Below are 66,269 nucleotides of genomic sequence, written 5' to 3'. Positions count from 1 at the left end.
AATATATTTATGCTGTTATAACTTCTCTTTTCTGTATCAATACAGCAGATGTATTGGTTACCTCAGCAACAGCAATTTCCCTCACACACTGCACTGTCTAAGAAACCTTCCTAACCCCTCCTATTTCACAACAGTTTAAGCAGGAATCTGCACTATCTAGTTATTTCTTTAGATGTCTGAGACAGTTCTGCATTGATTTCTAAAAACCTACCAATATTTTGTCTCAGACACTCTTGATAAATGTCTCCTCCAGCCCCATAAACACATGTGGGTACTTATCCGTTAGCCGGGCGCATCCGGCAGGTGGCGCTAATTACTATTCCCCCTCCAGGCCGCCATGGATAGTAGGGAAAGATGTAACTCTGGTGGAGTTTTGTCGCCACCTGCCTGATGCGCCCGGCTAACGGATTAGTACCCACATGTGAGTCCCACGCCATCCTCCAGCGGTCTGGCGTTCAGCCGCAATAATTTCTGGTAATTGCTTCAGTTGCGTCAGTCTGGATCTTCTGCGCATGCGCAGAAGAACCAGACTGGACCCGACTGAGCCAGTTACTGGGGCTGATTGCCGCTGAACGGCAGACCACTGGAGAACGGCGACGGGATCGCCCGTGTTTAGATTTAGAATCTTTAGATTTAATGAACTCTGGTACACTTTAAGCCTTCCGAAAAAGTAGTAATAAAGTTCAGCCATATCTTCCTACTACAAGTCGACAGCCATGATAGGAGGTCACTCAGTATGGTTTTAGTGGGAAGAGAAGTCTGACTTGTCACCATGGTACTGTATTTCCCTCTCAATCTAATGATGTGTGTGATCCCAAATGCTTGCAGAAAGTGCCTAGTGAGCAGCTCGCAGCATGTTACTGAGGAGGTAATTTGCATTTGTGGATCAGTTCTCAGTGTATTTTAGATTTTTATTTTGCAAAAGTGGAAATAAGTAACAAGGGTCCTGCTCTGTGAAACTGATTACTCATGCAAGAAGAGGGAAAGAGAATGTGGGCTCAGTGCCAGTTTTGAAAGTAAAGCGCTGACTACAAATTGACATAGGAAAGACACTTTAAAAACAGAGGAGGTAATGCAGCCCATCAGGGGTACTTTAACCACTTCACCACTGAGGGTTTTTTTCCCCTTATGTACCAGAGCAATTTTCGCATTTCAGCGCTCCTCCCTTTTATTTGCCAATATCTTTATCACTACTTATCAAACAAAATTATCTATATCTTGTTTTGTTCACCACCAATTAGGCTTTCTTTGGGTGGTACATTTTACTAAGAATTATTTTATTTTTAATGCAATTTAATGGGAATAATAAAAAAATGGAACAAATTCTCAATTTTCAGCAATTATAGCCTTAAAATAATACATGCTACTGTAATTAAAACCCGCATATTTTATTTGCTCTTTTGTCCTGGTTATTACCGTTTAAATTATGTTTCTATCACAATGTATGGCGACAATATATTATTTGGAAATAAAGGTGTATTTTTTTCAGTTTTGCATCTGTCACCAATTACAAGCCCTTATTTGCAAAAATAACAGTAATATACCCTCACAAAGTACATATTAAAAAAAGTTGAGTCCCTAAGGTAACTATTTATGTATATTTTTTTAAAATGTCCTTTTTTTTAAATGTTTTATTTTGATAACTATGGGAGCGGCGGTAAGGGGTTAATTAATGGGGTATTTTATGTATTTTTATTTATTGGGATGTATGCAGGTATAATTTTACTATTTGGCCACTAGGTGTGCCCCCACTTTATTCCTCCTGTGTACTGTGCACTGCATACACGCGGTACAGGAAATAACGTGTGTATGCTTTACTTTTGTCAATGACCAACTGATCACAGGCGTTTTGATCTATACTAAAAGAATTGACGAGAACGCGCACGGGAGCATGCGCAGCGTGCAATCCCGGTGAGGTATTTATATCAAAGCCCCTAGAACTTTAGATTTAGCCCTGGGACATTGATTATAACTAGTTAAAATGTTGACTATTTTGTATGAATTCTACATATTTGAGAAGTGTGTTTTTAGAAAATTGTGCTTGTTCACTTTATATTTTCTCACAAAGAGCAACCAAATATCCTTCTTATCTTGTTCAATACCTTTTTGATAGCCTGTGTTGGAATTACGGTACTTTTGTGGTGTTAACGTTCCAACTGCCTCCTGTATAAAATGTAAAGAATCTGTATGGGTGAAACTTTTTTTTTGGGTGGGGGGCACCAGTCCTACCAATTGTGGTGTCCCTTTTATTCTATACTATGAGGCTGCGAGGGTCATAGGCAGCAGAGCCTGTTCTTCTGAGGTTTCGTTAGTTTGTGCCCCCAGGATTAAATAATTTTCTCTCATGGCAGTAAAACCTTTAGCTAGCACTAGGCTAGCTAGTAAAGGTGCCTGGCACCCCCGATCCAGCCAGTTTATACATTACCCAGCGATCGGCGCAGCCTCCCTGCACAGCTCCGCTATGGGGAGGATCGCACATGACGTTGCCAACGTCATGCACAAACCCGATCCTCCCCACAGAGAGACCAGAGGTGCCAAGCGTTTTTTTGGACCCCAAGCTGTGATACTCCAGTTGTTTATTGCCTGATGAAGCGGGATGATGCCCGTGAAACGCGTTGCAGTTGTTTAGGAGTATGTGAATAAATTTATGCTTCTTCAATCAACAGTTTTGTGTCTGTTTTTGGTGTAGCTGGTCCACCACCGCCACCTGAACAATTTTAAACTTTTTATCAAATTTTATCCTATTGGCGCCTCTGTACCTCTGGATATCAAGTTATCCACCCTTGGTGGAAGGGTGACCAACCCTCCTTTCTTTCTTCTACAGAGAGCGACATCTTAGCCCTGAGTGGGGACAGGCCTAATCTCCCCACCTGCCTATTCAGTGGTTGCCTAAGGGTAACCCAGGTTTGTGAGTATATTACTTACGTTTCTATTTCTTCATCCAATTTCCAAACTTACTACACTATATTGGGCTCTCGGTCTCTACTTTTCATAGAGAGACCGGAGCTGTGCAGTGATGCTGCGCGATTGCTGGATACAGGCTGGTTAATGTATAAACGGGGGGATCCCAGGCGATCGGGGGGTGCCGGACACCTTTACTAGCTAGCCTAATCCTAGCTAAAGGTTTTACTGCCATGAGAGCAAACTAATTCATCCTGGCGGACTCCTGAGGACAGAAAGCGATATGCCTGACACAGTGCCAGGCATACCGCTAAGGAGGTTAATAGAAGATTAATTGTTTACTGACTTTATGAATCTATATATATAATTGTTTACTGACTTTATGAATCTATATATTTCCTGTGAGCACGTTTGTAATTCTATATAATTTGTATGAATAGCCTGTTTTTCAGTGTGCCTAACCTATTTGTAGTGCCAACACAAGTGTTCACTAAAGGGCATTTTCAGAACTGTGACCGCTGATGGAACACCTGTTCAGTATGGTGCTGTAGATGTAATTTGTGTAGCTGTGTAGTCACATGACACAGTATATGCCTGTGCTAGGAGTGCAGTAATAAAAAAACAGTGCTGTATAATGTATATGTTGCCTAAAATGCAATTGTCATAGTACAAATGGAGCATCTGTTTTAACCAACAGCTGAAGGCCTTTTTTATGTGGTTGTGTGTGCACAACCTGCTCACCTATGTATCCAGGTGACCGCCCAGGCCCAGCATCTGCAGCAGCAGCCAAAAAGTGAGGTGGACTCTTTGGGCATCCTGGGACACCAGGGCAGGGCCGACAATGAGGCTGGGGAGGCTCCAGCCTCTGAGCACAGGTGAGGATGGGCACTGTGGTATCTCAAACCACAGTGACTACAGGGGGTCACCTCAGCGCTGTACATTTTCTGGCAGTCTAGGAAAAAAAAGTTTCTTTTCCCTGTGTTGAGAGACTGACAACTAAGGGTGCGGTGAGAAAAAGCTTTCAGCTCTCTGCACAATTGTTTTAATAACTGCATCTGCTCATCTACTAAGGAATCATACAAAGATTTGTAGACAGTCCCTATTCAGTGTGAAGCAGAGTCTTGCGTACAGCGCCCTACCCCCAGCTTCTCCCCACCCTCTCCAAATTCTGTGTACTGTAGTGATGCTGGAAACTTCTGCAGAGCCAGTTCTGCCACCATCGGCTGTTTTCCAGAATAGAATTTGGAATAGGCCTTTAATTTTCCTGGCTGGAATAATATTTGCCAGTGACCCAGAAGTGAGGGAAAAACTCCCCAATGGCCACTTATACAGCTATGAAAACCAGACAGAGTTTCTACGGGGTTTCCATATACCCAAAACGAAAATAAGTTTTGGCTGGATCTATTTATTTTTTGTTTATTAAAATCAGTGTCTAAATGCATGCATACAAATGAAGAATATTTATCCTTTAAAATTGTGGTATATGTATATATTCAGAGAAGTTTTTGTTGCACAGGAGGAATGCATATGTTCATTTTAATTGGAGAATATTTGACATTGTCGCCTATATTAAATATTAGTTTTTATAAATGCATATACCGGTATATGCACTCTAACATGCAGCTACCTTTTTGTTTTAAATTAAGTTTTACATCTAAAGCTTAGCTTCTTCATAGTATATACATGTAACTAGACAAAATACGGGCTATCAAAGTAATGACTGATCAATCAAATGGGATAATTAATCATTCAAATGGGGTTGATTTTTAACCACTTTTAACTAAAAATTGCTATTTTTTTCCCCCTCCCTCTTTCCCTCTGCCAGCCAATCAGGGTGATCCTCTTTTATAGGCATCAGCCTATAATATGGGATTGCGATTGGAGCCTCTCCAGGGGATAGCCAAGTGACTCGGTGTTACGCGGTCCTGGGGCTGCCACCTTCCTGACGCCTATCGGCTTTAGATGATCAGGTTGGGTTAATAACTATAATTTTGTAATGATTTTTTATTATTGTATGCCTTGGAGAGCATACATATTCTGGTTCACTTTTTCATATGTACCTCCCTATACACTGTATGTGTTTTGATTTCAGTTACGCCTTATTGTATCTTGCCTGAAGAAGTGGGCTATAGACCCGCAAAACGCATTGCAGAATTGTTGGAGTATGAATAAACGTTATATTTTATGATACACCACTGTTGTGTTTTCTCTGGGGAGGTAAGTCCACCAGTACCCCGCATTTTAAGCAGTTCTTAATGATATTTTATCCTGTTTTAGCGCCTCTGTATTTTCAAAAATACCAATATACATCCACCTGGTGCATGGGTGTGATCACCCTTTTCCTGTCTACGGAGAGAGACTTCTTAACCTGAGTGGGGACAGTAGTTACAAAAGGCTGCTACACTCACACTGACCCAACAAGGGAGCAGGGAGTCTAGACCAGATTCAGCAATGCACAAAGGAAATCCCGCTACACCAGTGTTGTATGGTGAAAAAATAGAAAAATCTTTATTCTTTATTCCATATCCAAATCACAGCATCACAGCGTACAGATAAAAGCTCACGCGTATCGGAGCAGAGATGGCTCCTTAATCATAGCTCCTGAGAAAATGTGAATCACAGTATATATAGAGAATCAGGTGGACACTCCCAAAGGTGTGCACCTATCTCTTAAAGGAACACACACATATATTAAAAAATAGCCAAAATATTAGCATACTTATATTACAACAATGTGTACTAAACCCTGTTAAAAACATTGTAGACATGCACCAATATGTAAATATCCACTAATAATATACAAGCATAATAATATGTAATCCCTATTCAAACTGTCAAAAAAATTGTCATATATCAGTAAAAACACCCACAATCCCATACCCGAAAGTATCATATAGAAGGAAGTGGTGTGTTATAAAGTGTCACATAATCATATCACAGACAACCTATAATTATTATTCCTCAGTAGAACATACTAATGTCAGATTTCGAATCTATAATTATACAAAATGCAGATAAGGGGGGAGCTGTAGTGGTTCTCGATTCTGAAGCGTATAGAAGTGAGACTTTACATCAACTGAGTGATAGTAGCACTTATCAAGTTCTGCCCAGTGACCCCACCTCTCGTTTCCGGTCAGAACTGGAACAACTGGTGAGACGGCATCTCCTTGGGTGTTTTTAGTGACCGGGAGGGACGTTATCTGGTGTTGGGGGCACCAGTTACGCCTGTTTTTCATCACCTACCTAAGGTGCAGAAATCGGACCTTCCCCCGAAGGGTCGCCCCATTGTGGCAGGCATTGCCTCTCTGGGGGAGCGTCTGGGACAGTGAGTGGACGGGTGCTAATATTTTGGCTATTTTTAATATGTGTGTGTGTTCCTTTAAGAGATAGGTGCACACCTTTGGGAGTGTCCACCTGATTCTCTATATACAGTGGAGGAAATAATTATTTGACCCCTCACTGATTTTGTAAGTTTGTCCAATGACAAAGAAATGAAAAGTCTCAGAACAGTATCATTTCAATGGTAGGTTTATTTTAACAGTGGCAGATAGCACATCAAAAGGAAAATCGAAAAAATAACCTTAAATAAAAGATAGCAACTGATTTGCATTTCATTGAGTGAAATAAGTTTTTGAACCCCTACCAACCATTAAGAGTTCTGGCTCCCACAGAGTGGTTAGACACTTCTACTCAATTAGTCACCCTCATTAAGGACACCTGTCTTAACTAGATACCTGTATAAAAGACACCTGTCCACAGAATCAATCAATCAAGCAGACTCCAAACTCTCCAACATGGGAAAGACCAAAGAGCTGTCCAAGGATGTCAGAGACAAAATTGTAGACCTGCACAAGGCTGGAATTGGCTACAAAACCATTAGCAAGAAGCTGGTAGAGAAGGTGACAACTGTTGGTGCGATTGTTCGAAAATGGAAGGAGCACAAAATGACCATCAATCGACCTCGCTCTGGGGCTCCACGCAAGATCTCACCTCGTGGGGTGTCAATGGTTCTGAGAAAGGTGAAAAAGCATCCTAGAACTACACGGGAGGAGTTAGTGAATGACCTCAAATTAGCAGGGACCACAGTCACCAAGAAAACCATTGGAAACACATTACACCGCAATGGATTAAAATCCTGCAGGACTCGCAAGGTCCCCCTGCTCAAGAAGGCACATGTGCAGGCCTGTCTGAAGTTTGCCAATGAACACCTGAATGATTCTGTGAGTGACTGGGAGAAAGTGCTGTGGTCTGATGAGACCAAAATAGAGCTCTTTGGCATTAACTCAACTCGCTGTGTTTGGAGGAAGAAAAATGCTGCCTATGACCCCCAAAACACTGTCCCCACCGTTAAGCATGGGGGTGGAAACATTTTGCTTTGGGGGTGTTTTTCTGCTAAGGGCACAGGAGAACTTAATCGCATTAACGGGAAAATGGACGGAGCCATGTATCGTGAAATCATGAACGACAACCTCCTTCCCTCTGCCAGGAAACTGAAAATGGGTCGGGGATGGGTGTTCCAGCACGACAATGACCCAAAACATACAGCAAAGGCAACAAAGGAGTGGCTCAAGAAGAAGCACATTAACCGGTTAAGCGCCGCAGTGCCGAAAATCTCATGCATCCGAGCAACGTTCACCTCCCATTCATTCACCTATAACTTTATTGCTACTTATCACAATAAATTGATCTATATATCTTTGGGGGGGTACATTTTGCTAAGAGCCACTTTACTGTAAATGCATTTTAACAGGAAGAATAAGAAAAAAAACAGAAAAAATTCATTATTTCTCAGTTTTTGGCCATTATAGTTTGAAATTAATATACGCTACCGTAATTAAAACGCGTGTATTTTATTTGCCCATATGTCCCGGTTCTTACACCGTTTAAACGATGTCCCTATCACAATTTATGGTGCCGATATTTCATTTAGAAATAAAGGTGCATTTTTTCAATTTGCGTCCATCCCTATTTATAAGCTTATACTTTTAAATAATATAATAACATATTCTCTTGACATGCATAATTAAAAAGTTCAGACCCTTGGGTAACTATTTATGTTGTTTTTGTTATTTTTTTAATTGTATTTTTTTTTTTAAATAAAAAAGTGTATGTGGGTAATTTTTGGTGTGGGAGGGAAACTGCTAATTTTAAATGTAAAATTATATTTTTTTTTTAATCAAAAATGTATGTGGGTGCAGTTTACTATTTGGCCACAAGATGGCCACAGTGAAAAAAGTCCTGGATGCGAACGATCTCGCATCCAGGAACTAAAATGCTGGGGAAAAGTTTCCTGGGGGCAGAAATACCGCGCTCTCTGGAGAGAAAGCGTCGGTATTTCTGCGGGGAAGCTAGATCGGTGAATGGGAATTATATTCCCATTCACTGATCGGGGGGCTAGCGGCGGGTGCGCGTGCGGGCGCGCGCACCACGCAGGGAAAACAGCAGTGCCTATCTGGATGAGGAAACTCGTCCAGATAGGCCGAACTGGTTAAGGTCATGGAGTGGCCTAGTCAGTCTCCGGACCTTAATCCAATAGAAAACCTATGGAGGGAGCTCAAGCTCAGAGTTGCACAGAGACAGCCTCGAAACATTAGGGATTTAGAGATGATCTGCAAAGAGGAGTGGACCAACATTCCTCCTAAAATGTGTGCAAACTTGGTCATCAATTACAAGAAACGTTTGACCTCTGTGCTTGCAAACAAGGGTTTTTCCACTAAGTATTAAGTCTTTTATTGTTAGAGGGTTCAAAAACTTATTTAACTCAATAAAATGCAAATCAGTTGCTATCTTTTATTTAAAGGGAAGGTTCAGGGAGGGTGCCTAAAAAATAAAAATCAATTTCCACTTACCTGGGGCTTCCTCCAGCCCGTGGCAGGCAGAAGGTGCCCTCGCCGCTGCTCTGCAGGCTCCCGTTGGTCTCCGGTGGCCGACCCGACCTGGCCAGGCCGGCTGCCAGGTCAGGCTCTTCTGCGCTCCAAGGCCCGGCACTTCTGCGTCCCACGCCGGCGCGCTGACGTCATCGGACGTCCGCCGGGCTGTACTGCGCAGGCGCAGTAGTTCTGCGTCTGCGCAGTACAGCCCGGCGGACGTCAGATGTCGTCAGCGCGCCGGCGTGGGACGCAGAAGTGCCGGGCCTTGGAGCGCAGAAAAGCCCGACCTGGCAGCCGGCCTGGCCAGGTCGGGTCGGCCACCGGAGACCACCGGGAGCCTGCAGAGCGGCGGCGAGGGCACCTCCTGCCTGCCACGGGCTGGAGGAAGCCCCAGGTAAGTGGAAATTGATTTTCATTTTTTAGGCACCCTCCCTGAACCTTCCCTTTAAGGTTATTTTTTCGATTTTCCTTTTGATGTGCTATCTGCCACTGTTAAAATAAACCTACCATTGAAATGATACTGTTCTGAGACTTTTCATTTCTTTGTCATTGGACAAACTTACAAAATCAGTGAGGGGTCAAATAATTATTTCCTCCACTGTATACTGTGATTCACATTTTCTCAGGAGCTATGATTAACCACTTGAGGACCACAGTCTTTCTACCCCTTAAGGACCGGCCACTTTTTTTCCATTCAGACCACTGCAGCTTTCACGGTTTATTGCTCGCTCATACAACCTACCACCTAAATGAATTTTGGCTCCTTTTCTTGTCACTAATAAAGCTTTCTTTTGGTGCTATTTGATTGCTCCTGCGATTTTTACTTTTTATTATATTCATCAAAAAAGACATGAATTTTGGCAAAAAAATGATTTTTTTAACTTTCTGTGCTGACAATTTTCAAATAAAGTAAAATTTCTGTATACATGCAGCGCGAAAAATGTGGACAAACATGTTTTTGATTAAAAAAAAAACATTCAGTGTATATTTATTGGTTTGGGTAAAAGTTATAGCGTTTACAAACTATGGTGCAAAAAGTGAATTTTGCCATTTTCAAGCATCTATGACTTTTCTGACCCCCTGTCATGTTTCATGAGGGGCTAGAATTCCAGGATAGTATAAATACCCCCCAAATGACCCCATTTTGGAAAGAAGACATCCCAAAGTATTCACTGAGAGGCATAGTGAGTTCATAGAAGATATTATTTTTTGTCACAAGTAAGCGGAAAATGACACTTTGTGACAAAAAAAAAGAAAAAAAAAAAGAATCCATTTCTTCTAACTTGCGACAAAAAAAAATGAAATCTGCCACGGACTCACCATGCCCCTCTCTGAATACCTTGAAGTGTCTACTTTCCAAAATGGGGTCATTTGTGGGGTGTGTTTACTGTCCTCGCATTTTGGGGGGTGCTAATTTGTAAGCACCCCTGTAAAGCCTAAAGGTGCTCATTGGACTTTGGGCCCCTTAGCACAGTTAGGCTGCAAAAAAGTGCCACACATGTGGTATTGCCGTACTTAAGAGAAGTAGTAGAATGTGTTTTGGGGTGTATTTTTACACATACCCATGCTGGGTGGGAGAAATATCTCTGTAAATGACAATTTTTTCATTTTTTTTACACACAATTGTCCATTTACAGAGTTATTTCTCCCACCCAGCATGGGTATGTGTAAAAATACACCCCAAAACACATTGTACTACTTCTCCCGACTACGGCGATACCACATGTGTGGCACTTTTTTGCACCCTAACTGCGCTAAAGGGCCCAAAGTCCAATGAGTACCTTTAGGATTTCACAAGTCATTTTGCGGAATTTGATTTCCAGACTACTCCTCACGGTTTAGGGCCCCTAAAATGCCAGGGCAGTATAGGAACCCCACAAATGACCCCATTTTAGAAAGAAGACACCCCAAGGTATTCCGTTAGGAGTATGGTGAGTTCATAGAAGATTTTATTTTTTGTCACAAGTTAGTGGAAAATGACACTTTGTGAAAAAAACAATAAAAATCAATTTTCCGCTAACTTTTGACAAAAAATAAAATCTTCTATGAACTCACCATACTCCTAACGGAATACCTTTGGGTGTCTTCTTTCTAGAATGGGGTCATTTGTGGGGTTACTATACTGCCCTGGCATTTTAGGGGCCCTAAACCGTGAGGAGTAGTCTTGAAACCAAATGTCGCAAAATGACCTGTGAAATCCTAAAGGTACTCATTGGACTTTGGGCCCCTTAGCGTACTTAGGGTGTAAAAAAGTGCCACACATGTGGTACCGCCGTACTCAGGAGAAGTAGTATAATGTGTTTTGGGGTGTATTTTTACACATACCCATGCTAAGTGGGAGAAATATCTCTGTAAATGACAATTGTTTGATTTGTTTTACACACAATTGACCATTTACATAGAAATTTCTCCCACCCAGCATGGGTATGTGTAAAAATACACCCCAAAACACATTATACTACTTTTCCTGAGTACGGCGGTACCACATGTGTGACACTTTTTTGCAGCCTAGGTGCGCTAAGGGGCCCAACGTCCTATTCACGGGTCATTTTGAGGCATTTGTTTTCTAGACTACTCCTCGCGGTTTAGGGCCCCTAAAATGCCAGGGCAGTATAGGAACCCCACAAGTGACCCCATTTTAGAAAGAAGACACCCCAAGGTATTCCGTTAGGAGTATGGCGAGTTCATAGAAGATTTTATTTTTTGTCACAAGTTAGTGAAAAATGACACTTTGTGAAAAAAAACCAATAAAAATCAATTTCCGCTAACTTTTGACAAAAAATAAAATCTTCTATGAACTCGTCATACACCTAACAGAATACCTTGGGGTGTCTTTTTTTCTAAAATGGGGTCACTTGTGGGGTTCCTATACCGCCCTGGCATTTTACGGGCCCAAAACCGTGAGTAGTCTGGAAACCAAATGTCTCAAAATGACTGTTCAGGGGTATAAGCATCTGCAAATTTTGATGACAGGTGGTCTATGAGGGGGCGAATTTTGTGGAACCGGTCATAAGCAGGGTGGCCTTTTAGATGACAGGTTGTATTGGGCCTGATCTGATGGATAGGAGTGCTAGGGGGGTGACAGGAGGTGATTGATGGGTGTCTCAGGGGGTGGTTAGAGGGGAAAATAGATGCAATCAATGCACTGGGGAGGTGATCGGAAGGGGGTCTGAGGGGGATCTGAGGGTTTGGCCGAGTGATCAGGAGCCCACACGGGGCAAATTAGGGCCTGATCTGATGGGTAGGTGTGCTAGGGGGTGACAGGAGGTGATTGATGGGTGTCTCAAGGTGTGATTAGAGGGGGCAATAGATGCAAGCAATGCACTGGCGAGGTGATCAGGGCTGGGGTCTGAGGGCATTCTGAGGGTGTGGGCGGGTGATTGAGTGCCCTAGGGGCAGATAGGGGTCTAATCTGATAGGTAGCAGTGACAGGGGGTGATTGATGGGTAATTAGTGGGTGTTTAGGGTAGAGAACAGATGTGAACACTGCACTTGGGAGGTGATCGGACGTCGGATCTGCGGGCGATCTATTGGTGTGGGTGGGTGATCAGATTGCCCGCAAGGGGCAGGTTAGGGGCTGATTGATGGGTGGCAGTGACAGCGGGTGATTGATGGGTGGCAGTGACAGGGGGTGATTGATGGGTGATTGATAGGTGATTGACAGGTGATCAGTGGGAAGGACAGGGAAGGACAGATGTAAATAATGCCCTGGCGAATTGATAAGGGGGGGTCTGAGGGCAATCTGAGCGTGTAGGCGGGTGATTGGGTGCCCGCAAGGGGCAGATTAGGGTCTGATCTGATGGGTAACAGTGACAGGTGGTGATAGGGGGTGATTGATGGGTAATTAGTGGGTGTTTAGAGGAGAGAATAGATGGAAAAACTGCGCTTGGGTGGTGATCTGATGTCGGATCTGCGGGCGATCTATTGGTGTGGGTGGGTGATCAGTTTGCCCGCAAGGGGCAGGTTAGGGGCTGATTGATGGGTGGCAGTGACAGGGGTGATTGATGGGTGGCAGTGACAGGGGGTGATTGATGGGTGATTGACAGGTGATTGACAGGTGATCAGTGGGTTATTACAGGGAAGGACAGATGTAAATAATGCCCTGGCGAATTGATAAGGGGGGGTCTGAGGGCAATCTGAGCGTGTAGGCGGGTGATTGGGTGCCCGCAAGGGGCAGATTAAGGTCTGATCTGATGGGTAACAGTGACAGGTGGTGATAGGGGGTGATTGATGGGTGATTGATGGGTAATTAGTGAGTGTTTAGAGGAGAGAATAGATAGAAACACTGCGCTTGGGTGGTGATCTGATGTCGGATCTGCGGGCGATCTATTGGTGTGGGTGGGTGATCAGTTTGCCCGCAAGGGGCAGGTTAGGGGCTGATTGTTGGGTGGCAGTGACAGGGGGTGATTGATGGGTGATAGGTGATTGGCAGGTGATTGACAGGTGATCAGTGGGTTATTACAGGGAAGGACAGATGTAATTAATGCACTGGTGAATTGATAAGGGGGGGGGGGTCTGAGGGCAATCTGAGCGTGTGGGCGGGTGATTGGGTGCCCGCAAGGGGCAGCTTAGGGTCTGATCTGATAGGTAACAGTGACAGGTGGTGATAGGGGGTGATTGATGGGTGATTGATGGGTAATTAGTGGGTGTTTAGAGAAGATAACAGATGTAAACAATACATTTGGGAGGTAATCTGACGGCGGGTTTGCGGGCGATCTAATGGTGTGGGTGGGTGATCAGATTGCCCGCAAGGGGCAGGTTAGGGGCTGATTGATGGGTGGCAGTGACAGGGGGTGATTGATGGGTGATAGGTGATTGGCAGGTGATTGACAGGTGATCAGTGGGTTATTACAGGGAAGAACAGATGTAATTAATGCACTGGCGAATTGATAAGGGGGGGTCAGAGGGCAATCTGAGCGTGTTGGCGGGTGATTGGGTGCCCGCAAGGGGCAGATTAGGGTCTGATCTGATAGGTAAAAGTGACAGGTGGTGATAGGGGGTGATTGATGGGTGATTGATGGGTAATTAGTGGGTGTTTAGAGGAGAGAATAGATGTAAACAATGGATTTGGGAGGTGATCTGTTGTCGGATCTGCGGGCGATCTATTGGTGTGGGTGGGTGATCAGATTGCCCGCAAGGGGCAGGTTAGGGGCTGATTGTTGGGTGGCAGTGACAGGGGGTGATTGATGGGTGATTGATGGGTGATTGACGGGTGATTGACAGGTTATCAGGGAAGATAGATGCATACAGTACACAGGGGGGGGGGGGTCTGGGGGGGGGGTCTGGGGAGAATCTGAGGGGTGGGGGGGTGATCAGGAGGGGGCAGGGGGCAGGGGGGGGGGATAAAAAAAAATAGCGTTGACAGATAGTGACAGGGAGTGATTGATGGGTTATTAGGGGGGTGATTGGGTGCAAACAGGGGTCTGGGGGGTGGGCAGGGGGGGGTCTGAGGGGTGCTGTGGGCGATCAGTGGGCGGGGGGGCAGATCAGTGTGTTTGGGTGCAGACTAGGGTGGCTGCAGCCTGCCCTGGTGGTCCCTCCGACACTGGGACCACCAGGGCAGGAGGCAGCCTGTATAATACACTTTGTATACATTACAAAGTGTATTATACACTTTGTAGCGGCGATCGCGGGGTTAACATCCCGCCGGCGCTTCCGTATGGCCGGCGGGATGTTACGGCGGGTGGGCGGAGCCAGTTGCCGGGGGAAGCGCGCGTCATCAATGACGCGATCGCTCCCCCGGCATGCCTAAAGGACGCGCCGCCTGAAGGCGTATTGCGGTCCTTTAGGCGTCCACTTTGCCGCCGCCCATGGGCTGTGGGCGGTCGGCAAGTGGTTAAGGAGCCATCTCTGCTCCGATACGCGTGAGCTTTTATCTGTACGCTGTGATGCTGTGATTTGGATATGGAATAAAGAATAAAGATTTTTCTATTTTTTCACCATACAACACTGGTGTAGCGGGATTTCCTTTGTGCATTGCTGAGTGGGGACAGGTTTATTCTCCCTACTTGTGCATATAGTGGTTGCCTGTGGTGGCAACCCACGCTTGTGAGTATATCACTTTTTCTGGCAATTTACTCATTGTTACCATCAATAGTACACGATTGGGGCTCTCGATTTCAATCTTCTTTTGTCTCCACATGCATACAAATGAGTTGTAATAAGAAATTGCCTACTGTTTTATTTCATATTTTTGTTCTGTAGATTCTCTCACTTTCAGTCTTTTATTCTCAGTGTATGTGAAAATGACTGTTTTAATTTCACTGCCTACTGATTTACAAATGAAATAATTGGTTGCTATAAGCAAAAAGTTCAAGTACTTCCCACACATCTCTCACAGGAAAAGCTGTTCTAGGTCACCTGAAAACTGGAGGACACCAATTCACCAGTGTCACATGACACATGAAATAGCGATAGTTGGTCAATGGATAAATGGCAGCTGCTTAGTAAAGCAGAAAGGGGTAGGCATAGTTTACAACTCAGACTTCAGGCCCCTTTCAAACTAGCGTGGTGCATTGGCCTGTTTTACCACAAGTCAACCCTATGCCAATGTAAGTCTATGGGGCCTTTCAGACTGACGCGATGCAGCGGAAGTGACCTATTCACCGCAACTCCAAAGTAAGCACATCCCTAAGTTGGTGGGCTACTTGTGCGGCGGAGCAAATGTCATGTAAGTCTATGGCAACGCGTCTATATTTAAAAATGTGCGCGGTAGCGTTGCAGCACGCATGCGCCAAAGTGCATTTTGTCAATACATTTCCGTGCAACTCGTTTCTTCGGCCACAGGACGTGAGTGCTAGAGAACCTTGGATGTCAGCCAAAAGCAGATTACCGCACATTGACACGTAAATCCCCGAAGGCTATTTTGCTGATTAGCAGTGTGAAACCAGCCTGAATCTCAGGTCTCTTTTCCACAAGCAGCTGAAGGCAGTGAATTTACCTCCTGTCAGCTGCTCCCGTTCACCAACCAGGCACTCGCTAGCGCTCAGCACAGGCGGTGGACAGATGGACCCCCCCAAGTAGATGTCATACTCAGTTGCGACATGAGATTGTTTTTTGCCGCCTTGTCATGCAGGCGCATGTCAAGTGCGGCACGCATTAACAGTGGCCGTAAACTGACTTCACTGTATGTAATGCAATGCAATTACAATAGATTTTTCCTATTGATTGTATATTCCGAAACATCTGACTGATGTGTTACATTTTCCCCCAATTATGGAAAAAATAAATTTTATCAAACACTGAAAAAATTGCTTGTGTCTGTAAATCAAGAAATTGTTACCTTCCAATATTCGGTCTTCAGAAAAAATGATCCGAATTTTCCATGACACCAAATCGTCTTATACTGTATAGAAAAAAAATGGGAAATTTGAACACATTATATAATTTGAACACATACAGTGGGTTGCAAAAGTATTCGGCCCTCTTGAAGTTTTCCACATTTTGAGACATTACTGCCACAAACATGCATCAATTTTATTGGAATTCCACGTGAAAGACCAATAGAAAGTGGTGTACATGTGAGAAGTGGATCGAAAATCATACATCATTCCAAACATTCTTTACAAATAAATAACTGCAAAGTGGGGTGTGCGTAATTATTCGGCCCCCTGAGTCAATACTTTGTAGAACCACCTTTTGCTGCAATTACAGCTGCCAGTCTTTTAGGGTATGTCTCTACCAGCTTTGCACATCTAGAGACTGAAATCATTGCCCATTCTTCTTTGCAAAACAGCTCCAGCTCACTCAGATTAGATGGACAGAGTTTGTGAACGGCAGTTTTCAGATCTTACCACAGATTCTCGATTGGATTTAGATCTGGACTTTGACTGGGCCATTCTAACACATGGATATGTTTTGTTTTAAACCATTCCATTGTTGCCCTGGCTTTATGTTTAGGGTCATTGTCCTGCTGGAAGGTGAACCTCCGCCCCAGTCTCAAGTCTTTTGCAGTCTCCAAGAGGTTTTCTTCCAAGTTTGCCCTGTATTTGGCTCCATCCATCTTCCCATCAACTCTGACCAGCTTCCCTGTCCCTGCTGAAGAGATGCACCCCCCAAGCATGATGCTGCCACCACATTTGACAGTGGGGATGGTGTGCTTTGAGTGATGTGCAGTGCTAGTTTTCCGCCACACATAGCGTTTTGCATTTTGGCCAAAAAGTTCAATTTTGGTCTCATCTGACCAGAGCACCTTCTTCCACATGTTTGCTGTGTCCCCCACATGGCTTGTGGCAAACTGCAAACAGGACTTCTTATGCTTTTCTGTTAACAATGGCTTTCTTCTTGCCACTCTTCCATAAAGGCCAACTTTGTGCAGTGCACAACTAATAGTTGTCCTATGGACAGATTCCCCCACCTGAGCTGTAGATCTCTGCAGCTCGTCCAGAGTCACCATGGGCCTCTTGACTGCATTTCTGATCAGCGCTCTCCTTCGGTCTGTGAGTTTAGGTGGACAGCCTTGTCCTGGTAGGTTTACAGTTGTGCCATACTCCTTCTATTTCTGAATGATCGCTTGAACAGTGCTCCGTGGGATGTTCAAGGCTTTGGAAATCTTTTTGTAGCCTAAACCTGCTTTAAATTTCTCAATAACTTTATCCCTGACCTGTCTGGTGTGTTCTTTGGACTTCATAGTGTTGTTGCTCCCAATATTCTCTTAGACAACCTCTGAAGCCGTCACAGAGCAACTGTATTTGTACTGACGTTAGATTACACACAGGTGCACTCTATTTAGTCATTTGCACTCATCAGGCAATGTCTATAGGCAACTGACTGCACTCAGACCAAAGGGGGCTGAATACTTACGCACTTATTTATTTGTAAAAAATGTTTGGAATCATGTATGATTTTCGTTCCACTTCTCACGCGTACACCCATTTGCATTGGTCTTCCACGTGGAATTCCAATGAAATTGATTCATGTTTGTGGCAGTAATGTGACAAAATGTGGAAAACTTCAGGGGGGCTAAATACTTTTGCAAGCCACTGTATATCTGTTCATAGAGGTCAGTTGTGTTGCAGAATAATTCTGCATGTCAACTCACTTCCCATACAATTCCCACTGCCCATACATTTCTATGGGCCTAACTGTTAACGGATCTCGTTATTCTAACTAGCTGCATGCAGGCTTTGCATTAAGTCTATGTCCAGTCTCCATTGCACACACATTTTAATGCGTGCGTTATTCAACTGACCACTGTGAAACTAGCCTAATGGCTACAGAAGTAACAGAGGCGCCAACAGGATAAAATATCATAAATTTAAAACAAAATAAGATGGGGGGTAAGGGTGGACTTACCTCCCCAGGACAAACACAACAATTCTATATGGTGAAAAGTTTTAATTCTTACTCCAAAAATATACAACACGTTTCACGGGTCTCAAGCCCGTTTCCTCAGGCAAAAATACAACAGGAGTAACTTAGAAGTGTGTGTATAAAGCACAGCACTTCTGTCGTGCTTTATACACACACTTCTAAGTTACTCCTGTTGTATTTTTGCCTAAGGAAGCGGGCTTTAGACCCGTGAAACACGTTGCATACTTTTGGAATAAGAATTAAAACTTTTGATCATATAGAATTGTTGTGTTTGTCCTGGGGAGGTAAGTCCACCCTTACCCCCATCTTATTTTGTTTTAAATTTATATTTTATCCTGTTGGCGCCTCTGTTACTTCTGTACGCTATTGTGATCCACCTGGTGGATGGGTGTGCACACCCTTGTTTCCTTCTACGGAGAGCGACTTCTTAACCTGAGTGGGGACAGGTCTTAGGGCTGGAACCCACAAGAGCGGTTTTGTGAGCATTTTGGCAGCGCTGCGATACGCTAGCGTTTTGCCAAAACGCTCAGCTAATTTTAATGGATGGGGCAACTTCCACAGGAGCGTTTGCGTTTCCCAAAAACGCAAACGCAGAACATGCAGCATTTTGGGAGCGTTAGAGCTTCAATGACAAGTATATAAACGCTAGCGTAATCGCTTATCAAAACCTAAACGGAGCGGTTTTGCTAGCGTTTTGAAGTTACAGCACACTGTAACAAAATTAAAATTAATTGAGCGGACCAATCAGGATTAAAACATGAATCGCTAAACGCTACACAACCGCTGACACATAAAATACACTTTTTAAATACGCTCCCTAAAACGAGCATGAATCCGCTTGCTTAACCGCTCATACAAAACGCTAGCGGTTGCGTTTAGTGTTTGCGGATTTCAGTGGGTTCCAGGCCTAATATCCCCTCATGTGCATATAGTGGTTGCCTGAACTTTGGCAACCCGCACTTGTGAGTATATTTCAATTTGCTGCTACAATTTATTCACCATCATCAATAATACACTATTGGGGGCTCTAGATTTTGTTTTTCTTGTTTTCCATAGCCTAATGCCTATTACACATAATGAGATTTTCAGGCAGATTTCCTGCCAGATCGATTATTTTCAACATGTCCAATCTAATTTCCGATCTATTTTCTGATCGTTTTTCCATAGAAGTGAATGTAAAATCGATCGGAAATCAGATCGGACATGTTGAAAAAAATCGATCTGGCAGGAAATGTGCCAGAAAATTCCATCTTGCATACCTAGCATTAAACTTTTTAGCAAGCAGTGCTGATCTAGTACTGTGTAGAAATGGACAATGAAATGCAAATTGTTCTGTGTTGATTCAGGATTACGTATGTTCCACCTCCATAGGATTTGATTGGGGTATTTTCAAACTATATAAATTTGCTTTAGAATTTTGCATAATCCTTCATCAGCTCAGAATGGTTTGCTTAATTGACCATCACTAGTGCTGAGTTTGCATGTTCTCTCTGTGTCTGCGTGGGTTTTCTCCGGGCGCTCTGGTTTCCTCCCACATCCCAAAAACATACATATAAGTTAATACATTCCCCCTAAATTGGACCTAGACTACAATAGACATATGACTATGGAAGGGATTAGATTGTGAACTCTGAGGGACAGTTAGTGATAAGATTATATTTACTCAGTAAAGCACTGCGGAAGATATAAATAATACATAATAATAATATTCCACAGACTAAGGCCTGGAACCCACTACAAAACGCTATCGCTAATCGCAATCGCTAGCGTTCTGTATGAGCAGTTTGTAAGAGATTTCATGAGCGTTTTAGGGAGCGATTTAATCAATTTGCCAGCGGATGTGTAGCGATTAGCGGTTTAAAGTCTGATTGGTCCTTTCAATTATTTTTCATTTTGTTACAGTGTACATTAACTTTAAAACGCTAGCAAAATCGCTCCGTGCAAGTTTTGATGAGCGATTACGCCAGCGATTATATACTTTACATTGAAGCGCAAACGCTAACAAAATGCTGCATGTCCTACGTTTGCGATTTTGCTAATCACAATCGCTTCTGTGGAATTTGCACCATCCATTTACATTGGCAGAGCGTTTAGGGAAATCGCTAGCGATTGATCACGCTCCCTTATAGTTAAATTAATAGCATGCCAGCAGAATTTTTAGAGCTGTCAGCAGCAGGGCTGTGGAGTCGGTACAAAAATCATCCGACTCCGACTTCTCAGTTTATGAAACCTCCGACTCCAGGTACCTAAAATTGCTCCGACTCCACAGCCCTGGTCAGCAGGCGTCAGACAAGAGACTGTCAACAAGACGTTTATAATTTTGAAGTCATGCTAATTTGATGTTAGTTTTATAAACATTTACGCAGTTTACAATTGGCCTAACCAAAACCATAAGGCTACATTCACACTGGGGCAGTGCACTGGACAGGTCCGTTGTGATACAATCATATAGTGGTATGTTCAGTTGTTGTGTTATAGAACAGTTCGGTATAATGCGATGCATACAGCAGAAGGATACTTTGTTGTACTGTATGCATTGTGCTGCATGTGCAGTGCGACTTTCTCCTTCTGTTGCATTGCAAACCTGTTTTTACAGGGAACGCACTATCCCAGTGTGAACCTAGCCACGCTGTTTGATTAGTCCAATTATAAGTTGCAAAACATAAGCAAATGGGGGAGGAGGGGGGCAGGGGCGTATCTTGGTAATATGGCGCCTATGACAAACACGTAAATTGCTCTCCCCCCCCCCCCCCCGTCAGAGCTGCTTTGCCCTGTATGGTCACAGCTGGTCTCCTCCAACCCGGCCATGTCGGCAGCTTCTGCACAGACGCAGAACGCCATGGGCGATGGGAGTGTGAGTGCTCACCAATAACAATAGGTAGCCAGGTGTGACCCCCACACTCATATGTAGCCAGAGGTGTCCCCAGTAGCTCTCTTTCCCCCCAGTTTAGGTAGTGACAGGTGCCTTCCCAGGTTAGTTAGTGACAGGGCCCCCTACTTCAGCTAGTGACAGTGTAGGTAGTAACGGACCCCCCCAATTTAGGTGTTGACAGTGACATCCCCCCTCCTGTTTTGGTATTGACAGGCGACCCTTCTCCCCCCCCCCTTCCAGTTTAGGTATTGACAGGGATTCCCCCCCCCCCAGTTTAGGTTTTGACAGTTCCCCCCCCCCCCAGTTTAGGTAATTACATGTGCCCTGCCCCTCCCCAGTTTAGAGGTACTGACAGGCCCCTCCCCCAGTTTACCTAATGACAGATGCTCTCCCCCTGTTTAGGTAAAGACTGATGCAAACCACCCCCCCCAAATTTATGTGCTGACAGGCTCCCCCCCAGTTTAGATAATGTTAGCTAATGACAGATGCCCCCCCCCCCCCCCCAGTTTAGGTATTGAGAGCGGGACCCCTCTCAGTTTAGGTATCGAGAGGTGGTTCCCCAGTTTAGCGCAGACAGCACATGCGGAAGTGATGATGTCGCTTTTGCATGTGACGCCACTTCTGCATGTACAGTGCTGTGTGTCGGGGGTACCATGTGCCCTCTTATAACTTGCGGTCACCACTGATCGGAGGTCTGACACGGGAGACGGAGCAGTGGCCAGTGGGTATACGGAGAGGCAGCGATAACATGACGGGGCAGGCATGGCACCCATGGTGCTGTGGCCCCCTCCTTAGCTCCCAACCTTAAAGGTTTAGGGTTAGGACTAAGGTTAGGAGTTAAGGAGGGGGATTAAGGTTAAGGGTTAGGAGTTAAGGATGGGGAAGGTGAAGGGTTAAAGGGGGAGGTTAAGGAGGAGGTTAAGGTTAGGAGTTAAGGAGGGGAAAGGGGGTGGCTGCCAGGCCAACTGGTAGAGCCTGTTTCCACTTAAGCGGCACTGCGTCTGTGAGACGCGCGGCCGCTCTTCCTGTTAAGCGGGATCGCAGGCGAATCCCATGAGCAACGGCTATGGGAATCGCAGCCTCCCGAGCGAATTCTGCGGGGGGTTCCGTCCGAATCGATACCACAAGCGATTCGGCTGGCGGCACCATTCTCCCCTATGGCATAGTTTCCCCGTGCGATTCATGTGCGGGGAAACTCTGCGTAATCGCGGCGGTTTCCGCGATAGTGGAAACGGGCCCGTATTGTATAAAAGGAAATAAATATGACAGCCTCCATATATTTCTCACTTCAGTTGTCCTTTAAGGGATTGAAATATTGTACAGGTGAAACCTTGGTTTGCGAGCATAATTCGCCATCTGTTGGCTCGCCCCCAACCATTTTTATGTGTGTGGCTTTTTCAAGGAACTTATCCAATGACAGTTACTTTTGAGGATTTCATGGAAATATAGCTTTGCACAGTCTCTACACTCAGATTAAATAGAATTCAGTACAATCCTGCAGCGCCAAAGGGAGAAGAACTGTCGGCTCAGTTGTGATCATGTGACGCATGTATACTTTTTTTTGCTTGTATATCAAGACGCTCCTTGTATATCAAGTCAAAAGTTCCTAACAAAAAGGTTGCTTGTACTGCAAACCAACTTAGGGTCGTTTCACACTGCCATTTTCAACCAAAGGGATCCGGTAAAATTAATCCGGTTTCCGCTTCACCGGATCAGTAAGGCTTGGTTCACATTGGCAAACGAATCTGTAAAAACGGATCTGGTCACCGGTGGATCGGATCCGTTTTCACTCTGTTGCCACAGCAGCCAGGCGGATGAGTAAGGGTTGAAACTTACCCAGGCTTCCGTCTTCTTCATTGCAGCCGGGCGGTAGGGAGGTCTTCTTCTAGGCTTCCGTCTTCTTCCGCATTATGTGACTACCACACTTCCTCTCTCCGGGTTGAAGGAGGAAGCGTAGTCACGTGACGCAACATGGAACACAATAGAAGGTGAAAGTAGACGGAAGCCTAGAAGAAACCCTCCCTACCACCTGGCTGGAATGTAGACGGAAGCCTGGGCAAGTTTTAACACTCCCTCACCCACCAGACCGCTCAGGTATGACCCGTTTTTGCCTCCCTACACAGATCCCCAATTCCCCCCCGCAGACCCCCATCCCCAGTGGATTTTGCCTTTAACGGTCCATTTCTTCACTAGTGTGGAGAAACGTTCCATTCTCTCATTGCTCCCAATGCAGGGCTTCATCTTTCGTTTCCGGTCTGCTGGGCTCAGCGGTCCAGAAAAATAGGTGCTGCAGCAAACTTGCGGTCTATTCAGTGGATCGTGCGGAATGGATCCGTTTAAACGTACACACGTGAACAATTCCATAATTTAACATTGGATCCAATTGCATCTGTTCCTTTTGTACAGTATCCATTCCGTTCCAGGAACAAACCATGTTTTAATGCCAGTGTCTCAATCCAAGGTTGTACTGTATACACTTGCTGACGCTGAAGGAATTGAAACATTGTAACTTTTCCTGAGTGTGTAACTGCATGGACAGCATAATATGTAAGTACCATTTTATAGGACATATATATATTGACATCTTTTACAGTGCTTTACCGAATACATAGTAACAGGGGCGGACTGGGCCGAGGGCCTGTGGTCAGCAGGGGGCCTGCCCTGGGGTGGCAGCACAGTGAAGGGGGAGCAGCAGGCACAGTAGTGGGGAAGGGGGGGGGGGGGCGTCTTCCCCCCCTCCCCCCTTCCCTCACCTTGGGGCTCCATCTTCCTCACTCCCCCCTCCAGAATTTAGCGGTGTGGCAGCGGGCGGCATGGTAATGCTTTCATTCCCAGCGCGAGAGGAAGCTCTGTGCGCCACTGCTCTGGTGACGTCACTGACTAGACCAGAGCAGCGGCGCACAGATCTCTTTCTCGCCCCGGGAATGGAAGCGTTACCCTGCCACCCGCTGCCATACCGCAGAATTCTGGAGGGGGGAGCAAGGAAGGGGGAGCACCAAGGTGAGGGAAGGGAGATGGCTCCCCTTCTCCGCCACTGTGCCCTGCCCCCCCTTCACTGTGCTGCCCCCCCCCCCCCCCCCCGAAGACATAGACCTAGCTACCTATTCTGGGGACACCTATAGACCTGGCTATTTATACTGAGGACACCTATATACCTGGCTATCTAAACTGGAGACACCTATAAACATGACTATCTAAACTGGGGACACCTATAAACCTGGCTACCTATTCTGGGGACACCTATAGACCTGGCTGTCTAAACAGGGGACATCTATAGACCTGGCTACTTATACTCGAGGCATTTATAGACCTGGATAATTATACTGGGGACACCTATAGACCTGGCTGCTTATACTGGGGACACCTATAGACCTGGCTGCTTATACTGGGGACATCTAAAGACCTGGCTATCTAAACTGGGGACACCTATAGACCTGGATGCTTATACTGGGGACACCTATAGACCTGGCTACTTATACTGGGGACATTTATAGACCTGGCTACCTATTCTGGGGACACCTATTGACCTGGCTACTTATACTGGAGACATCTATAGACCTGGCTACCTATACTGGGGACACCTATAGACCTATGGACGTATGTCTTTTTTCAACCAAAATAACTATGTAACTATGTAACCTGGCTACCTATACTGGGAACACTTATAAACCTGGATACTTCCACAGGGGATCAAAAATGAGGGAACCAACTTCTCATAATGCATATCACTTTATTTAGTATCAAAACACATGAAAACCCCCCTTACCCAACTTCCTCCCCCTAAAAACAATGCCAATGTAATTTGGAGGGCTCCTCACATCCACTCACACCACACACATGCAACCACTGTCCTTGGCCAAGAATTTAGGTGACTAAGTGGAATAGCTCGACTGGTGAAACCACAGTTCCTCATAAGATGGCAATCCTCTGATAACAGCACTGCTATGGACACACCACTATGCAGTATCTATTGAGGCAACTTCATCCGTGAACAAACTGCTCTTATAACACTTCCAGAAGCAAATTCATGTCCCTATAACAACATAGCGTGGTCTCTTGCTAATAAACTTGTGTAAAAGTCTGCGATATTCACCGCTGCTAACACAGCATTCACCACATCTTCTTAGTTCAAACCCCTTCTCATAACAAAGTCCCGGTCGGCTTGTATCCGCGGCGTCCTGCGGTATACACTGCTCTTACTTGCTGGTGTCTGGAGGTATCGGGGCAAGATATCACTGGCCGGCCAGATTTTTAGCTGCATGTGCAAGCAGGGGGACGCCAGGCTAACACGCTCTTACTCCAACGGCCCGTAGCCACGCCTGCTTACACGTTACGCCCACCAAGTCACGTGTGCTTCTTCAGTGCATCTGCTGTGGATCTGTGGGGACACCTATAGACCTGGCTATCTAAACTGAAGACACCTATAGACCTGGCTATCTAAACTGGGGACACCTATAGACCTGGCTGCTTATACTGGGGACACCTATAGATCTGGCTGCTTAGACTGGGGACAACTATAGACCTGGCTGCTTCTACTGGGGACACCTATAGACCTGGCTGCTTATACTGGGGACATTTATAGACCTGGCTACCTATTCTGGGGACACCTATAGACCTGGCTACTTATACTGGAGACACCTATAAACCTGGCTACCTATACTGGGGACACCTATAGACCTGGCTACTTATAGTGGAGACACCTATAAACCTGGCTACCTATACTGGGGACACCTATAGACCTGGCTACCTATACTGGGAACACCTATAGACCTGGTTACTTCCACAGAGGATACCTATAGACCTGGGTACCTATACTCGGGGCACCTATTTTTGAGGAACTGCTGCCAGATTAACTGTATTTTTGTGGAACCGCTGCTGCCAGATTAAGTGTATTTTGGGGAACCGCTGCCAGATTATATGTATGTTGGAGAATCGTTGCTTCCGGATTATGTGTATTTTGGGGGAACCACTGCTGCCAGACAGTGGCGTAGCTAAGGAGCTATGGGCCCCAGTGCAAGTTTTACTTAGGGCTCCCCAAGCACTCTTTATATGACAATTGATACAGCATACCAAAACCTGCCAAGGACAACCTCAGTGTCAGAGGTGCAAGAGGGGGATGGGGAACAGCTTGTTAATGGTTACTACTACAGTGTTCTCCCTAGGCTCTTTTAGCCGGGTGCTCCGCCCGGCTAGTTTTGGTCACCACCCGGCTGTCATCGTCTGAACTCCCTCCTATGCTGTAAGCATAGTTCCTTGCAGAAGCACCGGCCCTGCATTCCCTCCTCTCGCCCCACCCGGCTACTTTTTCATGCCACCCGGCTACTATTTCATGCCACCTGGCTGGAAAAAAATTCTGGGGAGAACACTGTATTATGCAAAGCATCTATACAAGTGATTATTACCAGCACAGGATAATTAGAGAGCTAATACTGTGGTTGAGGGAGGGCCCCTCTGACCCAAGTGCCCCGATGCGGTCGCAACCTCTGCACCCCCTATTGCTACGTCACTGCTGCCAGATTACATGTATTTTGAGTGATCCGCAGGCAGAGTATGGGTATTTCGGGGAACCGCTGCCAAATTGTGTGAATGTTGGTGGAACCGCTACTGCCATATTATCTGTATTTTGGAGAAACCTCTGCCAAATTACGTGTATTTTTGGCGAAATGCTGTCCCCAGCAGACCTTTTACACCACGGCTAAGGTCATGTATATTTGGCTCCACCCATGACCACGCTCATATTATGTTGCGTGGCCACGCTCATTTGTCAGTAAATAACATGAATGGTTGGCAACCAGTGGCGTAGCAATAGGGGTTGCAGAGGTAGCGACCGCATCGGGGCCCTTGGGTCAGAGGGGCCCTCCTTCATGCACAATATTAGCTCTTTATTGGCCCTGTGCTGTTAATAACATAGCTCCCAACTGTCCCTTTTTCAGAGGGACAGTCCCTTTTTGGGAGCCCTGTCCCTCTGTCCCTCTTTCACCCTCATTTGTCCCTCTTTCTATATAAATATATATATTTATATACTAAAAATGTGTTTGATTGACTCTAAACGTTATTCCCATCCTTTAAATTGATATATTACTAATTTTAAAATATTACTATGAAGGAAAATGAACCAGGATAGAAAGGACCAGTGTGGTTTGAATTATAAAACAACATATTTTTCTTATGAAATTTTTATGGTATGTGTGGCTATAGGCGTGGTGGGGGCGTGGCCAGGGGTGTGGCAGGGGCATGGCTTAAGTGTCCCTTTTTCTCAGCTCAAAAAGTTGGGAGGTATGTAATAATCACTTCTATAGATGCTTTAAATAGTAGTAATCATTAGCAAACTGTTTCCCATCCCCTACTTGCACTGATTACACTGTGGAACTCCTTGGCAGGTTTTGATGTGGCGTATCAATTGTTCTGTATAGAGTGCTTGGGGGCCCCATGCTAAACTTGCACCAGGGCCCATAGCTCCTTAGCTACGCCACTGTTGGCAACACTGGTATGGGGCTCCATGAGTTGTCAGTCCGCCCCTGCATAGTAATGTCACCAGAGGCGGGACAAGGTCCTCCAGCACCCAAGGCTGAGACACCAAAGTGCGCCCCTCCATCCCTGCCACCCCAGCCGTCACACACTGATTGCTATTACACTAAGAGGTGCCACGGGGCCCACAACCTCCCCAACACCTTAATATCTAGTTATCTGGCTTGCAGTCACTGCCATGTATCCCCTTTTCTTATTTCTTTCTGCTTCAAACACAATTAAGAATGATAGCTGAATGAATTGTGCGCCCCCTCCTACACTGCGCCCTGAGGCTGGAGCCTCTCCAGCCTATGCCTCGGGACCGGCCCTGAATGTCACTGACCGTCCTCAAAGGAGCTCACAATCTAATCTCTACCATAGTCATACTCTAATGTCCTGCCATATTATTGTGTGCCCCCCCCCCCTCGAAAATCCAGGGTTTGTCCCTCATACACTGGTATAAAATGTGCATCAGTTTGAAGTAATCAGCATCTCACTGATACAGCAAGTCTGAAGCATGAAATAAACTCAGGGGGGACAGTGTAGCTTATTGTGTTAATGATTCATTCTGATTCTGAGTTGCAGAGTACCACTGCCAAGAGCCACTTGCAGTGTGAGCCATAAACAGTATATCGTTAGACGTTTAGAGCCCTGGCTGGACAATTACGTAATGCACTTTGCATAGCTGACTTGCGGAACTAGAATATACTACATCGGGGAAGTCTCCTGGCCACCTCCTAACGTGAATTGCGCAGGCTCAGAATTCCCTGGCTGGCAAGCCGCTGCTTTCCGGCATACCTGCGCTTCCTAACACGCAACCGCCGGCTGGCAGAGTGAGCGCAGTGTGCGCATGCTCTCCACAATAACTTAGAGTTCGCCGTCTTAAAGGCAAAGAAGTGGCATCAAACTGCCTGTAAAATGTCCCGTGGTACCCGGGATCAGTATGACCGGAGGTATCACGTGACCGAGACCCGCACTAACCCGAAAGGTTTTACGGAATATAAGGTGATCGCCGAAGTAAGTGTCTGTTGCTTGGCTGTGCGTTCTGTTCTCCCTTCTGTGTTTATGAATTGCATTCAGTTATTTTGCTGTACAAGAATCCATTCATAGCTTATAGGGTAGACCTTCATCTGTGGAGGACAATTAGGGTCCTTTTACACTTAATCAGTTGCTCTCAGTTATGACTGAAAGAAAACTGATTTTCAAAGTATTGCCCATGTTTTCCTTTGGCACCTTTTACACTTAACGCGTTTTAACTGAAATCTTTTTTTCACAATGCACTGCTATGGAAAAACCGCATACTAACGCACAAGGGCCCTTACACTTAATCAGTTGGTGGGCGTTAGTACGCGTTGGTACGCGTTTATCCATAGCAGTGCATTGTGAAAAAGTGCCAAAGGAAAACATGGGCATTACTTTGAAAATCAGTTTTCTTTCAGTTATAACTGAGAGCAACTGATTAAGTGTAAAAGGGGCCTAACGCATGCCAACTGATTAAGCGTAAACGCATATTACAAATGCGAACGGGCATGCGTGCGGAACGCAACGCATGCGAACGCACGCCATCCGCATTTGTATGTGTTGCGTGGCTGATCCCATCACTGAAAAATTGAATGGGACAGCCGCGCGTATTTGCAAAAAATGCGTGCAGCATGCGTTCCCGGACCGCACTGGTCCGGAACGTATGCAGTGTGAACATCAGAGCACTCTATGCACTGTCTGATGTTGTGCATGTCACCTTCCACACACGTTTCCAGAACGCGGCTGGAAACGCGTGCAGTATGAACGGGGCCTTACTGTATGAGAGTTCCTTTCCAGTGTTTGGATGAGCTACACTCCCAGTGACAGATTGACAATTACAGAAAACATTAACTGACTAATGGGCTTTCATATTAGCTTTCACAATAAGCACATACTGTGCAGAATAGTAATGTGACACCTTTCTTGTGTGAAGGTTTGAGGAGAGGAGAATACTCTGTTGCTGCATTCATTTATGTATTTCCATATATGCCATTAAATAACATGTGACAAATGTCATGATGAGATAGACAGTGCCTAGCACACAAATAACTATGCTGTGTTCCTTTTTTATTTCTCTGCCTGAAATAGTTAAATATCAGGTATGTAAGTGGCTGACTCAGCCATGACTCAGACAGGAAGTGACTACAGTATGACCCTCACTGATTCCAACTATAAAACACTTTCCTAGCAGAAAATGGCTTCTGAGAGCAAGAAAGATAAAAAGGGGAATTTCTTATCAGTGAGGGTCACACTGTAGTCACTTCCTGTCTGAGTCAGAACTGAGTCAACCACTTACATACCTGATATTTAACTCTTTCTGGCAGAGAGAGAGAAAAAGGAACACAGCATAGTTATTTGTGTGCTAGGCAATGTACATACCCATGTCTACCTCATCATGTCACTTCGAGTATCCTTTAATTCACATCGTAGGTTCTGAACTCATTACACCAGGTTATAATGCATATGGCTTCATGGTTTACTTCTGTTTGTTAAAGTCAATGCTTTTTGATAAGGTTTGTAAACCTCATATAGGGCACATTGTAGCAAACATACTGAGATACTAATTGATATTTGTGATATTTGTAATAGATTAGATAATAATCTTAATCTGTGATCTTCTACTTTGGCAAAAACATGATGTGCAATTGGTACTCACACTGTGAGGTCATGTGATAGGTGATATATATCTTTATAAAAGGGAACCTTGTTAAAGAGACCAGAGCTCACCTAAAGAAAAGATTCTATACATACCTGGGGCTTCCTCCAGCCCCATACGCACCATTCGCTCCCATGCCGCCATCCACCGCTGCCTGCATCTAGGAGAACCGGGACCCCGCTCTGCCGCCAGTCGGAGCCAGTCTAGCGTAGCAGAGGTGCGCTCTTTGCGTATCTCTGCAGCAGTGTATGGAGAGATACGTAGAGGGCGCACTTCTCCTGCGTAGCGTGGCTCTGATGACGTCATTGACGGGAGCCGGTTCTCCTAGATGCGGGCAGCGGTGGATGGCGGCGTGGGATCGATTAGCGAGTATGGGGCTGGAGGAAGCTCCAGGTAGGTATAGAATCTTTTCTTTAGGTTAGCTCTGGTTCCCTTTAAATAAAGATGTGATACAGTGATATGTATTTTGTGCTACGTTTTACTTTCAATTTACTTTCACTTTTTAATCAGAAGACTATGGAAACTGATATTGCAGCCCCCCTGGTTATGCTATTTGCTGTAATATTGAGCCCCTGGATGTAGTTTGAGCCTCTTAGCTGGAAAAAATATGCAGAGCCTCAGGGCATAGAGTACAAGATTACCATACGAGTTCCATGAGAGAAGTTTTGATGGTATTATAGGTTGAATATTTGCATAATTGCCATATTATTGCAGAAGACCAGCAATGGCAGCCTCTACATTTTTTGCTTTATACAGTGGAGGAAATAATTATTTGACCCCTCACTGATTTTGTAAGTTTGTCCAATGACAAAGAAATGAAAAGTCTCAGAACAGTATCATTTCAATGGTAGGTTTATTTTAACAGTGGCAGATAGCACATTAAAAGGAAAATCGAAAAAATTACCTTAAATAAAAGATAGCAACTGATTTGCATTTCATTGAGTGAAATAAGTTTTTGAACCCTCTAACAATAAAAGACTAAAGGGCTCGTTTCCACTAGTGCGGCGTGCGTCTCGTAGACGCACGCCGGCACTGAGCGGGTGGGCGGGATCGCAGGCGATTCCCATCAGCCGTGCCATGCACGGCTATGGGAATCGCAGCCTCCGCCGCGAATTCTGTGGGGGTTTCCGGCCGAATCGCTACTGCAAGCGATTCGGCCGGCGGCGCCGTTGTCCCCTATGGCAGAGTTTCCCCGCGCGATTTGCCTGCGGGGAAACTCTGCGGATTCGCGGCCGTTTCCGCGAGAGTGGAAACGGGCCCTAATACTTAGTGGAAAAACCCTTGTTTGCAAGCACAGAGGTCAAACGTTTCTTGTAATTGATGACCAAGTTTGCACACATTTTAGGAGGAATGTTGGTCCACTCCTCTTTGCAGATCATCTCTTAGGGCTGGTGCACACCGAACGGCTTTTTGGGCGTTTTCAGATCCGCTTGCGGCTGCGGATCCGCTTGGTCAATGTATCTCAATGGGGTGGTGCACACCGGAGCAGGCGGCGTTTTGCAGAAACGAAAAATGCCTGGGTGAGGCATTTTTTGGATTTCGGATGCGTTTCTGCCTCAATGTTAAGTATAGGAAAAACGCAAACCGCTCTGAAAAACGCCTGTTCAGAGCGGTTTTGCAGGCGTTTTTGTTACAGAAGCTGTTCAGTAACTGCTTTACTGTAACAATATATGAAATCTACTATACTGAAAACCGCAGCAGCAATCCGCAAAACGCTAGCAAAACGCCATAGAAAAATAAAAAAAAAGCGTTTCAAAATCTGCTAGCGTTTTGCGGATCTGCTTGCGGTTTTTGGTGTGCACCAGCCCTAAATCCCTAAGGTTTCGAGGCTGTCTCTGTGCAACTCTGAGCTTGAGCTCCCTCCATAGATTTTCTATTGGATTAAGGTCCGGAGACTGACTAGGCCACTCCATGACCTTAATGTGCTTCTTCTTGAGCCACTCCTTTGTTGCCTTTGCTGTATGTTTTGGGTCATTGTCGTGCTGGAACACCCATCCACGACCCATTTTCAGTTTCCTGGCAGAGGGAAGGAGGTTGTCGTTCAGGATTTCACGATACATGGCTCCGTCCATTTTCCCGTTAATGCGATTAAGTTGTCCTGTGCCCTTAGCAGAAAAACACCCCCAAAGCAAAATGTTTCCACCCCCATGCTTGACGGTGGGGACGGTGTTTTGGGGGTCATAGGCAGCATTTTTCTTCCTCCAAACACAGCGAGTTGAGTTAATGCCAAAGAGCTCTATTTTGGTCTCATCAGACCACAGCACCTTTTCCCAGTCACTCACAGAATCATTCAGGTGTTCATTGGCAAACTTCAGACGGGCCTGCACATGTGCCTTCTTGAGCAGGGGGACCTTGCGAGCCCTGCAGGATTTTAATCCATTGCGGTGTAATGTGTTTCCAATGGTTTTCTTGGTGACTGTGGTCCCTGCTAATTTGAGGTCATTCACTAACTCCTCCCGTGTAGTTCTAGGATGCTTTTTTACCTTTCTCAGAACCATTGACACCCTACGAGGTGAGATCTTGCGTGGAGCCCCAGAGCGAGGTCGATTGATGGTCATTTTGTGTTTCTTCCATTTTCGAACAATCGCACCAACAGTTGTCACCTTCTCTCACAGGTTCTGGAGGTGTAGGTTAGAAGGATAATCCCTGCTATAGAGCCATTGAAAGGTTTTGTTCATGAATACCAGCAAAACACCTAGAGCCATTATCAGCAGCCCTTACCCATACCATCAGCCAATGATACTAGATTGAAGCCTTATAGCCTCAGCCAGTAAAGGATGAGTTAATGGTTTCCGCCTCTGACTGTAACTGAAGCTGCAGGACCTAGATCAGATCTCTGCCACCTTTCAACGCTCTCTATCTCTGCGTCTCATATCATCACACCACCTTGTGCAGGTGTACAATTTTGTCTCTGACATCCTTGGACAGCTCTTTGGTCTTTCCCATGTTGGAGAGTTTGGAGTCTGCTTGATTGATTGATTCTGTGGACAGGTGTCTTTTATACAGGTGACTAGTTAAGACAGGTGTCCTCAATGAGGGTGACTAATTGAGTAGAAGTGTCTAACCACTCTCAATAGTGCGGTGCGAATCGCTGGGATTCCACCGCTGACAAAATCGCATGCGGATGCGATTCCGCATGCGATTTTTGCCGCGATTTCGCATGCGATTTCGCATAGGCAGGCTATCAGCGATTTTAACCATGTCACTGCCTGGCTCAATGTACATTGGTTTTAGTGCGAATTCGCACGCGAAATCGCGGCAAAAACCGCATGTGCGATTTCCCCTATTAAATACATTGCCTGCGAATCGCCTGCATTCCACACGCAGGCGAATTCTGCAGGCCCTACCGTGCAGAAAAATCCTGCACAGAAAAACGCACCAAAAAACTGACAAGTGGAAACAGTCTCATCCACTTGTATTGGTTATGCGAATCCGCATGCAGACAACGCATGCGGATTCGCTCTAGTGGAAACAGGCCCTAAATGGTTGGTAGGGGTTCAAAAACTTATTTCACTCAATAAAATGCAAATCATTTGCTATCTTTTATTTAAGGTTATTTTTTCGATTTTCCTTTTGATGTGCTATCTGCCACTGTTAAAATAAACCTACCATTGAAATTATACTGTCCTGAGACTTTTCATTTCTTTGTCATTGGACAAACTTACAAAATCAGTGAGGGGTCAAATAATTATTTCCTCCACTGTACCTTTTCAGTAAAGGTATAGAATACTTTAAACAGAAATACTTTAAACACCACTTGTATGATGCGGACATGCTGAGCAGATACACTTACCGTGCTGTTTTGCATCCACTCCAAGTGGGAACCGAGCCTTAGTCTATAGTTATTCATACATGTAATCATTGGCTTTGGCCTCAATTCATAAAACATTACCGCCTGCGGTAATACAGAAAACAGCTGATTTTACTGAGCATTTAAGAAAATGTCATTTCATAAAGGCTGTTACCACATGGCAAACTGAAATTACAGAGCAGTGAGGTAAATTACCGACTTGTGCGATAAATAACTCCAACACATGTCAGTAAATTTCAATTCATAAAGAATAAAGGATACCAGAACCGAAAGGCTCTGGTAAAAATGGTAGATGCAGTGTGTAGGGGGTAAAAAGTACATACTGGCCGCTCCTCCTGGTCCCCTCTATCTACCTCCGTTCTTGCAGTATACATGCCGACTTTGTTGTCCTTTGCCCCGGACGTACTGCGCCCTGTGTGCACAGTATGTCCTTCCCTCTCCCTGCTCGCATGTATACTGCAAGAGCGGCGGCAGACGGAGGGGACCAGGAGGATCGGCCAGGATGTACTTTTTACCCCCTACACACTGCATCTACCATTTTTATCAGAGCCTTTTGGTTCTGGTTTCTTTTAAGAACATGTGGCAAAGCCCAGAAACATGTGGGGTGATCACAGGCAGCTTTGATGTGGCGAAGACCAGCTTCCCCATGAGAGAGTGCAATATCCCATTATAGCCCATGACTGATATGAGCAGAGAGCCAATAAGAACAGCCTCTCTCTCCTGCTATGCCCTCTGATAGGCTGCAATATCTGCAATATACAAAAGAGATTTCCCCTGCTGCCCTTCAGACATTTTACCCTTTAGGTTCCTGTTTGAAGATGCGGAGGAGCAAGTGGTAAATCATCTAAACATGGCCTGTCTTATGTTAACTGAGAGTTCATCTAAACACAGGCTATGAAATAAAATGTTAATAAAGACTAATAGACTGTTCTACTCCCTCTAATCTAACATGTTCTTATCTAACATGAACATCTAAAGGGATGCTGGGGATGCCTTTACTATTGAAATGCCGTCAGTGGGAAAACAGCATGTAACAAAACAGAGACCTACTCTGTTACCGCACAGGTCTTTTTCGGTAAATTACCAAACTTCTACTGTACCTGTTGAAAATCTTTATGAATTGCCAAGAAAAGTATAAAATACGAATGCAGTATTTTACTGACCTGGTTTATTTTTATCACACAGCCCTGTATGAATTGAGGCCTTTTTAGGAAAAGTCACAGTGTTGCCACTTTTGAAACAGACAGGAACCATGGAACATGCCAGTGTTTGGTTACAAATGACCACTGTACCTGCTTGGTCTGCAAAGTATTTGGCAGATGTAGGGTCAAAAAAAGAAGTTGAGCCCTGTATGGAGCACTTGTCTTATTTGTGCTAGCCTAACAGTGGTTTAAATATTATGAGGGTTCCCTTCGTCAGATCCTGGGCATATGGGCTCACCTTACAATCTTAATGTAAAAATACATTCTGCAGTATTATAAACCAGAGACCCAGAACATGTACGCAGATCAACTGAAAAAAGGCAAATATAGGATAGCACTACCCTGAGTCCACAATAACTACGGTATTCCCTGTACCTGTGCGGCTGGAATAAACCATAGACAAGGGAAAAGCAAAGAAACCAGATGTACAGAGTTATACACATCTTTAATTATATAACTCAAAATATGATTGAATAGAAAAAAAGAACCAATATACAAGGCATTTCAAGGTAGGTTAATTAATTCCAATATGGATGTAATGAGCATATAAAGCAGTTTTTCCTGTCCCTGAAAAGTTATGGGGCTTGATTCACTATGCGGTGCTAACCTACTTAGCACGTCTAAAGTCTTTAGGCACACTAACCAGGGTGCTAAGTAGGTTAGCACCGTTTTTTTTAATCAGATCGCGCGCTAAGTCCTATGCGCGCGCTAAGTCCCATAGGCTTTAATGGGCACTTTGCGCAGAGCACCCTGCGCTCTGTGCAGTGCGCACGTAAAGTTTTACGCGCAGTAAGCACGTTTAGACGTGCTAAGGGGGTTTTCACAGGCGTGCTAACAGTTAGCACCGCTTTGTGAATCAAGCCCACTGTGTTTTAATATGATCCTCTGATTTTTTGAAGAGCTTTTCCCTGCGATTTGCGGGTAGAAAAGCGCTTTTGTGGAGTGATGAATTTTTTTTACTTCCTGACGTCAGTCATGAAGTGAACTCTTTGACCCGGAAATGAATAAATACAATGCATTTATTCATCAAAACGCTTAGGAAATCTCAATTTTTCAAGCGTTTTGCGATTTCCCTATACCTTCCATTGAGCCAAAATGTTCAGAAAATCGTACATGTAGCGCGTTTGCGATTTTAATAAAATCAAAACGCTCGCATGTGAACACTGTCATAGGAAATCATTACACAAGCGCTTTTAGAGCGATTTGCAAAAGCTGAAAGTGTGAACAAGCCCTTAAAGTGTGAAGAATAGTGAACTGGTTAAGAGCACTGCCTTTGACATGGGAGACCAGGGTTTGAATCCTGGCTAGGGTTAGTACATATTAAACAAGCAGTTTAAGGCAAGACTCTCTAACGCTGCAGGGTTCTGGCCTCTTTAACACATCCCAGTGGCTGCAGTTTTTGAGTGCTTTGAGTCCGACAGGAGAAAAGCGCTATACAAATGTTCAGATTATTATATTATTGATTATTAAGAAAGTATTTCTATGTAGGCTGTAAATACACATTTATCTCATAATATCTTACGTCACTTCAGGTGCCCTTTAAAGTTGGATTATACTCCCAAAACTAAAATTTCAGTAACTACTTTTAGATACATAAAAGAACATTTAAAAGTATTTGAAATATTTCCAAGTATTCCCTGTGTTTAAAATAAATTACTTTCACTGCAGAGAGCAGTGCAGGCTTGCTTATCTCTGGCTAATCTGCAATTATTACATTTGCCGATTAGCCTGAGTTTTAGGAGTATAGTCCCACTGTAATTTCCAGTCAATAGGGATGGTTAATGAGATGCAAATAATTCAAAGTTGATACAAAATGTAATTGCTGATTTTATGCAGTTTAAAATTTAACACATAAATGCAGCTAATGTGGCATTTGATTGGTCCATTTCAAGCTGTATACATTTTCATAAAACTAACAAATTTGGAAATAGCTATGAATTATTGTTCAGTTAAATGAAACTTTTTGGGATTCTCATTTAAAGCTGATGTAAAGTGTTATTAGGCTGGCTAATGCTGGCTAACTAACCAGTCCTGAGTCCTGAAAACCTACCAAGGTGTTCAGAGAACACTAAGCTAATAATGAGGACTGGCTTCAGAATGCCACTGAACTCATGAAGATGATGACAAACAGAAACTAATTCATTCTGTCCTTTATTGCAGAAGATCCTGTTACAAGTAATCAAGTAATCATAAACTGACGATATTCAGTTGTTTTCTCATGTTGAGATTTGGACCTCATGTGACCTGCTAGGACTAGCTAGTGTTGGCTCCTGCGTGTGTGGCAGAGCACATGAGAACAGATTAGCCACGCATTTTGATCATGTGTCAAGCCAAACAAAAGTGCTTTGACTAGCTGCCATTTCACAACAAGGCATTCATTCAACCAGCTGTGAATATCAGTGCAGAAACTGCCCCATATCTCAGCAGCAAAATATAGCAAAGTCTCAAATTAAAGGAATACTATAGGGGGGTGGGGCAAAAAAGAGTTGAACTTACCTGGGGCTTCTAATGGTCTCCCGCAGGCGTTCTGTGCCCGCGCTGCCACTAACTGATGCTCCGGGCCCCACCTCTGGATCACTTCTGGAATTTTCGACTTTAAATTCAGAAAACCACTGCGTCACTGCTGCATTTTCATAAATGTTTTATATAGATAGAAAAAACGTTTTGTAAAAAAAATAATACCTTTTAATGTATTGAAACACTCAAGAAAGGAAAGCAATACTGAGCCTTAAAAGTAATGACAACATAGTAATTAAACCAGCTGACAACGGAGGTGCTGTAGTGATTTTGGATAAATCCAGCTATATTCAAGAAGCAAACAGACAGCTCTCCAACAACACCTACTACAAAAGACTAGAAACCAACCCCACGCTGCAATACTCAAGGGAATTGAAGAATATGCTTAATGATCTTTCCTCAAAATCATCTAACATACTTACATTAATACCAGCTAATCCTAAAATAGGCACCTTCTACATCTTACCAAAAATATACAAAGAAGGAAATCCAGGTCGTCCTATCATCTCTGGTTTGGGGACACTAACTGAAAAGATATCTGGTTGGGTAGAAAACATTCTTAAACCCATGGCAAGGAATACAGCCAGCTACATCCAGGACACCACTGACCTTCTTAACAAATTGACAGCAAGCATTCGGCAGCGCTCACAGGCTGCAAATGCAAATTATGTGCTGAACACTAATCTAAATTCTAAAATTTGAATGCAAGCTGATGCCCATGGATGCAGCTAGCCTAAAGTATACTTAAGTTTTTTTGTACACTTAGTGTGAGGAAACGCGGAAAAGCCGCCGCTAATACTCAGAGTGAGGCGGCTGACTCCGCGTTCAACATGGCAGCTGGCGCGCAGTCGGAGCACGGAGAAACCGCCGCAGGCTCTAACAACAGGGCGGCAGATTCCGCGTCCAATGCGGCAAGTTGCACGCATAGGCCTGCTCCTCTCAGTAATGCGGAATGCGGAGAAAACGCCGCACGCACGGACAGCGGTGCGGCGGTTTCCGCATCCAACACAGCAGAAACATTACAACACATGACTGGTGTGGCTGGGACTAATAGTCCACATTGGTTTAGAAGGACGCGCGCACGCGCAGAAAGGCAGGGCCTTTATGGCAGTCAGAAGGGGTCAGCTGACCAAGCCGGTCAGCTGACAAATTCAGCAACTTTCATTGGTCCAGCACTTAGGGGAGGCGCTGGAGAGCGCTAGTGTATATATACTGGGTGCTGATCATTTATCTGGTGTCTGGCGTTGCGATCACTACGTGGTAGCACTCAGACCTTGTCAGTATCTGTGTTATTAGACAGTTTCGTAGGTGTTGATGATCACGGAGCTCACACCTTAGCCTAGGAATTCTGTTATTATTTGTATCCTTATCTAGACCAGTTTCCAAGGTGTTGATGGCCAAGGAACTCACACCTTAGTCTAGGAATTGTGTACCATCTGTTTTGTTGTTGTTATTCTAGTCCAGTCCCTGGAGTGTGAGAATCTTGGAGCTCACACTCAAGTCTAGGCATTGTTGATTATCTGTTATGACCTTCTGCTTTCCTGACCATTCTTCTGATCTCTGATTCTGTACCTTTGTCTTTCTGATACCTTGTTGCCAAACTCTGCTAGTCCCAGGATTCTCCATCTGTCTCCTGTCTCTGTACTGTATCTGTCCGTGTGTTAACGACCTGGCCTGTCCGACCTCGAGAACTATCTCTCCTGTTAAGAGATAGTTCACAGATCCGTTAGTGACACTGCTCCTTGGTGTCACTCGCGTTCTGTCCTTCCCACTCTCTCAGCCTGGCTCCGCCCCTTGGGGAGCATCAGACCTGTGGAAGGAATCTGATCCAGAGCAGTATCTCTTACTGTCTAGCACCTATCTCACAGGTGCTTTCCTCAAAGTATTACTGTTGCACTAAACACTCTCATATCTCAGGTGTCCAGAGGTTAGAAAATATATCTGATTATCGGTGATACTGCAGATCATCAATAATCGGGTATATATCTGTATTCTCGGTGATACTGCATATCACCGGTAATCAGACCCTCTCTGTGTTACACCGATCGTTACACTTAGATTAGTGGTTAGGCCTCTCCCGTGGGGGCCCGTCATCGCTGTGGGAGAGTCTATTAGGGATAATTTGTGCACAACTTATGCTGAAGCTAACGCCCTCCTTTTTCTGTACCTGTTTTGAATGCAAGGTGTGTAATCTGCCCATTATTCGAGCTTGCATACTTGTGCAGGGAGTCAATTTAGGTGCAGTGTCTTTTGGAAGCGCTGCCATTCCCTTCTGCTTCTTAACAAATTGACTGCCATGGGTCCTATCCCAGAGGGTGCTATCCTGGCTACAATGGATGTTAAATCCCTTTATACCAACATTCCACATGAGGACGGTATTGCAGCTTTCCAACATTTCCTTCAGCTTAATGATTTACCAACAGAGCCCACACTACAATTTATCAGGTATATACCAACTCCCAACTATTTTTCATTTGGAAATGATATATATCTACAGACAATGGGCAGTGCTATGGGAAGTAGGATGTCACCCCAGTATGCAAATTTTATTTATGGCCAGGTTGGAGGAAAACTTCCTTTCAACTTGTGAAATTAAACTATGGGCTTACTTAAGATTTATAGACGATATCCTATTAATCTGGACAGCATCACAGGAAGAATTAATCAGATTCCACAAAAACTTCTCAGAGTACCACAAGAACATCAAGTTAACGCTCAGCTTTTCAACCTCCCATGTCAGTTTCCTGGATACCACAATTTTTATACAAGATAGAATTTTACAAACATCCATATACCGTAAACCAACTGACCATCATATTTACCTAACATGGAAGAGTTTCCACCCGGAACACACCAAAAAATCTATTGTTTACAGCCAGGCTCTGAGGTATAACCGACTATGTTTTAATTCAGAGGACAGAGACAGACAACTTATGTCACTACGTAATATATTCATAGATCAGGGATATCATCCACAAATCGTTGATGATCAAATACACAGAGCAACTTTAAAATCAAGAGAGGAACTGTTGAAGTACACCCCAAAGACTGAAAACAACAGAATCCCAATTGTGGAAACCTACAACCCAAAATTAGACACTGAGGAAGATATTGAAAGCCCTACAACCGATACTCCACAAAGACAAACACCTGAAGGAAGTTTTTCCTGATTTACCACTGCTTGCTTTTAGACAACCTCCCAATTTGAAACAAATGATTATCAGAAGTGCATTATCTACACCAGAAACTCCAGGCGCATTGCCTTGCAATAACTCAAGGTGTGAGACCTGCCCTTATATCTTGGGAACAAGCCAAATACAAATACCAAACTCACAGAAATATCATCAAATACAAGACCAATTTTCCTGTGAGTCATCCAATGTTGTATACATGATACTCTCCATGAAATGCCCCTCAAGAGCAATCTATATAGGAGAAACAGGACAACAACTTTGCACAAGAATGAACCATCACCGCTTTAAAATCAATGAAGGTAAAATGGACACACCAGTGGGCCAACACTTCTGTGAACCAGGACACAGCATGCAAGATCTAAAAGTACTTGTTCTTAAGGGTAACTTCAAAAATGAACAATCAAGAAAAATTTCTGAGTACAAATTTATGAAAATGTTTAAGACATTAACAGAAGGTTTAAATTGTGGAACAGGATTCATGACACCTTATGTAACATGATTGATTTGGCTTCATGATCTTCAGAAACCTGCTGGATTTCATGTATACTTGCACTAACTCACTGGCTCCAGCCTGCTGATCACCTGACACCTAACGCAGTGTTCTCCCCAGAATTTTTTTCCAGCCGTGTGGCATGAAATAGTAGCCGGGTGGCATGAAAAATTAGCCGGGTGGGGCAAGATGAGAATGCAGGGCTGGTGCTTCTGTGAGCAACTCTGCTAACAGCATAGGAGGAGGTGAGCCGATGACAGCCGGGTGGTCACCAAAACTAGCCGGGTGGAGCACCCGGCTAAAAGAGCCTGGGTAGAACACTGCCTAACGGATAAACAGTAACCAGCACAATTGTCATCTTCGTGTTTACCATTTATCTGCATCAGTGTTTTACTTCAGCTGACATCTGGAAATATGCCTGAAGAAGGGACTAGATCCCAGAAAGCTTGCATCATTTAACTCTATCAGTTAGCCATTAAAAGGTATTATTTTTTACAAAACTTTGTTTTTTCTACCTATATAATTTGTTTGGCTAACACGGTACAGAAACCTTTTTGCTAATATAAATGTTTTATGAACTCCATCATCTGCTGTTTGATAGGGAAATAAAATGATTCCCCAGGAAACAGATGCAGCATAGTTGCTCAACTAAATTAACACATTTGTACAGTTACCATATTTCACAGCGATTTACTTTATGTGCAAAAGCCGGGAACTATAACCGGGATCCAGGGGACTAGTTACTAATTCTTTCAGCATTAAAAGGATAACTGCTTTCATGTCAAAAGTTCACTTATCCTTTTATGTAGCCTTTCTTTTAAAATGCACAGAAATTGTCTATTGTATTACGCTTTTATATTCCTTCTCCTACATAACATCTTACTTTGCATGGATGAGGTGTGGTTTGTGACATGACTGTTTCCATTTGATACCTTTACCAGTTCACATAAATGAATTGTGGCATTTTTATTATTGTCTAATAAATAAATATCAGATTGGTGTTTAAAAGTGGACCTGAAAGGGAAAAAAGTGCCCCAAATGGGTACTTACCTCAGTAGAGGGAAGCCTCTGAAAAATCCAGAGGCTTCCTCCATCCTCCTCACCTCCACCAATCCGGTGTTTGAACCCCCGGAAACTCGTTGTCAAGGGCTTGTGCAGTGCAGCCACACTTGTTCACAGACAGGAGTGCTGGTGCGAACTTTCGTAGGGTCCAGTGCTGAATGGATGGTATTGAGGATGGGGCAAGCCTCTGGAGGTTTCCCTCTACTGAGTATTTGATCTTTTTTCATCTGGCTCTTATAGGTTTGCTTTCAGGAAACACCTGATATTCTGTAGGTAAAAAATTATTTGGAAAAAGCTCTCCCACCAGTTCACATCACTGAAGATAAGAGACAGGATAATAATATTACAGGAACAGGGATAGCCCAAATGCCCTGAAACCCCCACAAAATGGTACTCACTGGTGCAGGATCCAGTTAGCTGGACTGCAGTTAGAAGGAAGGAAGAGATCCACAGGCTTTGATAAGTACTAAAAGCTGGTATCTTTTATTGAAAGCCAACGGACACTAAAAATATAGTGATCCACATGATCAACTGACAAAGAGCCTGAGGGAAGGTGGAGTCTGTAGGTAAGAGGAAGTATCCCTCCCACCCAAAAGATGATATCAGAATCAGACCACCTAATTTAAAGAGACAGACTATCATCATATAATGTTAAGCACCAGTAATAATAAAAACACGTAAAAGCAAAGTACGTCTCTAAAAAAAAGACACATACTGTATATTCCTGCGTATAAGACTACTTTTTAACCCTTGAAAATCTTCTGAAAAGTTGGGGGTTGTCTTATACGCCGGGTGTCATTGATGCCGGGTGATACGCCCTATCCTGTTACCGCCACTCAGATCTCCCTGCTGAGGGAGTGCAATCTATTCTTCCATACCGCTCTGATAAACAGGTAGACAAGGAGAGCTGACCAGTCTACTTAAGGAGAGTTGACCAATGATGATTATGTTTTTCATCTGTTTTCTTTTAATAAAAAATACTGGCTTTCAGAGCCTATGGATCTCTTCCTTCCCTCTAATAATATTACAGGGATGGCATTGCATAATGATGTAATCAGATGGTGTCATGAGATGTCATCAGAAATCATGAGATAATATCATTGTATAATGATGTCTTTAGGTGATATCATGGTGATGTCATCAGATTATGTTATGTTCTCATTAGATGATGTCATTGCATAATGATGTCCTGATGATATCATCACATGACACCATCAGATTTCGTGATAACTTCATCAAGTGAAGCTAAATATTGAAAGTAAGCATGCCACTGGGTATCTATAGTAACCACCTCCTAAAGTAATTTCTTTAAAAAAATAAGTTATGATGTTTTTCAGAAATGCAATGGTGAAAATCGTCCCAGTCCCATGTGAAAAGGAGAAAGTTTGTCTTCCACCTGAAAAGTTGAACTTGCTACCACCCTAGAGGGATGGTGTATACTGTAGCATACACAGGCCTCATTTACATACTCAGGAATTAATATTGAGATGTGTTGCTTACAAAGCTTTTCTACACATGAAGAAGAATGGAGGAGGTTAGGGCCCTTTTCCAGTAACAATCACAAACGCCAGTGATTGCGATTTTTCATTGTGTTATGTGATTGCGATTTTTCATTTGCATAGCATTACAACTCTAAAAATCGCCCCAGAAAGCGATTTCCAAATCGAATCACTATAGTGGAAAATACTTCTCATGATTTCTATGAAAAAGTAACAACCCTAGCAATTTAAACATCCCTAGTGATTTGCGATTCTGCTCTGTAGTGGAAAAGGGCCCTCATCCACTGCATTCCCTATTCTGGCCATGGCAGAATTACACAGAAATGAGTGCTTGGTTACAGCAGTAGGGTAGTAGGGGCGGGGGTATACATGGATCCAAACAATATTTCTCCCCAGATTTGTGGAGTATTTCAGGTGTTCATGATACGTCTGTTTTATAATCTGTTACTGATTGTTTCATTATTTTTACAGTTCTGCTAACAGTATTTCTTCTGTATTTACAGTTTGTACCAAAGAAGAACCCTCAGGATGTGAAAGAGGTATGCACAGATCGATTCCTTCTACTTTCTTTAATGACATACAGGGGAAGTGAGGACTGGGGTTGATTCATTCATGTTTGTGAAAGATGTAAATCCAGGGGAATTATTGTAAGAATCGTTTCCACTGCATGTGTTTTTTGAAATGCATGTGGTTTTCCCATCACAACATTATTGGCCCTTGTGAAGATTTGTTGGGAGTGCAAACAATACATATAAAATGCAGTGCGGGGTGATTTTCTTGTGTTTTTTTTAAGTTTTGCTGTCATTTTTGCTGTCATTTTTGCTGTCATTTTCCTAGCCAATCAAACTAAAAAATGCTATTGTAATGAATGTATTCTCCAGAAATTCCAGCATAAAACATGATTATCAAGATAGGCAAGATGAAAACATTCTTGCCGATAGTCTTTGCAGTATACAGTGCTGAACTGACTGAATAATCTTTTTTCATCAAAACTAGAATTTAATGTTAAGATTTTTTTTTTAAAGCAAAACACAGAACTCCCCAAAAATAACCCCAGAGTACCAATCGCCCCCAAAGCAATGGTGTCCATTTATGTTAATGCTAATAACACTCTTGCTTTTAAAAGAGAACTTATTTAGACTTTAGCAGCAGAGGTGTTTTATATTTTTCTCTTGTAGTCAGTTGTCTGACTACTTCTCCAAGTATTCAAGTATTCCCAAACATCTCCAGCCAGAATGGAATTAGTGCGTTCATTCCTAGCCAGGAAAACAGAATGGGCAGGTCTGCATGGAGGGCATTGCTCTTTATGGTTGACACATCTGCAAGTAGCAAGAAAACACCTGCAGCTAATAACTTTTGAAGGCCTACGAAACTTCATGTTGTGCTCTTTTTTAAAGCATTGGCAAAATGCAGTGAAGTGACTCTGGAGGCAGTCGTGTCCGTTTATCTTATGTCTTTAGTTTTATGACTTTGCAACCTGGAATCTCCTTCCTCGACCTACAAAGGCGGCCAGTTGAGCAAGCAGTGATAGAGCTCTTACTGCAGATCATGTGATTTGTCCCAGAACAGATATATAATAAAACTTTTCCATGGAATAATAAGTACCTCACTGTGGGGTGTATGCAGTAAACTGCGTTAAGCAGAATTATGTGTGTAAAACCTTCCGCACGATGAGTACAGCGTAATTTATTGTGTATAATGTATTGCATTCTGCTCTACTCATTGGGCTTGATTCACTGAACCGTGATAACTGATATAACAGTTGCGCTAGCGTTTTGCGTGCGTTATAATGCGTGTAACGGTTTTCCCACCAAAATTTGCGTTTGTGCATTCTTACGCGCATTCTAACGCACGCAAAATGCTAGCGTAGCTGTGATATCAGTTATCACGGTTTAGTGAATTAAGCCCATTGTGCGGTAAAACGTTGCTTAACGCAGTTTATTGCATACACCCCTATATTTTTTAATTGTTACACAAATCTGAATGGTCCCGGAAGTGGGAGATACATTTGGGCACCCATCCATAAGGCTCGGTTCACATTAGCGCTTTTTTGCAGGACGTAACCGGAACGTGTACTGTACAAACGGAACAGATGTGAAAGGATCCAATGTTAATCTATGGATCCATTCACATGCGTCCGTTGGTACGGATACGTTCCGTTCCCCGGACCTAAACCATTCTGCAGGGCCAAATTTTCCGGACTGCTCTGCCCAGCGGAACAGAACCGGACAAAAAAATGTTGCAGCATTGGGGCAATGGAAATTGGAACGTTTCTTCACACTAGTGAAGAAACTGACCATTCCACGGGGATGTGGGGACGCTAACCTGAGCGGCGGGAGGGTGCAGAAGCCGGGCGGGTGGGTGAGGGAGGGTAAAATACACACCTAATGCTCTTTTGAAGCCGGCGGTAGAGGCTTCCGTCTTCTTCTTCACTAGTCACAGGAAGCCTCTACCGCCGGCTGCAAAAGAGCATTAGGCATGTATTTGCCGGCAAACTGAGTAAAAACTGATCCGATTGATCGTTGATCAGATCCGTTTTCACTTTCCATTTTGCAGTGTGCACAGAGCCATCCGCATCCGGTGAAGCGGAGACCGGATCCACTCACCGGATCCGCTTGGATCAAAACGCTCATGTGAACCGGGCCTAAGCTTTAACCTCTTGAGGACCGCATTGTTAAACCCCCCTAAAGACCAGGCCATTTTTCTCAAATTAGGCCACTGCAGGTTTAAGGCCTCGCTGCAGGGCCGTCCAACTCAGCACACAAGTGATCCCCCCCCCCTTTTCTCCCCACTCTGTTGCTGGGGTCTGATCGTTCCTCCAATGTTTCTTTTTTTAATAAATATTTGTTTCATTATTTTTTAAATAAATATGCCTATTTTTCCCCCTCCCTCCCCCAGCCAGCTAATCAGCATGATCGGCTGTCATAGACTTTAGCCTATGACAGCCGATCACTTCCCTGCCTCTGGAGGGGACAGCCGTGTGACACGGCTGTCCACAGTAAAGCGCTGCCTTACATCGCAGTGCTGTACAGGGTAATTAGAAGACGGTTTCGCCGTCTAACAGTCTCCTAGCGGTGATCGCCATCCAAGCAGGGATGCGCGCGTGATCTCCTGCAAATCACTCCCCAAGGACCTTATCCCGATCGGCGTTAGGCGGTCCTGGGGCTTCATTCGCATCCACGCCCGTCGGCGTCACGCGGTCGGCAAGTGGTTAAGTCCCCGCTGCAAGCAAAAACATTTTTGGGAGATCCATGTAAACGCTTGGTTGCTAAGCTTGTTTGTGTCTATATTTAACCTCATTGATTAGCTGATGTGAACGAAATCACTTTTAAATGACCTGGTCAGGAACTGAGACAATCGACACTCCCTGCACAGTAGTCTTTTATTATATATAGTTTTCCCAGTTCCCACTCCCACAAAGCCTGAAACTGATTGCCTCAAACCTGCAGCTCAAGAGCACGTGATGAAGTTTTAAGACATTGATTACTAGCTTAGATTGTATTTTTAGATTTATGCCTTGAGATGGACTTTACTGTGAATATCTACTTTACACCAAGATATCCATAAAAAGCCTAAAAAAAAAAAAAAAAAAAAGTCACGAATCGAAAATGCAAATATATTGCATTAATAAGTATAGGTCTTTGAAGATGTAGCATAGAACAGCATCAGGCACTATTCACATGAAGCTAGTTACCAGGCATAAGCTACTGCTATTTCTGAGTTATATACACAGTAACTACATCTAATCCATCAAGGGTTCTGAATCTGTGGCTCTAGAGCTGTATGTGGCTCTTTAGCCATTTGAGTGCGGCTCTGATAGTGGCTGGGACTAACCTGACATTATGCTCAAAAACCCCCGCCCCCCCCCCACCCCCCCTTTTGGTGTAGTTGCCAGTTGGTGCAGCTCAGCCCGCCGAATCAGCAGCAGTAAGATGTAACGGTACACTACCCAGGCTGCTGCTTGTAATTATAGCTCTTAATAGTTCTATTAAAGATCGCCAGGGGGCAGCGTAGCGCTATTTAAAAAAAAAAAAATTTTCAATCATGTAGCTAGCCTAGCACTAGCTACATGATGCCCCCCCTCCCTTCCGCATCCCTCCCACCCCTCCGATCGCCGCCGGCGCTGTAAGCCATAAGGAAATCCCGTTCTTGAACGGGATTTCCTTTGGGGCTTCCCCGTCGCCATGGCGACGCACGTCGTGACGTCATCGACGTCGTGACGTCACAGGGAGACCCGATCCACCCCTCAACGCTGCCTGGCACTGATTGGCCAGGCAGCGCACGGGGTCTCGCCTGGGGGGGCCCTGCATCGCGGCGGGTAGCGGCGGATCGGCGGCGATCGGGTGAGACAAGCAGCAAGCAAAGTGCTTGCTGCGTGTTTAAAAAAAATAATTATTCAAATCGGCCCAGCGGGGCCTGAGCGGCGACCTCCGGCAGTGATGGACGTAATAATGCATCCATACCGCTAAGGAGGTTAATGTGTTGGTTAGATGTGAACGGGCGAGCCTAGTGCTACTAGGGGGCCTCATGTTCCATAACTAGTACACTGCTGTAAGGTCTAAAGTCAGCCCAATATCAACCTGTGAGTTGGCCCAATGTCACCCCGTAAGTCGGCCCAGTGTCACCATTATTAATGCAAGACTGTATCAATGTGGGTGCTATTCATTATTATTGCAAGGCTGTGTTAATAACTTTGGGGGCCTCTCATTATCAAAATTCCAAGGTAATGCAATGTCATTCTTCACATTAAATGTGAGTATTGTCATATTTCTATTTTAATGTGAAATACCATTTTAGGTCATGATAAAAGATTACTTTTTTTTTTTGTTTATTATGTCAGTAGCTAGTTTAAACAGACTCCTAAAAACATGGTTCTTGAAAAGAAATTTGGCTCTCAAAAGAAATCTCAATCGTTGTATTGCTAAAATTTAGCCCTTTTAACAAATTAATTTGCAGACCACTGACTTAAGAGAATACATTTTAAGCAAAAGATATTGTCCTAAATAAATGTATAACAACTAGTGTTGGTGTTCAAATTCAGCATAATGAATTTGGAACAGTTGAACACTGCCAAACACCACACTTCAGCTCCATTTCAGTACCCAACAAGAGGGCAGGGTCAGGGGGAGTTCACTACTTGCGCTTAATGGCACGTTTCATGTGACTCCAATGCTTCCTCCTTCTAAAGCTGGAATTGTGAATCCAAGGAGCCGGCAACTGAATCAGGCTTGAATTGTGCAGTTTTGAAAAAAGTGATTCATATCAATAAATCTCTCCCACTGAACCCCCACGCACGCTGGCTTTGATTGTAAGCTCCTCTGAGAACAGTCATTAACATGACTATGTGATCTGTAAAGTGCTGCAGAAGATGTCAGCCCAATATAAATACATAATAATAATAATATGGTAGGACATAAGACTATGGTTATGGTAGGGATTAAATAGTGAGCTCCTCTGGGGATAGTCAGTGACATGACGATGTACTTTATAAAAGCTTTGCTGAAGATGTCAGCGCTATATACATACTAAAAAATAACAATACAGTTTAGTTTTTTTTTTTATCCCCCCCCCCCCTGCCCCCTCCTGATCACCCCCCCACCCCTCAGATTCTCCCCAGACCCCCCCCCCCCCCCTGTGTACTGTATGCATCTATCCCCCTGATCACCTGTCAATCACCCATCAATCACCCCCTGTCACTGCCACCCATCATTCAGCCCCTAACCTGCCCCTTGCGGGCAATCTGATCACCCACCCACACCAATAGATCGCCCGCAGATCCGACGTCAGATCACCTCCCAAGTGCAGTGTTTACATCTGTTATCTACCCTAAACACCCACTAATTACCCATCAATCACCCATCAATCACCCCCTATCACCACCTGTCACTGTTACCCATCAGATCAGACCCTAATCTGCCCCTTGCGGGCACCCAATCACCCGCCTACACGCTCAGATTGCCCTCAGACCCCCCTTATCAATTCGCCAGTGCAATATTTACATCTGTGCTTCCCTGTAATAACCCACTGATCACCTGTCAATCACCTGTCAATCACCCATCAATCACCCCCTGTCACTGCCACCCATCAATCACCCCCTGGCACTGTCACCCATCAATCAGCCCCTAACCTGCCCCTTGCGGGCAATCTGATCACCCACCCACACCAATAGATCGCCCGCAGATCCGACGTCAGATCACCTCCCAAGTGCAGTGTTTACATCTGTTATCTACCCTAAACACCCACTAATTACCCATCAATCACCCATCAATCACCCCCTATCACCACCTGTCACTGTTACCCATCAGATCAGACCCTAATCTGCCCCTTGCGGGCACCCAATCACCCGCCTACACGCTCAGATTGCCCTCAGACCCCCCTTATCAATTCGCCAGTGCAATATTTACATCTGTGCTTCCCTGTAATAACCCACTGATCACCTGTCAATCACCCATCAATCACCCCCTGTCACTGCCACCCATCAATCACCCCCTGGCACTGCCACCCATCAATCACCCCCTGTCACTGCCACTCATCAATCAGCCCCTAACCTGCCCCTTGCGGGCAATCTGATCACCCACCCACACCAATAGTTCGCCCGCAGATCCGACGTCAGATCACCTCCCAAGTGCAGTGTTTATATCTGTTCTCTACCCTAAACACTCACTAATTACCCATCAATCACCCCCTGTCACTGCTACCTATCAGATTAGACCCCTATCTGCCCCTAGGGCACTCAATCACCCGCCCACACCCTCAGAATGCCCTCAGGCCCCAGCCCTGATCACCTCGCCAGTGCATTGCTTGCATCTATTCCCCCCTCTAATCACACCTTGAGACACCCATCAATCACCTCCTGTTACCCCCTAGCACACCTACCCATCAGATCAGGCCCTAATTTGCCCCGTGTGGGCTCCTGATCACTCGGCCAAACCCTCAGATCCCCCTCAGACCCCCTTCCGATCACCTCCCCAGTGCATTGATTGCATCTATTTTCCCCTCTAACCACCCCCTGAGACACCCATCAATCACCTCCTGTCACCCTTCTAGCACTCCTATCCATCAGATCAGGCCCAATACAACCTGTCATCTAAAAGGCCACCCTGCATATGACCGGTTCCACAAAATTCGCCCCCTCATAGACCACCAGTCATCAAAATTTGCAGATGCTTATACCCCTGAACAGTCATTTTGAGACATTTCCAGACTACTCACGGTTTTGGGCCCGTAAAATGCCAGGGCGGTATAGGAACCCCACAAACTGACCCCATTTTAGAAAAAAAGACACCCCAATGTATTCTGTTAGGTGTATGACTAGTTCATAGAAGATTTTATTTTTTGTCAAAAGTTAGCGGAAATTGATTTTTGTTTTTTTTTTCACAAAGTGTCATTTTTCACTAACTTGTGACAAAAAATAAAATCTTCTAGGAACTCGCCATACACCTAATGGAATACCTTGGGGTGTCTTCTTTCTAAAATGGGGTCACTTGTGGGGTTCCTATACTGCCCTGGCATTTTAGGGGCCCTAAACCGTGAGGAGTAGTCTAGAAAACCAATGCCTCAAAATGACCTGTGACTAGGACGTTGGGCCCCTTAGCGCACCTAGGCTGCAAAAAAGTGTCACACATGTGGTATCACCGTACTCAGGAGAAGTAGTATAATGTGTTTTGGGGTGTATTTTTACACATACCCATGCTGGGTGGGAGAAATCTCTCTGTAAATGGACAATTGTGTGTAAAAAAAATCAAACAATTGTCATTTACAGAGATATTTCTCCCACCCAGCATGGGTATGTGTAAAAATACACCCCAAAACACATTATACTACTTCTCCTGAGTACGGCGGTACCACATATGTGGCACTTTTTTACACCCTAAGTACGCTAAGGGGCCCAAAGTCCAATGAGTACCTTTAGGATTTCACAGGTCATTTTGCGACATTTGGTTTCAAGACTACTCCTCACGGTTTAGGGCCCCTAAAATGCCAGGGCAGTATAGGAACCCCACAAATGACCCCATTCTAGAAAGAAGACACCCAAGCGTATTCCGTTAGGAGTATGGTGAGTTCATAGAAGATTTTATTTTTTGTCACAAGTTAGCGGAAAATGACACTTTGTGAAAAAAAACAATTAAAATCAATTTCCGCTAACTTGTGACAAAAAAATAAAAACTTCTATGAACTCACCATACTCCTAACGGAATACCTTGGGGTGTCTTCTTTCTAAAATGGGGTCATTAGTGGGGTTCCTATACTGCCCTGGCATTTTAGGGGCCCTAAACCGTGAGGAGTAGTCTTGAAACAAAAATGACCTGTGAAATCCTAAAGGTACTCATTGGACTTTGGGCCCCTTAGCGCAGTTAGGCTGCAAAAAAGTGCCAATCATGTGGTATCGCCGTACTCGGGAGAAGTAGTATAATGTGTTTTGGGGTGTATTTTTACACATTCCCATGCTGGGTGGGAGAAATACCTCTGTAAATGACAATCTTTTGATTTTTTTTACACACAATTGTCCATTTACAGAGTTATTTCTCCCACCCAGCATGGGTATGTGTAAAAATACACCCCAAAACACATTGTACTACTTCTCCCGAGTACGGCGATACCACATGTGTGGCACTTTTTTGCACCCTAACTGCGCTAAGGGGCCCAAAGTCCAATGAGTACCTTTAGGATTTCACAGGTCATTTTGAGAAATTTTGTTTCAAGACTACTCCTCACAGTTTAGGGCCCCTAAAATGCCAGGACAGTATAGGAACCCCACAAATGACTTCATTTTAGAAAGAAGACAACCCAAGGTATTCTGTTAGTAGTACGGTGAGTTCATAGAAGATTTTATTTTTTGGCACAAGTTAGCGGAAATTGATTTTTATTGTTTTTTTTCACAAAGTGTCATTTTCCGCTAACTTGTGACAAAAAATAAAATCTTCTATGAACTCACCGTACTACTAACGGAATACCTTGGGGTGTCTTCTTTCTAAAATGGGGTCATTTGTGGGGTTCCTATACTGTCCTGGCATTTTAGGGGCCCTAAACCGTGAGGAGTAGTCTTGAAACGAAATTTCTCAAAATGACCTGTGAAATCCTAAAGGTACTCATTGGACTTTGGGCCCCTTAGCGCAGTTAGGGTGCAAAAAAGTGCCACACATGTGGTATCGCCGTACTCAGGAGAAGTAGTATAATGTGTTTTGGGGTGTATTTTTACACATACCCATGCTGAGTGGGAGAAAGACCTCTGTAAATGGACAATTGTGTGTAAAAAAAAAAAAATTAAAAAATTGTCATTTACAGAGATATTTCTTCCACCCAGCATGGGTATGTGTAAAAATACACCCCAAAACACATTATACTACTTCTCCTGAGTACGGCAATACCACATGTGTGGCACTTTTTTGCAGCCTAACTGCGCTAAGGGGCCCAAAGTCCAATGAGCACCTTTAGGCTTTACAGGGGTGCTTACAAATTAGCACCCCCCAAAATGCGAGGACAGTAAACACACCCCACAAATGACCCCATTTTGGAAAGTAGACACTTCAAGGTATTCAGAGAGGGGCATGGTGAGTCCGTGGCAGATTTCATTTTTTTTTTGTCGCAAGTTAGAAGAAATGGAAACTTTTTTTTTTTTTTTTGTCACAAAGTGTCATTTTCCGCTTACTTGTGACAAAAATTAATATCTTTTATGAACTCACTATGCCTCTCAGTGAATACTTTGGGATGTCTTCTTTCCAAAATGGGGTCATTTGGGGGGTATTTATGCTATCCTGGAATTCTAGCCCCTCATGAAACCTGACAGGTGGTCAGAAAAGTCATAGATGCTTGAAAATGGGAAAATTCACTTTTTGCACCATAGTTTGTAAACGCTATAACTTTTACCCAAACCAATAAATATACACTGAATGGGTTTTTTTTTATCAAAAACATGTTTGTCCACATTTTTCACGCTGCATGTATACAGAAATTTTACTTTATTTGAAAAATGTCAGCACAGAAAGTTAAAAAAATCATTTTTTTGCCAAAATTCATGTCTTTTTTGATGAATATAATAAAAAGTAAAAATCGCAGGAGCAATCAAATAGCACCAAAAGAAAGCTTTATTAGTGTCAAGAAAAGGAGCCAAAATTCATTTAGGTGGTAGGTTGTATGAGCGAGCAATAAACCGTGAAAGCTGCAGTGGTCTGAATGGAAAAAAAGTGGCCGGTCCTTAAGGGGGGGTAAAGCCCACGGTCCTCAAGTGGTTAAAGGGCAACTGTAGCAAGAGGGTATGTGGAGACTGCCATATTTATATCCTTTGAAGCAATACCAGTTGCCTGGCTATCCTGCTGGTCCTCTACCTCTAATACTTTTAGCCATAGACCCTAAACAAGCACACAGCAGATCAGGTGTTTCTGACAGTATTGTCAGATCTAACAAGATTAGCCGCATGCTTGTTTCAGGTGTGATTGACACGTTGCTGCATCCAAATAGATCAGCAGGGCTGCCATGCAACTGGTATTATTCAAAAGGAACTAAATATGGCAGCCTCCATATTCTTCTCACTACAGTTGTCCTTTAAAGTGTGCTGCTCATTCTGCCATCCAAAATTTGGGGTGTCGAGATTTGTTAGGCCTTTTCTCTGAAAAGTTTGGAATTAAGCTGTGAACTCTGCCCTTAAGGGAGGGCCAATCCAATCTCTGAGGGAAACAGTCCTGGAGGCTTTGTCAAAATATCGCTACCGGTAAGTAGTCGAGACTTTTGCACCAGTTGTGTAAAGCTATGTATATACTTTACTTTAGTTTTCTCATCAACTGAACAAATCGATTTGGACAAAAATCAAAAGGGTGTGCAGGTTTCTCTTTTGTTCAGTGTTTTTTTTTTTTTCCTGCAAAAAAATAGTTTACTTTAAAAAAAAAAAAACCCTAATGTCTTTAATGCTCTAGATTGTTGTTTGGAAGCGTTATAGCGACTTCAAGAAACTTCATGGAGAGCTCTCCTACACTCAACGAAACCTCTTCCAGCGCACTCAGGAATTTCCAGCTTTTCCCCGGGCTCAGGTCTTTGGTAGGTGCCTCCTAAAAAGTAGGGCTCAACTTGCATTTCTCATTTTTTTTCTAGCATTTTAGGTCTGTATGCCACAGTCTGTGGTGAGTAGCAATACTTTTTTAATTTTCCTTTCTAAAAAAGGATTTTTCAATTTAGATGTAAGGAGGTAGGGCATCCAAACACCCTAGGGAGAAAAATGAAATGGAGACAACGGGAGCCCAGATAGTGTAGTACGTTAATAGCTCGAATGTGGTATAAAAGAGTAAAACAAAACTACTCACAAAGGTGGGTTGCAGGAGTGGCAACTAACCACTTGAGCCGGGTGGAAACAATTAACCCAACTCCACCTGGGATGTTCCAACAGGACTGGATGCAGGCATTCTATTGATCAAAAACACTAACTGAATATCGCAGTGGCATCCACCATACGTCAACAGAGAGGACCCCTCCAATCTTACAGGAAAGGAGGGTATGAAGCACACAACGGGTAAAGAGGTGCCCAGGTATGGATAAAATTAGGTTGAAAACTGATAAAATATAACTAAGTGAGGTGGCTTACCTCAGTAACAGTCACATACAGCAAATAAGGTTTATCATGAATAACAATGCATAATAAACCTTGTTTGCCGCATGTGACTGTTGTTACTGAGGTAAGCCATCTCACTTACTGTATATCTTTGGTTGTTACTAAAAAAATGTCAGTTAAATATATAGGAGACACACACAGTGATATTTGAGAAGTGAAATGAAGTTTATTGGATTTACAGAAAGTGCGCAATCATTGTTTAAATAAAATTAGACAGGTGCATAAATTTGGGACCTGCATACACAGGAGAATCCAATTATGAGAGTATTTAAGGGGGTCAATTGTAAGTTTACAAAAGAAGTTGATGTGCCTGGCACTCAGTGGTGGGGGTGTGGATTGGTCCCTGTACCTTTAAATAGTAACTCCGTCTTATTTCCGCTTCTCTGCTCAGTGTGTATATGGAGGCGTGCATCCGGGCTAGGCTAAATAGCTAGGAATATACAGTACATATAAGGCAGTCCGTGCACAGCTTCCTTAATTCACTTTTATTCGTTGTAGGTTGTCACCAGCAGACATTGCAACATGATATGCGGATTCACAACATGTACAAAGCGGAGCCATCTGACCTGTATCCAAGACGGGTGCGGGAGTGTGACCAGGGGATGAGAGGACGGCACAAAAGCCGTTTCGCGCCGGTGTGGCGCTTGCTCACGTGCGTGTGTCCTAGGACACACGCACGTGAGCAAGCGCCACACCGGCGCGAAACGGCTGTTGTGCCGTCCTCTCATCCCCTGGTCACACTCCCGCACTCGTCTTGGATACAGGTCAGATCGCTCCGCTTTGTACATGTTGTGAATCCGCATATCATGTTGCAATGTCTGCTGGTGACAACCTACAACGAATAAAAGTGAATTAAGGAAGCTGTGTACGGACTGCCTTATATGTACTGTCAATTGTAAGTTTACCTCCTCTTTTCATTTTCTCTGTAGCAACATGGGGGTCTCAAAACAACTCTCAAATGACCTGAAGACAAAGATTGTTCAAAATCATGGTTTAGGGCAGGGGTTCTCAAACTGGGTGCCGCGGCACCCTGGTGCGCCTTGAGCACCTCCCAGGGGTGCCTCGGCATGCATCCCCATCCTTTGTACAATGCCATCAGGTAATGCAACCAGCTGCATTACCTGCCAGTTAACCTTTAATCCCATTACTTACTGCAGTCCCCATGTGGGGAAATGTCTTTGTGGTCTATAAGGTTGACTCTTTATCCTTTTGTGCTTTCAGGGGGCTGCATAATGGGGAGGGGGTCACTGACTACTTAGAGGCGGATGCTGCCTAATAAGCATCACTAGCTACTTGGAGGGGGTGCTACTTATTAAGGGTCATAATGGTATTTTGGTAGTTTTTGCCGAGGGGTGCCTTAAAAAAATTTCAAAGCTATCAAGGGCACCCTCACCCAAAAACGTTTAAGAACCACTGGTTTAGGGGATGGATACAGAAAGCTGTCTCAGAGATTTCAGCTGTCTGTTTCCACAGTTAGGAAAATATTGAGGAAATGGAAGACCACAGGCTCAGTTCAAATTAAGGCTCGAAGTGGCAGATCAAGAAAAAATCTCGGATAAACAGAAGCGACGAATGGTGAGAACAGTCAACCCACAAACCAGAACAAAGACCTACAACATCATCTTACTGCAGATGGAGTCACTGTGCATCGTTCAACCATTCAGCGCACTTTACACAAGGAGATGCTGTATGTGAGAGTGATGCGGAGGAAGCCTTTTCCCCGCCCACAGCACAAACAGAGCCGCTTGAGGTATGCTATAGCACATTTGGACCAGCCAGCTTCCTTTTGTAATAAGGTGCTGTGGACTGATGAAACTAAAATAGAGCTATTTGGGCATAACAAGGAGCGTTTATGCATGGAGGAAAAACACAACATTCCAAGAAAAACACCTGCTACCTACAGTAAAATATAGTGGTTCCATCATGCTGTGGGGCTGTGTGGCCAGTGCAGGGACTGGGAATGTTGTCAAAGTTGAGGTACGCATGGATTCCACTCTGTATCAGCACATTCTGGAGACCAATGTCCAGGAATCAGTGACAAAGCTGAAGCTATGCTGGGGCTGGATCTTTCAACAAGACAACAACCCTAAACACTGCTCAAAATCCACTAAGGCATTCATGCAGAGGAACAAGTACAACGTTCTGGAATGGCCATCTCAGTCCCCAGACCTGAATATAATTGAAAATTTGTGTTGCCCTCTGTAAGCACATAAAATGAGATCTGAGAACCTTATGTATGCCTATTGTTTTGTCTGATGTGAAGATCGCTACCTGTGAACCTAGCTTAAAAGTGGCCATACACGCCTCAATTTTTCATGCTGAAATCTATTGAATATCTACGAACAGTATGTGGAAGAAATAGATCCCTATTTATCTTTTGTGAACATCAAGGTGGCCATCTACCAGGATATGGCCACCTTTACAGACCTACAACTAAAGTCCCTCAGAGTGACTGAGCAGGCCTCCTTTCCTATAATCACAGGTGGAATTGCTTTAACATGCTGGGTATATTTGTACTTCCTGTTCACATATAACCTGTAGTCTCATGGATGACTATGTCCCACTTGCAGCGATATGGGGTTTTAATAGTAATTGAAAGTTTGGGGGGTTGGCAATAGACACAAGACAGATTCTTTACAGTTTGGTAAGTGTTAGCTGTGGGTAATTCATACATCTTGACATGTATGCCTCTTTCAATATTTGTCAGGACGATTTGAAGCTCACGTTATAGAGGAACGCAGACAAGGTGCAGAAGATATGCTCAGGTTCACGGTAAATATTCCCGCACTGAATAACAGTCCACAGCTAAAAGAGTTTTTCAGGGTAAGACAGATATAAATGGGCTGCCTGTGTGGGAGAGGTGGGTTAAGACACTTTTTCATTGGATGGTATTTTGCACACTCTCTACAGGGAGGAGAAGTCACAATGAGATCTGATGGTCCAGACTCTGTGGAGGCACTGGTACTACCTCCTCCTTTAATGCCAGAGCCAGTAAGAAGCACTTCACTCGAAATTAAAGAGGAGGTGACAAACGGTTCAGATACGGTAGTATCAGAAGACCTGATTGAGCCCACTGAAGACAGTAGCAGTAAAGGTAAGTGTCTTGTTGTTTGACCTGCAGATGGGAAAGTGACTATGTTAAAACAGAAAGTATTTTTAGATTTTGTGTGAACAAGAAGTAACACCCATGCAGGGCTGTTTTTAGGCATAGTCAACTCAGGCAAATACCTGGAGTATTGCCTGCATGAGTGGGCACCACAGAGCTACTCTTAGCACATTATGCTTTATACATAACTGCCAATACCATCAAGAAAGGGATGGATGGTCATTTTAACACCTAAATGGGCACAGATGATTAGCTTAGCAAACGAGGCCTGACTAGCATAACCGTGATATGGTTAGTGCTATTACCCTGCTACATAAGCTTTTTTACATCTAGTCTCTGACATTATTCTTCAGAATTTCCAGGACCATATTACAACCAATACAGACCTAAAAAGGCAGTTTAATGTTTTTAAAGAGAACCCGAGGTGGGATTTAATGATGTTAGTGGGGCACAGAGGCTGGTTGTGCACACTATCACCAGCCTCTGTTGCCCTATGGTGTGCCCCCAGGACACCCCTGCGCTCTGCGATCCCCAGCGCCGTGCTAGCGACACACAGCGTGTCACCAAAAGGCTGTTTACCTGAGTCTGTCTGTCAGCGTCGCTCCCCCGCCTCCTCTGTATCGGCGCTACCCGCCCGCGTCCCTTCCCTCCAATCAGCAGGAGGGAAGGGACGCGGGTAGCGTCGATACAGAGGAGGCGGGGGAGCGGCGCTGACAGACAGTCTCAGGTAAACAGCCTGCTGGCGACATGCTGTGTATCGCTAGCATGGCGCCGGGAATAGCAGAGCGCAGGGGGGTCCTGGGGGCACACCATAGGGCAACAGAGGCTGGTGATAGTGTGCACAACTAGCCTCTGTGCCCCACTAACATTATTAATTCCCACCTCGGGTTCTCTTTAAAACGTGGCTACATCCCTTCATAATAATTATAGGAAGGGATAACTCTGTGGGTTCAGTGAGTTTGGGCCAGTGAGGTATATGCATTTAGGATACAATAATTACTGTATAGACTCAAATATAAGTCGACCTCGTGTATAAGTCGACTCCGTTATTTGACCCTCTTAAACTGGAATTTTTTATTGACTGAAGTATAAGTCTACTCAGCAATGTTAATGGCTGCACTTGGGGACCAGGAAGAATTAACAGCTGCACTTGAGGGTCAAGAGGGGTTAATGACTGCACTGTATAAAGTATTGCAGCCACTAACCCCTCCTGTACATTAAGTGCAGCCAATAATTCCTCCAGGCCCCCAAGTGCTGCAATTATTAACCCCCATTCCTGCAGCCCAGTATTTTTACTGCTGCCCATATTCTTCTTAATTGTTGTGTACAGGACTTTCAGACCTGTGTTTTCTTGGCATTTCCTTTATCAAGAACGTGTCACTCACCACTGGGTAAATTGCTGCAAATGGGAATGTCACTAATAGTACATACTGCCCATGACTCACGTATAAGTCGACCCCTACACTTTTATTTAGTGAGTCAGACCTAAATTTCTAGACTCCTAGTCGAGTATATACGGTATTTGCAAAAAGTACCACCAAAAGAATGTCTAATTGGTGGCAAAAAAAAACAAGGTATAGAACATTTTTTTGTGATAAAGTTATTGGGGAATGAAAGGGAGAAGCGCTGAAATGTGAAAATTCCTCTCGTCTGTAAGGTAAAAACATTAAACTATATTACTACTAATGTTCTATTTCTTAACTGTGATCTATTCAAGAAAAGGTAAAGATGTCTCATGAGAAAGGGGGTATAAGCTACTGATTGGGATGAAGTTCAATCCTTGGTTATGGTTCCTCTTTAAGCCTACCATACACTGGGACCTGACGTGCCCAAAAGATAGATTCCTCTAGGTATTACTAGAATATAGTAACATATAACATATTAGAATATATTCTCTACTTACCAAGCAATCCTACGTTAGGTTTGGCTCACTAGTCCCTATTATGTTTCTACAGAACAAGCTCAACTGGATTTATTATTTGACTTGAGTGATGAATTGGATCAGTTGATGGATGAAGACTTTCATATTTCCATGCCTACTGCAAGTACACTGACTCCCAATGACCTGGCGCTGTTTGACCCATGTTATTCAGAAGGTACGCAGTTCTCCACATTAAAAAAAAAGCAATATCTTCTATTACAAGCTTTATCTTATAGCTCCAGTTTGCTCTAGTTTCTATGCATATTGTTTAAAATATATCAAAATTTGCAAAACATAAGGTTTTGTGCATTGCACATTAACTATTTTTGCATTCATTTTTTTTAAATTACCTGGCTTGTTAGGTTTGCAAAACTGTACTCTTGAGCCAATGTCAGCTTTGCTTAGACTGAACTTATGTCAAACTGAACAGCAGTCTGTGAGCCATCCATACAGCTCCCCCTATCCCATCACCACCCACATATGGTAGTCAGGGAGGAAATTAGAGGAGGCATCAGTAAGCCTTTTACCTGACCTGGTCCATATTCTGTCTGTGCAGCTGACTGATTAACTGTTTGCAGCCAGCACTACAGCTTTGCAGAGTCTCAGCATACATTCCTGTCTGCTTCCTTTTTGCAAAGTGTTTAATAAAGCTTTTATCCTCCCCCAAAAAAGATAATTAAGTTTAAGTGTGTTTATAAAAAAGTTCAGTAAAATGACAGTGAGAAAATGGTTTGTTATTGATTCAGGTCAGGGCTATAAGACCTACACGGGGCTTTTATAAACATGCTGGGGAGGGTGTGGGAATGGGTAAAGTCTTTAGTATATAGAGCGAGAGTTGGGGGAAGTACACCATGGGAAAAAAACACAGAGACAACGGAAGCCCAATAGCGTAGTATGTTACTGAATAAACTAAACACGAGGACTTTCAGCAGGAGATATACTCACACAGGTAGGTTGCATAGGGGAGCAACCAACCACGTGGCGCAGGTGGAGAGTGTCAGCTTGTCTCCACTCGGGTGCCTCCTGGAATGACCGGATGCAGGGTGGTCGTACTCTTTGAATGCAAGGAAAAAGAACTACCAGTAGTGAAAAAACACTGGTAGACTATACCTTCTTTCCCTTTTAGGGCAGGTGAAACTAGCACAATAGGTTTAAAGAGGCACCCAAAAAAGTATAAAACTGCAGCTACATCCATGGTGACCCAGCAATAGCTTGGTGACCATGTAATGAATTACAATGGTTCCGAAAGTTGATTGGAATCTCTGAGATATGATGGCAACTGGGTAGCGTATTTTTGTAAAAAAAAATAGTCTAAATACTCAGAAAGGGGTGAGGTGAGAGAGCAAATACCGGAAATAATAGGTCGGACAGGGGGTGTGGTGATGGATTTGTGAATTTTGGGTAAAAAAAAAAAAAGAACGGAGGATGTGGGCGTGGTGAAAGTAGGAAATCATTTTTATGCTTAGTGAGAATCCCTTCCCCTGCGGCCCCAAATATTAATTTGTCATAGAGGTTTTTATAGACTGAAGTTGGATCATTAGGCAATAGCATATAATTGTTCCTCTTTTTCTCATTTCCCCTGGTTCCACATCTGTCCCCACACCTTCACCTCTTCCCCCTCACCTCCCCAACCCCTCCTTTTCCTCGCCATCCGTTTCCCTGCTTGCTCCTTTCCAAACCTTTTTGTCAACCATTCTCCTTCATTTATATAGATCATTATTTTCTCCATTTATGCATACTCCAATCCTAAGGGTCTTTTATTGTTTTATTAATATGTACAATTTACTAATGTATCTCAGATATGTTATCCCTTTGCTGTTTGTTGATTTATTCATCTAAGATGCATGGGTGTACTAAATATGGACACAATTTTCCATATTTCGGCATTGACACAACCACACACATTCAATTCATTATACACCCCTTTTGCGGATTGTTTTTGTAAAATGCTTTATTTAGGCATTCTTTTGCTTTAAATTCTGTTTAGACTTTTGTATATTGCATATTCTCTGTGCAGAGTTAACTTTACTCTGACGCAGATCCCAGCATCCATTCACACTATGGGAAGTCAAAACACATCCTGTTCAAAGCAGTGTGCACCTAACTATGAGATGGAACGCATATGCCCTCCACCTCCCTTAAAGAGAAACTCCGACCAAGAATTGAACTTTATCCCAATCAGTAGCTGATACCCCTTTTACATGAGAAATCTATTCCTTTTCACAAACAGACCATCAGGGGGTGCTCCATGACTGATATTGTGGGGAAACCCCTCCCACAAGAAGCTCTGAGTACCAAGGTACTTCTGGCAGTTTCCTGTCTGTGAACCCTGTTACATTGTGGGAAATAGCTGTTTACAGCTGTTTCCAAGTGCCAAAACAGCAAGCAGCAGCTACATCACTTGCCAGCAGTAAAAATGTCACCATGTAATAAATGTCAGAATATAAATCAGGGATTTAAATTATTTTACAATGGGCAAACGCTGACTAAATCATTTATACATAATTATTGTAAAAATGAAGCACTTTTTTATTACATTATTTTCACTCAAGTTCCTCTTTAAGTTCCAGCCACCACTATTTCTGCCTTCTGGTGGTTGTGGATCGCAATTGCATTCCACAGTTATATTGGCACCAGCCCCCAGACGCGGTGCGCGCTGACGTTACCACCACGTTTCAGTTCAGCAGTACACTCACTCCTGGAGTGTGAATTCGTTCCATTCTTTTCCCTTCACTATTCTTCTCTTTCAATTGATCAGCAGGCCTATGACAGCGTGCTGGCCACTCCTACTGTCACACCGGAACTATGGTTCCTGATATTTGCACTCCATTTATACAAGCCAGCCTCTGCAAGATGCAGAGGCGCTCCGAGTTTACAGGCTTTATATATTCGGTAAGTTCATATATCGGTCATGGTCTTCTTCCCCATAGGCTTTGACTATTCTCTTTTGCATTTGTTCTGACTTTAGCTTATATTGTTTTCCATATAGGAAAACTCTAATAACTCAGAAGTCTCTCACTCTGCTCTGCTGTTTCTGCCTGATTCAGCGCTAGTTCACACTGGGCAATTTTTAAGTGATTTGCTGATCACTAGCGATCAGCAAAATGATGCTGCTAATGCAAGTCAATGGTAGTGTTCACACTGTAGTGATTGCCAGTGATTAGCAATTTGCTGATGGTGCATGCAGCATTTTTGGAGCGATTGCATTTCAATGTTATAGAATCACAAAACACAATTACTCATCACTTTCCTGTACAGTGAAAAAAATGCTTTTTGCTGATTGCCAGCAATCAGCAAAACACTACCAAAGTGCCCAATGTGAACTAGCCCTCACAGAGCTTGCCTGCTGTGAGTCTGTGTGTGCTGGACCCACCCCTTAATTAATATTTACTGCACTCTACTAGCTTTTTCCTGGGGATGGGGGTCGATGCTCATCCTCACAAGTTTGCTTCAAGCTGCAAAAAGTCCAGAACCTGTCCTGTTTTAAAGGAATACTTAAGTAAAAAAAATATATATTTTTACTCACCTGGGGCATCCCTCAGCCCCCTGAAGCTGTATGGTGCCCTCGCAGCCTGGCTCCGATCCTCCTGTCCCGGCCGGCGGCTACTTCCGGGTTCGGCGATAGCCGCCGACAGGCTGGGAACGTGAGTGATTCTCCACGTTCCCAGCCGCTATATCACCCTCTATGCTGCTATAGCGTATAACATATGTCGGAAATAAACGAATCGACAGGAATCGAGCGGCGCATCGAGTGCAGGAACGCACCGTGTGTAGCCAGCATAAGGTCCTGCACCTGGGAAGTGGTGTAATGATTTCACCACTGTACTTCCTGTACAGCCAGGGGATTTGTAAGACTTGTGGGTAGATCGGTGTCTGGTCTCAGGCTTGACTAGACACTGAACTTTACTGATGAATGGTGGGAAAGATAATATATAATACCTTTATTTGAACTCTTATGGGGGTGTCTGGTGATTTTGTTAACCAAAGCATGGAAAATCACTCTAAATAGCACAATGACACAATAAGGTTAAAAAGTGACAGCGCTGATTATCAAAAATGATGTTAAGGTTGCTTTTTCTCTGTTGTATAATTCTGTGTGATTTCCTGATCTAGTACGTGTACTGTTATTCTAGAGGGTGCATGTGTGGAATCAGAAGCTTCATTGCATCTGCTATCCCTGAAGTGTGAAGAGGAGGAGCTCCCTTCTTTTGGTGTAGAAGATGGTGGGACTTATCTCTCACAAGCCACATCAGAAGTGCAGAGAGCCATGGAAAGGGAATCGGCAGAAGATTACCCAGAAGCCTTCAGGCTTTTCCGAAATGCCGTGGATCTCTTGCTAAAGGGAGTGAAAGGTAACATAAAACTGTTTGGATTGTTGTTCTGCAAAGTATGGACAGTATGAAATGGTAGGAGGCATGTCCTGACTGGGGGTCCAGATCTTCAGCCTGGGGCTTGAAGGAAGTGCAGCCAGTAGTCACATGACCAGAATCGGAGATAAATGTTTTTACAGCTATTTTATGTTTTATGTATTTGCATCATTGTCAGTATAGTATATGCTGCAACAGTGGATGGTGGGGTAGTGTAATTTGTAAAAACACCATCCATATTTCTGTCACGTGGCTTTTCATTCTTCTTCTCCCTGTTAGATGACTCCTGCCCTGAGCGACGGGATGCAGTTGCCCGCAGAACTGCTGAATATCTCCGTCATGCAGAGAAAATCTTCCAGGAACACTTGGATGGAAGCTTATCAGATGAGCACAAAAGGGCTTCCTAAAACTGGATCTATAGAACTTTTATTTAAAAAAAAAAACATTTTTATGGTTATTATTTTTTAACAATTTAATTTAAGATTGCACAGAATGATTTTATTTCTGTAAAACACAAAAGTAGAAATGTTGCTGTTTTGTTCCCTCCCCAGAAAGCTTAGAAAGAAAGCCAGGAGCAAATCCAGGCAGCAGGCATTCTGCAATGAGAGAACAAGGCTATTACTTTATAATGCTGCTTCTTGTTTTAGTATTTTGCTGTAAATAAATATGTATCGAACTGGAAAAATCTGTTTATAAAACAATGTGCACTATTCTGACTGATTTTTTACAAAAATATTGTTCAAGTGTTTTGTATATAATAAAGTATTCACTATAGAAAAGATCAGTCCGTACTGTGGACAGCAGACTCGTGCATGAACAATTTTCAGCTGTCTCTGACTCATTATTTTTCCCCCAAAAAATCATTTGGAGAATTTTTACTTATTTTGACTGAGATTTAAGTGCAATAAATCATAAACCCGTTCATAAACCATTTTCAGATGTGGTCATTATTATACTTTGTTTTTTTTTGTTTGTTTGTTTTTTTTTGAAAATATCAAACATGGAACTGGACCAATCAAATACAGTAGCTGCTGAATGTAATTAGCCCTTTTAAAGGCTGAAACACTCCTGTAACTTTGGTCGTCTAAAAAAGTTATTTGCGATGATTATGAGCACCTTTCCAATGTCCGGAGACTGTTATAGGCAATCAGGCATGCTGGCAGCCACGCCCAAATGCTATTATTGTTTACCTTCACAGGTCCATTTTGTTTTGTGCTCCCTCCTCTGCCCTTAGCAGACAGCCAGGCAGTGTTTTAGTACAGGTTTATCATTCACCTGAAACAATCATTGACCATCATTGTGGGTGACCAAAGTGTCATGCGTGTACTAGGCTTGAATCTTAGTACACAAGATTGGAGTGTG

General features: G+C 43.9%; 1 protein-coding gene across 1 annotated transcript; it reads left to right on the top strand.

The window, feature by feature from the left end:
- Positions 1 to 28,237: 28,237 nt before the first annotated feature.
- SNX15 (sorting nexin 15) lies at positions 28,238 to 65,838 on the top strand. Its single transcript, XM_068261243.1, has 8 exons — positions 28,238 to 28,479; positions 44,418 to 44,453; positions 54,825 to 54,945; positions 58,221 to 58,336; positions 58,424 to 58,607; positions 60,575 to 60,715; positions 64,674 to 64,892; positions 65,187 to 65,838. Exons 1-8 carry the CDS (start codon positions 28,381 to 28,383, stop codon positions 65,312 to 65,314), a joined length of 1,044 nt encoding a protein of 347 aa, XP_068117344.1. The 5' UTR covers positions 28,238 to 28,380; the 3' UTR covers positions 65,315 to 65,838.
- Positions 65,839 to 66,269: the final 431 nt, after the last annotated feature.

This window comes from Hyperolius riggenbachi, chromosome 11, assembly GCF_040937935.1.
Source record: "Hyperolius riggenbachi isolate aHypRig1 chromosome 11, aHypRig1.pri, whole genome shotgun sequence".
Taxonomy (NCBI): Eukaryota; Metazoa; Chordata; class Amphibia; order Anura; family Hyperoliidae; genus Hyperolius; species Hyperolius riggenbachi.
This window is presented reverse-complemented; position numbering and strand designations above follow the sequence as displayed.

Excerpts from the sequence above, each read along its gene's own strand:
- SNX15 (XM_068261243.1), top strand. The coding sequence starts at position 28,381 with ATGTCCCGTGGTACCCGGGATCAGTATGACCGGAGGTATCACGTGACC. Across the intron at positions 58,337-58,423 it reads AGCTAAAAGAGTTTTTCAGG|GGAGGAGAAGTCACAATGAG; the intron begins GTAAGACAGATA and ends CACTCTCTACAG. Across the intron at positions 58,608-60,574 it reads TGAAGACAGTAGCAGTAAAG|AACAAGCTCAACTGGATTTA; the intron begins GTAAGTGTCTTG and ends ATGTTTCTACAG.